Source organism: Malaclemys terrapin, chromosome 12, assembly GCF_027887155.1.
Source record: "Malaclemys terrapin pileata isolate rMalTer1 chromosome 12, rMalTer1.hap1, whole genome shotgun sequence".
Lineage (NCBI taxonomy): Eukaryota > Metazoa > Chordata > Testudines > Emydidae > Malaclemys > Malaclemys terrapin.
Genome location: NC_071516.1, coordinates 16,984,671 through 17,056,759, shown reverse-complemented (window position 1 = coordinate 17,056,759; position 72,089 = coordinate 16,984,671). Strand labels below are relative to the sequence as shown.

Below are 72,089 nucleotides of genomic sequence, written 5' to 3'. Positions count from 1 at the left end.
CACCAGTGTTACACTGTTGACTCATATTTAGCTTGTGATCCCAAATCCCCCAAATCCTTTTCCACAGTACTCCTTCCTAGGCAATCATTTCCTGTTTTGTATGTGTGCAACTGATTGTTCCTTCCTAAGTGGAGTACTTTGCATTTGTCCTTATTGAATCCTATTTACTTCACATTTCTCCTGTTTGTCCAGATGATTTTGAATTTAATCCTATCCTCCAAAGCACCTGCAACCCCCTATCAGCTTGGTATCGTCTGCAAACTTTATAAGTGTACTCTCTATGCCATTATCCAAAGCATTAATGAAGATATTGAACAGAACTGGACCCAGAAGGGATCTGTGCAGGACCCCACTTGATATGCCCTTCCAGCTTGACTGTGAACCACTAACTAATCTCTGGGAATGGTTTTCCAACCAGTTATGCATCCACCTTATAGTAGCTCCATCTAGGTTTTATTTCTGAGAGTCTGATTATGCATGGTTCTCTTTTAGGGACATATTTCATTCTTCCTTGGGAGCACTTGACTAATGCTGTGCAGTATACAACACAAAACTGCATGACTGAGATTCTCCTGCTAGGCATGCACAAATTGAGAAAATTCCAATAAAGAGATTATGTAAGTAGGTAACATGGAGCATATTGAAGTGGGAAGGGGGGAAAGGGAACTCTGTCATAGGTCTGAATTGGAGATAAATGTATAGGGTACACTATACAGGTATCCTCCCATGAAATCAAGACTGCAAAAAAAAATCTAAGATATGAAACTTTTATGTATATATGTCCTATTTTTATGGTGGAGCTAGAGCCATTTGACAAACATACTTTTATCAATGCTGCTTACTGAGAGACGTATCTATTACAATGATATTATTGACATGCTGACTACAAATCAGTTGTGGAGAAATAAGGAAATTTGTCAGCTATGTGCTCCAAAGTAGACAATAAACTAGACCCTCGACACTTACCTTGCTACGTATTCTGGTGAGCCTGAGCAAGTTAAACTAGAATCAGTGGAGAAAATGTCAAGAAAAAATATCAAAGTCTGTCATTAGCTGCTTTAGTTCTGGGATCCTCAAGTCTTTCCTTCCTCCTAGCCAATACTTGGGAGTGCAATTCATTTGTTTTATCTAAGTGATTAGATGGGAGGGAATGGGTCTAGGGAGATTGTTCCTGGGTTCTAGGGCCTTCCATCTCTGGTATAGTGTTCCAGACCTGGTTTAGAGATGTAGTCACCAAAAGTCATTACCTTCGGATGACGGTTTGGTGACCAGTGAGAAATGAATTGGTGGATCTCAGTCCAGTTCCTAGTTCATGTCCCAGGAACATCACAGAAACTTCCCTCCCCCATGCTGGAAATCTATGCAAAGGACTAATCTAGCATCTCTCTCCCACTCTCTCTCTCTCTCTCTCTCTATCTCTCTGAGGGTTTGAAGCACTCCGGCAGGGCAGGAAGGGGGAAGCTAACACCCCTTTGCTCAGCGCTGTACCTGTTGTGCCGGCAGTTCTGGAGCCTGAACTCCTCTGTCAACCCCAAACACTAAAGTCACTGTTTTGACAGCGGTGGCTGCCTGAGTTTTATCTCATCCCAGAGGGAACAAATGAAACTATACTTGAGTAACCCTAAATATTCTTTGCCTCCTTTGGGGGGAGGGGGAGGCGGAGAGTAGAGTCCCTCATCGCTTCCTACCTGGCCACAGAACTGCTCCTTTTAGAATAAAACTGCTTAGCCACCTACTCTTTGGACTTGCAAAGCGGCTGTTGAATTTGATTTACGCTCCATTGCTCAGCCCAGTTCCGGGAAGAGAAGGTCTGTGAAAGCTCCTTTCCCTCCAGTTAATCGGATTTCAGAATGAGATGGAGTTTTCCAAGCATCCGTTGCCGCAGGTGCATTAGTAGGAAGCCCAGGCTTTCCGCACTCCAGACCCTTTTTTTTTTCGCTCACAGGAGGAACAAAACGCTGGCCCACCGTCACAGCTCGGGTACAGAGCGAGGGCAGCATCCTGTGCCCAGATCTAGCGTCAGGGTGTCCGGCGGGAAACAGACCGTGGTTGGAATTCACCCCCCTGGGTCTGTTTCGAAAGACCCCGCGTTCCGTTGGCTATTGTAGGGGCTGATCTCTTCCTCTCTAGGCTCAGCCTTTCACAGCTGCTTGTCTCCCCTTCCAATCGGCCACAAGGCCCCAGTCTGTTCTGCAGGGGCCGGGGGACCTGCTGCAGGTGAGACCCCACTGAGCTCCCGTTTATCTTTCAGTAGTAAATAGGAGGGATTGATTTGCGAGGTTCCTAGTAAATGGGGGAAGCCAAGCCACGGCACGGGGCGGTACAGCTAGGACGTCCGTCCACACGCTTAACAAACCACGGAACTGGGGACACATATCCCCCTGGCTGGAAGGTTATTGGACATTTAGAGCAGGGAAGCGGGGTGGTGGAGAGAAGGGATTTTCCCCTAGCTACCCCCCCAATCAATTGTTACATAGCTTAACATCTCCTAAAACGAGGTTACCCCTCTTCCCCACCTAGGGAGAAGTCAAGTCTTGTCTCCATCTGGTGCAGTCAGAGCTCTAAGACCCCTGCAGCCCCTGCCCGGGGGGGGGGGGGGGGGGCACACCCACACATGTCCCTGCCCGGGCACTCGCTCGCGCTGTCACACAACAAAAGATGCTCTGGGGGACTTGGGGCCACATGGGAAGGCCAAGGTTTGGGGTGGGGGGGCGGGTGCTGGCTCTTTCTCTCACACACGCAGACCCAGCTGGGTGTGTGTGTGTGTCTCTGCACACCTAAACACACACAGCCCCAGCTGGGGGAAAGGGGTCTCACGCACAGTCCTAGACGGGGGGTCTATGACACACACACAGAGCTTCTACTTGGGGGGAGGGTCTATGACTGACACACACACACCACACACAGCCCCAGTTTGGGGGTCTCTCTCTCTCTCACCCACAGCCCCAGTTTGGGGGAAAGGAGGTCTCACGCACAGTCCCAGACAGGGGGGGGTCTATGACACACACACGGGGTCTCTGACACACTCACACCACACACAGGCACAGTTGGGGGGGGTCTCTCTCTCTCACACACACACAGCCCCACTTGGGGAAGGGGATCTCATGCGCAGACTCCTGACTTGGGGGTGTCTCAGACGCGCCCCCCGCCCCGCAGCCCCGCTAGGGGGAGGGGGTATCCCACAGCCGCCGCGCCAGCCCTGGGGGGCTCCCCTTACCTTTCCCGCGTGGGCTACTCCGCGCCTCGCCCTGCCCCTCCGCCGGGCAGCCTCGTCCTCCGCAGCGCCAAACTTTTGCCCGCTCCGGCGGCGCCCATGGCAGCGGCTGAATTGGGGCGCAGGGTCCGCGCGGGCTCACGGAGCCCCGCTGAGCCCCTTCCCCGCGGCCAGGGCCATCAGCACCCGCAGCCCGCGGACAGCGCCCGCAGCCGCCGTCGGCTCCGGCGCCGTGTGCGAGCCGAGCCGCTGTCCCCCCGCCGCCCGCCGGGGCTGGGGAAGGGGGCGCAGCGCGGAGGGGCCCCGGAGCTGGGCAGCGCGGGGCTGAGGGGCTGGACTCCGTCCCTCTGCAGGCAGCGGGGCTTTCTGGGGCGGCCCCTCCTCTCTCCAGGAAAGGCAGCTCGCAGCCTGAGCGCCCCAGGCACGGAGCCAGGAAGAAGGGGTGGTGCCTCGGGTAGCACCTTCCAGCCCAGGCTCCCGCAGCACTTTACCTCCCCCCTCCCCGAAAGTGCTATTGGAGAGGGGGAAACTGAGGCACGGAGACCTGACGTGAGCCTTGGCAGGGCTGGAGTCTTGACGCCCAGCCCCCTGCCTCTCCAGCTTATTTGGGATTCTGCATTAGTAAAGGATGCAAACTGCGGATCAGATTCCCCCTCCCTCGGGCTCTCCAAGCCACCACCCTAGGGTGACCAGATGTCCCGATTTTATAGGGACAGTCCCTATATTCCTGGCTTTATCTTATATAGGCACTTATTACCCCCCACCCCCGTCCCGATTTTTCACACTTGCTATCTGGTTACCCTACCACCATTCTGCCTCACACGGGACTCTCAAAGAATCCCAATGGGGAAACTCTTCAACAGGGTGAATGAAGTGTCCCTTGCTGATGTGGGCTGAGATTAGGGCCAATTTCTGTTTTTCGTGCAAAGCAGTTGGCCCATCATCCCTACTTGGCACATCCCTAGTCACGACCATCACTTACCCCTACACTACTGTTCCTCCTCTCCACATGAAGATCTTTTTTTTTGCTTGCCAATTAGATATGGGAGCCATTTCAAAAATCCTGCTGTTCATTTTCAAAGCTCCAAACAATGTAAATGTTGCCAGCTAAGTGAGATTTGGGTTCTTAAACTGCATTTCCGAAGGTACTCAAAATCCAGTTAACTGCACAGCATGCTAGACACAGTTTAGAAACAGTCCTCTTATGAGAAGATATTTTATGCACTAAACAACATGATAAATAGAAACCCAGGCCCTTATAATCGGATAGATTTTATTAGTTGTACTCCAGAAACACATTGCAGTAGAACATCTGCAGCTGGCCAGGGTCAGCAGACTTTGGCTTGTGAGATTGAGACTATAAAGTAGCAGTGTATATGTTCAGCCAGGCTGGAGCCCAGGCTCTGAGATCCCACCATGTGGGAGGGTCCTGGAGCCCGAATGTCTATGCTGCAATTTTATAGCCCTGTAGCCCAGCCTAAGTCATCTGACCCAGGCCAGCCACAGGTATTTTATTGCAGCGGGGAGATACCCTTAGAGGCCCCCGCCAAGTTTGGGACCCTGTTGTGCTAGGCATTTCTTCATACCCATTGTATACCCAAAGAGTCTATGATCTAATGTGACAAGAGGTGTGAGAAGGGAAATATTATCCCTATTTTACAGATGGGGAACTGAGGCACAGAGTGATAAAGTGACTTGCCTGAGATCACTCAGGAAATCTGGGGCAGAGCTGGAAACTGAATACAGATCACCTGAGTCCCAGTCCAATGCCTGCCCCACAAGCCTGTCCTAAGATATGGATTCTGAATTACAGAACTTATCTGTTAACAACCTGCTAAGGTGTCTTTGTGTGTGTGTGTGCACATGGGCAATTGCATGTATATTTTTTTCCTGAAGATTTAGGTCAATAGTTATAGGCGACTTTATCTGAGTATTTCCTAGCTTTTTGTGTTTAAATTGTAGACTATTTTATTAATTTTACATTCTCTTTCCCACCAGATAAAAGCATATAACTGAACCTTTAATTAGGACTTTTTTTTTTAAGGAATTCAGTTAACTGTGTAGTTCCTAAGTAGGCAAACCCTCCCAAATAGACCTGAGCCATTCTTGTTACTACAATACTGTGTATGGCAGAGACACAACTATAGCCTCTCTTGGCTTGTGTACCAAAGGCTTTTTTAAGCTTCTAAGCAAACAAAAGATGAGCTGAGCACTTAACTACAAGCCCCAAGAGGAACAATCCTCCCTTGATGGAAAAGTATCCTGGGATGTTGGAAATGTTACAAAGCTAACACTAGATGAGGCCATATTTATTCTAAGATGCAGCAGCACGTCACACATCCACAGTGCAAACTGTCCGAGTATGAGCATCTTTGTATGCCAACTGGGACAGTGTAAACAAGAAAGCACTCACCAAGCAGGTTGCAGTTTGAGATTGGGAATGTACAATTTGGAGAACTCCACTCCCATATCAAATACAGACAATAACCTTATTGTTACGCCACTTAACCGCAAAGTTGTAAAACTGCTCCCATTTAAGTCAACGGCAAAACTTACATGAACTTCAGTGAGGTGGGATCAGATTTCAGATCTTTTAGAGAAGGTTAGGCTTGGTTCCTCACTGTCTTTCTGTAGCTGAAGTTTTATATCTCCTCATATGCTGCAGACACTAGCGGTCAAAGCCAATGGTTATATACCCTACCTTGGCCAGATGCTCAACTATGGGCTAAGTGGCTTTGCACATCCATTTTGTGCATCCATCTTGTTTTAAAATCAGGCTCTAAATTAGTTGTCCACCAGCTACCTATGTGTGGGTATTTTTCCCCTTGACTAGTTACATGTTTTTTAAAAGTAGTTAAAAGGTTAGAGCAGAGCTTGGAAGTGAGGATTCCTGGAATCCATTCTTGATTCTTCTGCTGAATTTCTCTGTGACATTGACTAGTCTGTGCCTCAGTTTGAAAAAAAAAATATGGGGGGCAATTTTGAACTGGATCCTGAAATGAATGGTGAGGCAACAGAACGGTTTCATGAGGGGGATGTTGTGGTCACATGATGTGCGTGTGCTGGAATCTGCAGAGCTGAAACTTGGGCAAGCCACAGAGAAAGGAGCTGCACAGGTATCAGCCTTGTCAACGTTAATAGCTGTGCATGTCTGTAAAAGGTTGATACTGTGGGTGGCAAATTTTATAATGAAGCTATTATCAAGTAAGTCACACTCACAGAGGCAGCAAGTGGCAACAGTAGACAATACTGGGCCTACCTATATGTTTTCCAAGTCGCCTGTATTTGAAGTATACTAAACTGATTTAGCTTGAATTGATTCAAAAAACTGATTGTAAAAAAGGCACTTGCTGTGAAATAACACAAGCTTTCGCTACAGCTGATTGTCTCTGTCCAGCAAAATCCAGGGTAAGGTGGTGGAGGTTACGGAATGAAAAAGATGAAGCTGACAGGAATTAATCAGCCTCTTGGCACTTATGTAGATGTTGGGAGACATTCCTGGGCAGGACTTTCCATTTCTTTCAATACAACTACCAACCCCAGGAGCTAACACCAACACTACTCATTTGGAAACAAGTTTAACCAGAAAAAGCAAGTCCTGTGGAGCCAGAGCTTATGCATGGGCATGTAGGAAAGATAGTCAGTGGACAGAGCACTGGCCTGGTACTTGGGAGATCAGATATCAATTCCTGGCTCTCATTGCTTCCCTATCACAGCTTGGTTTGCCACACACCTGTGCCTCACTTCCTCATGGGGCTAATACTTCCCTACCTCATGGGTGTTGTGAAGATAAAATCCATTCATGACTGAGGTCATTACATGGTAAAGAGGGCCATGTCAGCATCCCTAGATACAGCAAAGGGTTATGCTGGAAGAGAGTTTACAAGCCTCGTTGGGGAGCCTCAGTGGTTCAGGGCAACTTTAGTTTACTCAAATTGAGCCCATACACAAAATCTTTGCAGACTCACCCATCATTACTGCAGAGTCAGAATTCCTATTGCTCTGGACTCAAATTTCTGTGTATTTGATCCAGAAAAAAATAGTTGGCCCAGAAACCATCTTGTCCACGATAGCAAAGAAAACTGTTTCCCCCAGCACACAGATGTAATTGATGAAGATGACTTCTCCCTGTCACCCTCCTCTCACTTCTGAGAGCCAATGCCACATGGGATAATAATATCTCAGTGCCCCATCTTGGCATTATGGCAAGGGGACACATGGCTGTAGGCCGATATAACACTGACAAAGAGAAGTGTCATGGAGAGAGATTGTCTCACCTTGTCCTTATCTTTACATCTACCAGGTGTTTCTTTCTTTCAAGTGTTCAGTTGGAAAAAGGAGAATTCTGAATGCTGTCACCTTTCACAGCCCCAGAACAACTGTGTATTGGTTTTAATTTTATTCTCACCTTGTAAATCTCCCAGCTGAAATAACAGCCTTTTTTTAACCTTTTAATACAATGGCGGAACAGTGGGGAGGTCATTTCCTGACCAAATGGGCATTGGACATCCCACATAAGAGGACAATACCTTGGATTTATAGGAGACCCTTAAAGGACACCAAGCAAGGGCTGGCCCAATAAACTTGTAGCAAGGCGTCCACATGGGAGAATTAGGTTTGCTTCCTGGGTTCCATTAATTGCATTTTGGTGTGGCAGGCAAAAAAAGTTCTAGAACTATGGGCTTAGTAGCACATGCTTTAATATGGGGAAGGCAGTGTGATCTAGGACCACATCATCCCCTGATATTCATGTGTGGAAGGATCTTCCACATGGAGATCTCAACCCTTCCACGTGACAAAGTGGTTCAGGTGTCCCATAGGCACCATTCACTGCCCTCTCCTCAGACCCCACAGAGGGGTCTCCATGTGGTCCTATTGTCCACATGGGGAAAGGCAAAGGAGCTAGGGTGGGAAGGGGCAGAAGGGAGCTGGCTGAAGGCAGGATTGGGAGAATGCACATAGTCTCCCCGACTCCATCATAGTGGAAGATATCTGAAAAAAATTAATACAGCTCAAGAATGTATTATTTCAACTATCCTTTCCTACCCCCAGGATTCTAGGGGAAGCTATGGCCATCAGGTGACCCTGGCAGCATAGTTCTGATGGAGCGATGCTAGCAGAGAGCTACTGGGGAGGCTGCCAGGGCTGAGTTCTACAGACATCCCAGAATCCTCCAGGTCTTAGTCCTGGTATTGGCCCCACCCTCATGGGCTAGCTTACTTTACTTCTAGATGGGGTGGGAGGGGAGCAAAAGTTCAGGTCAACACAAACAAAGCCCCTCCTAGGGTCAGTAACAAGATAAAAATGTCTGAGGTCCCACCTTACTTCAGGGGTGCCTGGGTAGCAGCTTTGTTGGAGTCCTACAGATGGTTAGCTAAGCAAGGCTTACCCTTGGGTTTGCTGGACACCTTGCAGAGTTGGAAGGTTTCTGGCATGAGGGTTAATGTTCCCGGAGTTTTACTCTAGCCACACCCTTCTCAGGGCTTCCCCCCCCCACATGTGTTCTGCAGCTTACTCCTTTTAGAGCTTCCTCCCTACCATGCATGATAGGCAGAGCCAGAGGGGCATGGATACTTTAGCACACAGAACCTCCCAAGCCCCTTCCCTGGCAGTACGGGATTTGTACACCCAATCCCAGTATCATTATCCCTGTTCTACAAATGGGTAAACTGAGGCACAGAAGAGTGACGTGACTTGCCCAAGGGGGCTCAGTGAGTTAGCAGCAGAGTCATAAATACAACTCAGTTCTCTGTATTCACAGTCCCCTTTTCTAAGCATTAGAAAATCCTGCCAATGTGAAGTGTTATTTATTAGATCACCATGGCTCAGGTTATTATAGGGACGTGGAATGGTCACTGAGATGCTTGGAGTGTCTACAGCTGCCCACTCAGGGGAGTAAGCGTTTTGCCACTCACTGAGAGGTGGGACGCAGGCTGCTGAGGAGTCTCATGGATTCTTAAAGAAGTAACTACAGGCTGACAGTTAAGAAACTGTTGAACGTTGATTAGTTGAAGGATGCCCTCCATCAAACACGGAGAGCTCCCCAATGGCAGGAGCCTACGAGGATTCAGGGGAAAATAACAGAAGCAAATACCTGATTGGTGTGACGGAGAGTTAATTCAGTTTATAGCCCTACTGCGAAGCAGGTGTCTGCGAGACAATTCAACTGCAAAGACTCATTAAAAGAAGACTCCAATGCAGTATACAAGATCTTCTAATCCTTACATCGAATTATGAAGATGAGTAAATTAATATGAAAATAATTGTGTCAAATATAACAAACACATAATTGACAATCATACTGAGAGCTACCATCCACCTTCATAGATTAGTGATGCTGTGTACAACAAAGGAGAGACTATTTGTGTGTGTATATATAAAGAGGGGCTTTCAAAGTTGTTGTACAGTCCTATTAATTTGGTAAACATTAATTTAAAGGGACAGTGCCAATTTAAAGTCAATCCAAAATTAAAATTTGAATCAAAATGATATTTTATGAAGACCAAGAAGAACATTTCCACATTTTTGAAAATTTCCAGTGAAATCAGGGTTTTTTAAGAATCAGCTTGCCCATAGAGAATTGAGACCCAAACACTGCAGCACTGAGACCTGAAGGTGAAATTGATTACAAAAAAGTGAAAGTGACTTCTTTGCTTTTCATTATTCAAGCTGAGGGAGATGTAAAAACAAAACAAAGAGCACAGATTAGCAGCAGGTATCCCGGACTTTTAAACTTCTTGAATGTTTAACAATGTCAAGTATTATTAGTAATATATCAAGAAATGTGTTTGTGTACAACATGTGGGACCAAACCCTGGTATAAATTGGCATCACTCCACTAAGTTAATTGGAGGTATGCTGATTTACACTAGCTGAAGATCTGGACCATGGTTTTTAAATTAACAATGTCCCTTTAAGCAAAAATGTATATGGACTAGTTTGTTTTAAAAATAGAATTAACTTTCCAATAATTTTGAAAATTCCCGGCCTGTCCCAGGTATTTAAATGTCAGCTACATACTTGGAGTCCTATTCTGCATTATCACACTGGATTGCCTTCTGGGAAGTTTCCAGAGGCAGCTTCCACTGAGACAGCAAGAGATCATTTACAGTAATAGAAATACTGAAACAGGAACAGAGGTTCTTTTTTTGATGCAATTGCAAGTTTTGTCATAGAATCATATAATATCAGGGTTGGAAGGGACCTCAGGAGGTCATCTAGTTCAACCCCCTGCTCAAAGCAGGACCAGTTCCCAACTAAATCATCCCAGCCAGGGCTTTGTCAAGCCTGACCTTAAAAACCTCTAAGGATGGAGATTCCACCACCTCCCTAGGTAACCCATTCCAGTGCTTCACCACCCTCCTAGTGAAAAAGTTTTTCCTACTATCCAACCTAAACCTCCACTGCAACTTGAGACTATTACTCCTTGTTCCGTCATCTGGTACCACTGAGAACAGTCTAGATCCATCCTCTTTGGAACCTCCTTTCAGGTAGTTAAAAGCAGCTATCAAATCCCCCCTCATTCTTCTCTTCTGTAGACTAAATAATCCCAATTCCCTCAGCCTCACCTCATAAATCATGTGCTCCAGGCCCCTAATCATTTTTGTTGCCCTCCGCTGGACTCTTTCCAATTTTTCCACATCCTTCTTGTAGTGTGGGACCCAAAACTGGACACAGTACTCCAGATGAGGCCTCACCAAGGCCAAAGAGAGGGGAATGATCACGTCCCTCGATCTGCTGGCAATGCTCCTACTTATACAGCCCAAAATGCCATCAGCCTTCTTGGCAACAAGGGTACTGTTGACTCATATCCAATAACAAAGGTAATAGTGTTGATGTAGCATACTTAGACTTCTGAAAAGCATTTCACTTGTACTTCATGATGTTTTGATTAAAAAAACTAGAACAATATAAAATTAACATGGCACACATTAAGTGGATTACAAACTGGCTAACTGATAGGTCTCAAAATGTAACTGTAACAGGGAATCATCATCTAGCTGGTCTGCTTTAGTTGGGTCCCACAGGGGTCAGATCTTGGCACTACACATTTTAACATTTTTATCAATGAACTGGAAGAAAACAAAATCATCACTGATAAAGTTTTCAGATGACACAAATTGCTGGAGTGGCAAATAATGAAGAGGACAGATTCAGAATGATATAGCGTGCTTGGCAAACTGGGCACAAGCAAACAATATCTGGTTTAATATGGCAAAATGTAAATATATACATCTGGGAACAAAGAATGTCAGCCTCGCTTACAAGTAAGGGAACTGTATCCTGGGGAAAGATTTTGGAATCAGGGTGGGTAATCAGCTAAACGTGAGTTCCCAATGAGATGCTGTGGCCAAAAAAGCTAATGCAATCCTGGCATACATAAACAAGGGAAGTGCCATTAGGTTTAGAAAGGTTATTTTACATCTGTATTTGGCACTGGTGTGACCACTGCTGGAATACTGTGTCCAGTTATGGTGCCCACATTTCAAGAAGGAAGTTGATAAATTGGAGGGCTCATTGAAAAGCCATGAGACTGATTAAAGGATTAGAAAACATGCCTTATAGTGATAGATTCTAGGAGCTCAATCTATTTAACTTAAAAAAGAGAAAGTTAAGGGATGACTTGATTACAGTGTACAAGTACCTACATGGGGGACAAATATTAAATAATGGGCTCTTCAATCTAGCAGAGAAAGGTATACCACAATCCAATGGCTGGAAGTTGAAGCTAGATGAATTCAGACTGGAAATAGGGCATACATTTTTAACAGTACTTAACCATTGGAACAATTGACCAAGGGTCATGGTGAGTCATCACTGACAATTTTAAAATCCAGATTGGATGTCTTTCTAAAAGATCTACTCTAGGAATTATTTGGGGGAAGTTTTCTGGCTTGTGTTATACAGGAAATCAGACTAGATGACCACAATGGTCCCTTCTGGCCTGGGAATCTATGAATGAATCTTTGTTAGTCTGTATCCGCAAAAAGAACAGGAGTACTTGTGGCACCTTAGAGACTAACAAATTTATTTGAGCATAAGCTTTCGTGGGCTACAGCATTACAAAGTAAAACTATTTCCCCATGCTTATTTCCCCCCCCCCACACACACACACACACAGTTCCTCACATCTCCTTGTCAATTGCTGGAAATGGGCCATTTTCATTACCACTACAAACAGTTCTTTTTCTCTCCTGCTGATAATAGCTCACCTTAACTGATCACTCTCCTTATAGTATGTATGGTAACACCCATTGTTTCATGTTCTCTGTGTATATATATATCTTCCTACCATATTTTCCACTACATGCATCCGATGAAGTGGGCTGTAGCCCATGAAAGCTTATGCTCAAATAAATTTGTTAGTCTCTAAGGTGCCACAGGTACTCCTGCTTTTTTTATGAATGATTCTAAACTTGTTTTGTTAAAAAAAAAAGTAAATAGTTAGAATTCCTTAGTAAGAAATAACATGAAGGACTAAACTCTGCCCTCAGTGACCCCCCGTGCACTCCTATCTGTGCAATGATCACTAAGGGGAGGATATGAACAGTTGTCTTCCTTGCCTCTATAGGTCAGATTCTGATCTTATTTCACAAATTCTCCACTTGAAGTCAGTGGAATTACTGGAGTAGTGTGTGACCCAGCATGAATAAGGGAATCTGAATATGACCCTGTGTGGCTTTCTTTAGGACACAGCTGTAGAACTGGTTTTTGCAGTCAAATTGCTACAGGTGTGAACATCTGTTCTGCTTCTAGATCAACTGTAACTAGAGCTATGGACCATTTCTGCTGAACAGAATGAGAAACAAGAAATTTGCAGTGTCGTGCACTGCACTGCACTGCACACTATATGTGTTGGGGAGAGATGCCCTGCTGGATACTTCAGTGAAGCAATGAGTGAAAGTTCCTGTGTGGGGAGCTTGCGTCCAGCATCAAACAAAGGTTCAAATGCTTTACCCTCCGCATCCAGCAATAACAATGGTAAAGCGGGAGAATGATTCTTACCAGTCACACACTTCTCTTGTCAGAACATGGACACCCTGGGTCAGATCCTCAGCTGGTGTAAATTGGCACCACTCCACTGAATACAATGGAGCTACACTGATTTAAACCTGCTGAGGATCTGGCCTCTCTGTGTTCTGGTTGACATTGGATACTTGATTAATTCATTTCCATACATCATTCTCTACAGTCTTGCAATAAATTCCTAGGGCCAAATTCAGACCTGGGATAAGTGGGTGTATCTTCTTTGATTACACTGCTCTACAGCCAAATTGCTTCTGAAATAAATGTAGTCAAACTTTACTAATTCTGGGTCACCGAGAATGAAAATTATGCTTAAAATTGTTGATTGGCTCTAGTTTTCAAGATATGCTATTGGGTCAGTATATACGACCCTTGACTTGGGAATGGCGGAGGATAAATGAGTTATAAAGGGAAGGGATCTCAATTTAAACCAGAAATGACTAAAATGCATCTTTGACTGGATCTATGAATAAATCTATGACTGGGTTTGGACAGTACTTGCTTTTTAGGCAAAACAATGAATGATGCAATCTGAAGCTGGTATTGCGTCATACATTATATGAATTGCATCATGTTATTCCTAGAAGTCATGGATGCTGCAATCATAACGAAGCTTACATCACTCTGCTGAACAAATTGCCCTATATCAGCTCTAGAAATCATACAGTGTCGTGCTCTTATTTGTCAGTGTTTGATTTTGCAAAGGGACACATTTCTGTTTAGCCAAAGTAAGCAGAGATGCCTCGTACTTGTGTGAACAGTGCAGATAACTTCTGCTATGTTTGTGGTGAAGTGACTTTTGCATCACAAAAGCGCAGTATAACCACTATGGTTAAGAAAGCCTATCACCTTTATTTTGGCAGCAAAATTGGAGATCAGGACAAGAGGTGGGCCCCACACATATGCTGCAACACTTGTGCAACAAATCTTCACCAGTGGTTGAACAGGAAAAGGAAATCTATGCCTTTTGCAGTGCCAATGATTTGGAGAGAGCCAACAGATCACACCAGCAATTGTTATTTCTGCATGGTGCCTCCAGTTGGGAAAGGTGTGTCAAAGAAGAAAAAGTGGACTGTGCATTATCCAAACATTCCATCAGCTATACGCCCAATACCCCACGGAGAAGGACTGCCGGTTCCTGATGCACCAGAATCATTCTCACTTGAGTCAGACGAGGAAGAGGAAGAGGATGAAACTTCTGGTCCTGAACCATCAATGTCCAGGACATTGCAACAACGGAGAAACGCTATCAGGGCAAATGGAGCCCATTAATGCTTGCAGACTATTGCTGGACAGTGACAAGAGATGCTCCATTTAATGAATACAAGAAACAAGCCAAGAACCGCCGAGTAGACACTGAATAGGACTAAACTATGTACATAATATTTATTATGAAACAAAAGGCAAACAACTTTTATTTATATAACCCTTTTGCTGATTTTTAAAGTGTTACATAAACAGGACAGGTGAAATATTATCGTGTAAAGCAACCATAAACACATGAAAAGACCTAGGTTTACAATTTAAGATTAAAACTCTACTATCTACACAATATACATAGACATAAAAATGTAAAAACTTAAATATCTTAGAAACAGTAGCAAATCAGTTGTTTTAATTGTCATATTTGAATTCAGCACATCAAAATACATAATAAATAGCACATTTTATCTCTGAAGCAGACGACTTCTCAAAAATTGTAGACCAGTGTTACAGTGAAGTTGCACATTAAACCTGGTCTGACTTTGGCCCAGGGAATTTAATACTGGGAAAAGGTGCTGGAGATCAAAATTAGACATCTTTGAAAGAAGCTGGTTTGACAGCCCATGATGGGCTGCAAACCCCCCACTGGTACTGAAAGGGTTAACAGGTGCCTGATAATCCCCACCTGAGGGCATCAGGAGTGGAAGTAATTAGGTCTATTAGCAGATCCACCTGGCAAGGTGTCAGGTTTTCCTTAAAGGTATGAGAAAGTTCAGTTAGTGAGAAGATACAAGAGAAAGGAGGTGGGGGAGTAGCTGCTGCTGGCCTCTCTGCCCTAGCTGCTCTGTGTAGTAGAAATTGGGAAAGAGGAGAATTAAGAAAAGCCAGGGAATGGGATGGAAGGGAGTTAGTTCCTGTGGTGGGGTTTTGAAAGAGCATAATTCCAGGGAGGCAGCCCTGGGGAGCTGGTGTTCAGTTGAGGAGAAGGGTGTCAGGAAGGATTAAAGTTCAAATCCAATGAGGGCAGAGATGGTTTAAGTCTATATCTTTGGGTTTGGAGTCTTTGGAGAACTTTGGGGGAATCCTGCAAACCACAGCCCTGAAGGAAGGGTGAAGCTTGAGCCCTTGGGGTGAAAGATGTTGCTATGGGGTGAGCCTAGAAAGGAGCTGTTGGGGAGACCCATAGATGGCTGAGGTAGGAAAAAGCTCCAGAAGGAGGCAGGGACACTGAGTAGACAGACCTTGCCATCTTAATACAGGCTCCCTGGGCTGCAACCTAAAAGAGAGGGAGAAGGGGTTCCCCCCAGCAGTCACTGGAAAAGGTGGTGTGAGGACCCCAGAGAGCAGGGGTAACAGGACTACTGAATCCAGACCTGGGGGAAAGACTTGGCTTGAGTACTGTTTGCTGGACTTTCTATTACTTTTCATCCTAGCCTTTGAGGGTAACCTGGCTGGAGAGCTGAGTGATGAGAAGGTGCAGATGACTGCAGGGCTAGAACAGCTGTTGGGGGAGCTCAGGCTACATTATGCCATTTGCTGCAAGAGGCTGGGGGGGAGGGCGGGGTGTTGGCAGTGAATACAGTGTACTGTGCAGCCCTGGAGTTCAAAGGCCTCTAGTCATTCCCAGAATGGGTACAGCAGAAGTGTGAGGTTCCCTAGGGGGAACTCTCCTAGGGTGAAGGTAGCTAACTGTCCTTAGGCTGAAAACTAAAATTATAGTCTATCTGCTGCAACTGGAAACTGCCCCCTACTATCCCTATGATGGTCTTTGGTGGTGTGGATACAGGTCACCAAACAGTTGCCAGATGGTAACACTGTTGGTGCCATACTGACCTGTGCTACAGGGGGTCCTGGTGGTCTTAAGGTCAGATACTCCACTGGCCATTACCACTTCCTTGGACCCATCCAGTCCCCTAGATTGAAAAAAAAAATCTTAATGGGCAGAGTCCAGTTCTGGATCTGATCCTTTCTCTCAAACTTTGTTTCATTATAAAATAATCATGTTAGCAGCCTTCTGGCAGAGGGTTTTATAATAAACTGCAGTCCTAACTTGTACCTTTATGGGTTTTGTCATTCAGAGAGTGAATTAATCAGTCATTTCAATCCACCTGGGCTGCTTAAATGAGCAAGGCAGAGTTCCCTGCTTCTACCTCTTGAACTGAGAGATCTGTGCATGGATTGTACACATTTGCAAGCCATTTTAGCTGTATAAAAATGCTATTAGGCTTCCATGCGTTACTGACCCCTCTCTGAGGCAGCTAGTGCTGGTTTTATTACATGTACCATGTACCTCCTACCTCCCCAGTTTATTATTGGATTTGTTCTTTTTATTTTATTTTATTTTTAGTGTAAGAAGGGAGGAGGTGAGGATCCCAGAATTGCATTAAGGGGTTTTATAGTGTTATGGCTGAGAGGTAATTTGTGAATTTATTGGATTTCAGTGGTTTGGTTGTACACATGTTTTATTTTTAAATTAGATGAGGTTATCTGGCACTCCTTTGCAAGCACTTTAGTCATTGTTAAAAGCATTGATTCACTACAAGTCAGAAAAGGTTGTATATTGTGGCTGATCAGGTTGGCTGAGATTAGCTTGATATCTATAGATTTCCCATGTCTGTGGGGAATTTACTTAATGGGTTGTTAGTGATGAGTAACAGTATTTGATTAATCACTAATGAACTCTTTGGCCCTCTTTGATTGCTACACGCTTGTTTACCCTAGCTGGCTTTAATGTTGAGTCTAACTGGACTTTCCCAGCATAACACAAATAGCCTGCAGAATTATTGTAGTCTGCACCCAGCCTACTAGGAGGGATACACATTGCAATCACATGTCTCTGTAGTTTTCTGTACTTGTGGCTGGTGGGAATGCATTTGGTTGCAGTGGGAAAATGCAGAGTGCATCTTTGTTCATGAAAAGTCTTGAGTCTTCAGTCTCAGAGACCGATTTTTTTCCTAAATTTTACCAGTTTTAAGGTAGCTACTTTTTTATTAACTTTAGGGAAACAATGTGGAAAAATTGCAGCCTCCTATTACTTTATTCTGTAAATAGGCCTGTGCATTTATTTATCTGAATGGGCTTTTTCATGCAGTGTCTGGACAAATGTGTGCAGGACATAAGGTCTTTTGTTGCCTTTTGTATAGCTGTCTGTGACATTCTCCCCAAAGGGTCATGTGGCATAGTGGCCTTATCACAAGACTCGGAGCCAGAAACTCCTGAATTCTGAATCTGTGACCTTGAGCAAGTTAATCTCCATTTCCTTGTCTACATTCTGAGGATACTACATATGCGAGTGGCTGAAGTATGTTATAGTGGTGCTTGATCTACTTATACCACTAATAACATTTAAAGATGAGTAATACCTAGTGCTTACACAAAGCTGTACAAGCATCTAACTAATTTTCAACTTTCTCAGTAAATTAGTATTCCCATTCTATAGATGGAGAAAGTAATGAACAAAAGGTCAGTGAAGAATAGAGAACAGAACAGGGTCTTGAATCCCAATTTCCTGCCCTAAACATTAGACAATAGCTTTACTTGGCCTGGGTCTGGAATCATGGACATACTTTGCAAAGGGGTGTACATACCTTGTGATCTTTGAATGTCAATTGAAACTCTCAATACCCAAAACAAAAATTAGCCCCAGAATATCAAACCCTGCATCGTTCCAAGACAATTAATGTTATACAGCACTATAGATTTGCACAGTACTCTACGGATGAATGAAAGGCATGTTCCAGGCCCAAAACTTGCAACTTAAGTAAAACCATGTGTGTCTGATATGATTTCCTTGTAACAAAGTGATTTAAAAAACAAACAAACAAACAAAAATAACCTCAGTCTTACATTCTGCAAGTACAGCTGGATTTTTCAGAGACCCAGGGATACTTGTACAACCCTCCACATGAAGAATTAATTTGAGTCTACACAGCTCAGAACTTCACATGACTAGAGACTGATCAGATGTTTGACTTTAAAAAAGGAAACTCATTTATTTCCATTAGAAAACTGCCAAGAGACCAGCACATTTTTTGTGTGGGAGGTCTTGAAATTAACTCTTGCCCTTCCTGGTGCCTTCTAGACTACTGGACAAGTGAAAGATTAGGACACAGTCTTCAAAGGTTTAATCAATAAAATGCTCAAAATGAAACATTAAGGAACACTAGTTCTCCAAGGAAAGCAATGGGGTTTAGTATCTTAAATATTGAGCTGGGAGCTTGGTACAGCTGAGTTCTAATCCTGGCTATACCACTGACTCATGGCCATTGGTAAGACACTTAACCTTTCTGGCTCATTTTACTCCTCTGTATAATGAGTATAACACCTATCTACTTCATTGAGGATGGGGGAGGTTAATTAGTTATTATACAGTGCTTTAAAAATGTAAAGTTCATATCATCAGAATAAAACTCAGGGCTGAAAGTTCTACCCTTAACCTCTAAATGAAGGCTTCATCTTCTAAATACCCTGAATACAAAATCTGGACTTCAGCAACTGCACATGTGCATCATTTGTACCCACAATGACTGATTTCACAAACTAGTACTTTAACAACTCTTATGGATAATTTTTCATAGGAGTCTTTAAAACAAGTGTGCATCTCCAGATTCACATGTGCTTTTGCTGAAGGTCTGTGCACATTTTGTAGATGCAACTTAAATTTCCCACATTTGAAAATATGGCTACCCCTTAAAATCATTGAGCTTAAATAAAATGTGTTGAGGTTTCTTTCCCATCTCACTTCTCAGAGGCCAGAGAGTGGGAAGTGGAAAAGGGGGAAATTTTGCCTATGAAGATAATGATGAAGGGAAGGTATAGTATACTATGAAACCTGAGTAGGAGAAAAAAGGCTACACAATAATTCACTTCAAGTACCAGCCCCATACAGCAGAGAATGCTTCTAGACCAGGAATGCTGATCAAGAATCTTCTCTCCAGTGAAAACAATAGAAAAAAAAATCCTAGTTTGACATCTTGCAAAGACAAGACACATTTTTGGTCTCATTATGAACTTATTCACAAATAAAAGTCTCTTCTGTAGCTACAAGAACCTGGCTTTGCTCCAAAGATTGTAAGAATGATCTCTCATTTAAAATTTATAATTGGGATAAACTTGTAGTAATTTACAACAATACCCTGTTTCAAATACTGAAGGATCAGTAACAAAGTTTTTTTTTTTTTCTCTTCAATCACTCACTTGTCCTTTTATGTACATACATAAAATTGGTTATAAAATATAACAAGGACTAATGTGAGGGGTGATTTTTTTAAGCAAGCAAGCAAGCATGCTGGTAATTTTATGTTTAAAGGAAATGATATAAAATGGTTAGTCTGGGAGCCTGAACTCCTGGGTTCTAGTCCTGTCTTTGCTTTTGATTCTAGTGTGACATTGAGCAAGTTAAGCTGAAAATGCTTATGGGTCTGGAGGAACTAAGTTATGAAGAAAGATTAAAGGGACTAATTGGCTGATGCTGGGTCCTGCTCTAATGGCTTATGGGGGATAACAAATGAGGCACAAGAGATGGGTGAAGAACTTCCCGGGTGGAGGGGTAGCATAGGGCCAATAATGTCTCTTTACACTGCTCCCTCTTGCAAGCCCCACGGTAAGGAGCATTCCTGAGACTGATGCAGAGCCAGGAATGGGAAAGGGAATATTCATAATACTTGATGCAACCGATTCTGGGCCGCAGCGGGGTCCATTCGGAGTCCAGACAGGTTGCGGTAACTTAGAGCAGTCCCCAGCATGGGACAAAAAGGAAATAACTAGGAATGTAAAGAGCTGGCATAGCCACTCAAAACTCAACTGGCCAAAGCATAGCTAAATGTCTTGCAGAAAATAGCCCTCAGCACCAGAGGACCGGCTAGGATTTGCCATCTCTAGTTATGATTATCTCAGAGCCTCGGTTTCCTCATCAGTGAAATGGATTGATGACAACCTGCATCACAGTGGTGTTGGAGGCGTAATGTATTGCTTGTAACGTGTTTTAACACCCATGGATAGAAAGCTATTATCATCATCTGTTTGTTTATCAGAGCACACAACTCATCCAGCGATAGAGGTTTAAAACGGGTCATTAGGGGGACCCTGCAGGAGAAACAAGGTTTAGCTTACACAAAGTGTAATTGACAGCCATGGAGTGGGAACATGTTCCATGACATGAGCATAAAAGCAAATTGCAAGCTGAGGAGGTAGTGAAGCCTGAAAGAACCAAATTTGTTTATATGCAAATGAGAGAATTGTCCGCAGAACCATGAATCAGTGCCAAGCTGTGTGGACGAAGCAGGGGAACCGTACTGCCCAATCCCATGCAAAGGGAACAGGGACGCTTACTCCCCGCTCACGCTGTCTTGTAAACCTAGCTTATTCCTGCCAAATAAAGCATCATGTACTACAAACTGTTCTCATCAATAATCAGGATGAGAGCAGCAAAACAATATGACAAAGCGCAGGGACCCAGGACTCCCCTGGTGAAAGAACTCTGGATTTTGTATTCAAAAGAACATGAGAGCAAAGCTATTCGCTCTAAAGATGGGTCTGAATCATCGATCTGTGTCAGTGGGAGAAGATGGAGACTCTGGGCAGGGGGATAGGTCTTGCCCTTCACAATGTGTGAGATGTGATTTCCCCCCTGCGGCTTCCCGACAGGTGTGGAGGAGGCGAGAGAGGAGAAATTAGAGCTCCCAGTAATGTAGACAAGACCTCTGTCCCCACAGTCACTCACTGTGATGCTAGAAACTCTGGGAAGTGGGGTGAGGTGGGACAAATGCATGTGGGAACACAAGATCCAGAGGGGCCATCGGCAGGAGATGGAAACTCAACTCCTGTTACGCAAATGGGAAGCTTGTGTCATGAATGTGCAAGTGACTAGAAATAGCACTGCATCCCGACAGGCTCAGACAGCCAGGCGTGCAAGGGGGTGGGGTGGGGAGTCATGAGCAATACAAGGCAGCAGCGCTGTGCGCCCAGAGCTACATGACTGAGTCTGTATTGTCTGAGCTGAAAGGAGGGTTGTCCTGCAGGCAAATGAAAAATTAGCCAGCGGTGTATTCTGCATACAAGGAAGCACGGAGACAATCAGGAGGGAACTATTTCCAGGGTAACCAGGATTAATGACTTGGAGTGTGGGCCAAACAGCTGTCTCTGATACTGACGATATCTCTAGGCAGCAAAAGGCTGGGTACCACATGCAACCGACTATCTCCTTCCTGCAGGCGGATGCTGGGGATGGAGAAAGCCTATATTTAGACTACCTGTTGGGATAATATAATGTCATGAGGGGTTCAGGCCCAGTAGTGCTAAAAGATAATCGCACCTACTTACAGGGCCAGTAGTAATGACACTAGCACATATATAGCGTGTCACCACTCCATAAAAGCATTAATGAATGGAATCTCACAACCCCACTGTGACAGGTAGCTAAGGGCTATTTTCAACATTATAAGGACTTTCAGTATTGCCTGTGTGAGTCATCAGCACAGCTTGAATTGCAGCATAAATCTCTATTACATGAGCTAATGGAGAAAAGCCTTTGGGTGGTAATAGTAGTAGTAGCAGTAACCTGTTAACTTACAGTGGACTAGTCATTAGAAAGAGATGCACACACACTTTGCCAATGTTTTACATATGCAAAACTGTCCATACATTTTCATGCACAACTATTGCAAATGCACATGCAAAAAGTCACTTATATATCCAACTGGCTATTTAATGGGCTAGTGTGTACAAAAAATGCCTGTACACATTAAACATGCAGTTGCATGCACATGTACCGAAAATCTGGCTGACAGATGGGTTAATAATTTTTCCAAAGTCATACTGTGAAACGGTGGCAGAGGTGGGTTTAGTTCACAAGAATTCCTGGCTCTCAGTCACCTTCTCTAACCTCCAGACAACACTGCTTCATTAAAACAAGCTACCTCCAAGAACAGCAAACAGCTTCTTAGTTTTCCAAGCACAGAAGTCTGCAGAGGATCGTCCAGGTGGGCAACACTACCCATCAACCAAAGCCAAAATCGAGGTTTCATTTTAGATGCTATATAAATATAAAAAGCATTACCTTGAAATTGGTTTCTCTCTCTCATAGTTTTTCACTTAAAAGTTCTGCTCCATTAGGCTCCTCCTAATGTTTATCACCTCTGTAGAACTATTTGATAAATCCTTTTTCCTTGTGAACCTCCGCCTGTGCTGTTAATTCATTTTCATTTGACACAGTCATTTCTTCCTGCCCTTCGAAAGAGACCTGTGTGGTGCTGCCTATTGTGAAGCACGCTCAGGAGGTCTTTGCATACAGGGTGGTTAGAACAAGGGGGCTGTGAACTGGGACACCTTATTTCTAGCTCAAGCTCTGCCTTTAAACTTCTGTGTGACTTCTGGCAAGTGACAACCTCTCTCTGTCTCAATTTCTCCAACCACTAAACACAGCTCATGCAATTTCTCTACCTCAAAGGGTATGCTGAGGCTTAATTAATGTTTGTGAAGCCTTCAAGCCCCTCAGAGGCAGACTTATTTCAGTGAAAAATCTCACTATCCCTCTTAGTGCTAGAACACACATAATGCTAATATATAGCACTCTTCAACCAGAGAACTGTTACCGCTTTACAAAGGAGGAGATGTGTCCTTATACCCACTTTACAGATAAGGAAACTATGAACTAAAGGCCAGTGAAATGACTTGCTCAAGGTTGGGGACAGAGCTGGGAACAGACAAGCAGTTACCAGATTCCCTAGTTTGGTTGTATGAGTCTTTCTGTTACTATTCTGGAGATTATCCTGGGTATGTCACTCCTGCATAACAGTACAAACTGGAGAAGTTACTGTAGAACTAGCTGTTAGAACCATAATCCAGCCCTCAGAGCAAACCTCCATTAGGTTACATGTTTGGATCAGCTCAGATAAGGATTCCTGTCCTTTCCCTGACTCTGAGCATGCCTGCGGCTCCCTCTTTACCAGCCCTGTGACTTTTCAATAGGATCTGCCACAGGCAAGTGGGAAATATTAAAGAAATACTTGGCAGGCATCCAGCTGAGATTCATTCAAGTTAATCAATGAAAAGAGCTCCAGTAGCCAGCACAGTTCCACAGGGATTAACAGATCAGAGTAAGCAATAGGCTGATAGCTTTTTAAAATATCCAGTATTTTATGGGCAAAGATCTATAAAAAAAATAAGCAGTGGGGTGTTAAAAGGCTAATTAGTGAAGGAGAAAGAGCCCCTGGATGCAACCTGGGGAATACTTCACTAAAAATAAAAAAGATCTGAAAATACATTATCAGTAAATACAATGGAAAATAGAAAATTGATCCATTAAATAAAAATAGTGTGAAATTGACAGCAACAGGTAGGGGAGAGTCAGCTTGTTGACTATTTTATATTTTTACAGATGGGAGATAGGCTAGCAAGCTGGCTACGGCAGTTGGTAGATCCTTTCTAAAGCACTTTCCATCATCAACACACTTCATGAACACAGTATGGTAGATAGGCACACATTGGTTCAGAAGTCACTAAGTAGGCCAATCCAGGATTGGTACATGGACACGTCTAACACCCACTAGACCATTACATTTAGAAAATAAAGCAGAAAAAATACTAGGCCTAGAAGAAGACAGGCCCATAACATTATGAAGGGGGTAAAAGATATTTTCCCAAGGGCTTGCACCTGTCACATTGACTCCAATGGTAGGGTTACCATATTTTGTGCCTCCAAAAGGAGGACACTCCACGGGGCCCTGGCCCCGCCCCCTCCCCCGCCCCAACTCCGCCCCCTCCCCAAAGTCTCCGCCCCCTCCCCTGCTTCCCGCGAACATTTAATTCGCGGGAAGCCTGGGCAGGTAAGGGGCGGTGTGGGGGGAGGAGGTGCGGCCCAGGCTGGCCCCCCGGCGGCTCCAGCCTGGGTCGGCTGCGGCCCTGGGGTGCCGGCCCCGGCCCCCGGCCGACCACCCCCGGCCCGCCCAGCACTGCCAGCCGGCCCCTGGCGGCCCAGCACACCCCCCGGCTCCCGGCCCCGGTGGTCCAGCGCACCCCCCGGCTCCTGGCCCCGGCGGCCCAGCGCACCCCCTGGATCCCGGCCCCGCGGCCCAGCGCACCCCCCCGGCGGCCCGGCTCCCGGCCCGACCCCCCGGCTCCCGGCCCCGCGGCCCAACGCACCCCCCCCCGGCGGCCCAGCTCCCGGCCCGACCCCCCGGCTCCCGGCCCCGCGGCCCAACGCACCCCCCCCCCCGGCGGCCCGGCTCCCGGCCCGACCCCCCGGCTCCCGGCCCCGCAGCCCAACGCACCCTCCCGGCGGCCCGGCTCCCGGCCCGACTCCCCGGCTCCCGGCCCCGCGGCCCAACGCACCCCCCCCCCCGGCGGCCCGGCTCCCGGCCCGACCCCCCGGCTCCCGGCCCCGCAGCCCAACGCACCCTCCCGGCGGCCCGGCTCCCGGCCCGACTCCCCGGCTCCCGGCCCCGCTGCCCCGCGCACCCCCCCGGCGGCCCGGCTCCCGGCCCCGCGCACCCCCCCGGCGGCCCGGCTCCCGGCCCGACCCCCCGGCTCCCGGCCCCGCGGCCCAGCGCACCCCCCCGGCGGCCCGGCTCCCGGCCCGACCCCCCGGCCCCGCGCACCCCCTCGGCGACCCGACACCGCGGCCCCGGCCCGGCACCGCGCGCCCGGCCCCGCGACCCCGGCCCAGCCCTCCCTCCCGATTTTCCCGGACATGCCCGGCTTTTGGGGGATTTCCCCCCGGACGGGGATTTGAGCCCCCAAAAGCCGGACATGTCCGGGAAAATCCGGATGTATGGTAACCCTATCCAATGGGAGAAGAACTGAGCCCCAAGTCCTCTGATAAGTCAGATTCTTAGGACCTAGGAAAACTGCTAAACTTTCCCACAGATGGGCCCAATTCAAAATCTTGAATCTAAACCACCTCTGAGTTTGGGTGTTTGAAATTTACATTTGGATTTGGAGTTGGATTCCCATTTTGAAGCTTGAACCCCTTCCTAAAGAAGGGAATTGCAGAGCAGTTACAGTATCTTAACAATACTGGTGAAAGCAAGTCAGCAGCAATCAAGCACTTAATGTACCCAACTTTTAGGGTATGTCTGCACTGAAAAAAGAGAGAGAGGGATTTCTTAATTAGGGTTAACAAACCCAGAGTAAAGATTGCATTGGATCTGCCCCCAGTGCTCTTTTCCTAGCTCTGGAACAGTGTGGTCTAGTTTTTAAATCAGGGCCATGACTGTACCCTGCATTTTATTCTTGGCTCTATTGATCTCTTTATGTCCCAGTTTCCCCAGCTGTAAAATTATAATATTGTAGCCTCACTGTCAAGCAGTATAAGATATTCAGGACCTTGCAGGTTGACTGAGAAATCAGTGATGAGGAGTGTGGGTATCTTAAATATAACTTTTTTTATTTACACATATTTTCCAGTCCTGGAACAGAGGTGGACAAAAACAGCATGCATGCAAACCAATGCCAGGTTCCCAAGAAGCAAACTCCCATCAGTTACCAAGGCAGAGTGCAAACTCTCCTGCTATTCACACATCTCCCTTTCCCCAGATTCTTGCATGACCAAGAAGTCATACACAGGATGTCTTCCGAAGTCTGAACATATGCTATGAAAGACATCTTGGAAGACTAGGAATAAAAGTGACACCTATCATAACAAACTAGACAATTTTTACTATGTGTTGTGAGATCTTTGGATGGAAGGGTCTAGGCAGTTTTATTCACAGCACCGTTGAGTTGCCTTGGGCAAGTTGCATAAGCTCTCCATGCCTCAGTTTCCCCATCTGTAAACAGAAATAATATTTAATTACCACAGGGAGTGATGAGATTACATTAATTGCCTGGGCAGTGTTTTGAAATCTGCTCATGATCGGTTCTACAGGATAGCAAAGTAATATTTTTTTCTCCATCTCTCAGGCACATTCTGTACCTACTAATCTTATCTATTAGTCTACTGTGCCTCCCTGTGTCAAATGTCTTACTGAAATCTGTGTCCATCGCTTCCCGCTTGCTTCTCTGCTCAGGGCATTATCGCCTTAAAAAAAAATCCCCACCACATTTGTTTGACAAGATTTATCTGTGATGAAGCCCAGCTGGCTGGTTTTTAATCAACTCATATTTCTCTTGATGTTTTGTGATCTCATCCCTTATTAATGTTGCTAGGATCCTACCTATGACTGAGGTCAAACTCGCTGGTCTATAATTTCCTGAGTATACACGTATTGAAGCAGCATCTTTGTGGAGTTAAAGAAGCAGCTGCACTTTGATGAGAGAGAACCTCCTTCCAATTTTCACAGGGAGGGAGTTCTGATTAATTTATTTGGATCCAAACCCCATCCTTTTGAATTTCATTATGGTTATGGGTTAGAACCAAACCTGGAGAGGGGCCTATTTCCAAGTTCCAGTTCAGATGCAGTCAAAAACTTTGGCCAATTTTACCAGTCCTAAGAATTAAAAATCATGAGTTTGGCTTAAGGCTCATACTTTTTTTTCAATTGACTTCTGGCTTCTAAGCCTTTAGTATTCACATGGGTCCCTTTTTCAAGCTTTTCTCCTCAACTATGAGAGCTAGAAACTTTTTGTTTTAATGAAAACAGATTTTCCACAACCCCATGAATCCAGGAGCTGGGGCTTTAAGAAAATCACCAAATATGCTAAGATTTGGAATAAAATTGAGAGTCCTGGAAACACTGGAAGCTCCCTATTTGTATGTCAGCTGAATCTTCAGTTTAAAAAAAAAAAAAGCAATCAGTGTAATTGCTTATTAAGGGCTCTATTCTCCCCTCAATAGGCACACATAACTTCCATTAACATTAGTGGAGGGGAAACACGTACATGGAACTTCCTTTCAAACATGGAGGAGGATGTTGTGTTGCAACCCAATACACCATTACAATATAAAGAGAGCTGGTCAAAACTCAAAATCTCCAGTTTTGTTTAATATCTTTATTAATGATCTGGAGGATGGTGTGGACTGCACTCTCAGCAAGTTTGCAGATGACACTAAACTGGGAGGCATGGTAGATACGCTGGAGGGTAGGGATCAGATACAGAGGGACCTAGACAAATTAGAGGATTGGGCCAAAAAAAAACCATGATGAGCTTCAACAAGGACAAGTGCAGAGTCCTGCACTTAGGACGGAAGAATCCTATGCACTGCTACAGACTAGGGACCAAATGACTAGGTAGCAGTTCTGCAGAAAAGGACCTAGGGGTCACAGTGGACGAGAAGCTGGATATGAGTCAACAGTGTGCTCTTGTTGCCAAGAAGGCTAACGGCATTTTGGGCTGTATAAGTAGGGGCATTGACAGCAGATCGAGGAACGTGATCATTCCCCTTTATTCGACATTGGTGAGGCCTCATCTGGAGTACTGTGTCCAGTTTTGGGCCCCACACTAGAAGAATGATGTGGAAATATTCGAGGGGTAGCCGTGTTAGTCTGAATCTGTAAAAAGCAACAGAGGGTCCTGTGGCACCTTTGAGACTAACAGAAGTATTGGGAGCATAAGCTTTCGTGGGTAAGAACCTCACTTCTTCAGATGCAAGTGGAAATATTGGAAAGAGTCCAGTGGAGGGCAACAAAAATTATTAGGGGTCTGGAGCACATGACTTATGAGGAGAGGCTGAGGGAATTGGGATTGTTTAGTCTCCAGAAGAGAAGAATGAAGGGGGATTTGATAGCTGCTTTCAACTACCTGAAGGGGGGTTCCAAAGAGGATGGAGCTCGGCTGTTCTCAGTGGTGGCAGATGACAGAACAAGGAGCAATGGTCTCAAGTTGCAGTGGGGGAGGTCTAGGTTGGATATTAGGAAACACTATTTCACTAGGAGGGTGGTGAAGCACTGGAATGCGTTACCTAGGGAGGTGGTGGAATCTCCTTCCGTGGAGGTTTTTAAGGCCCGGCTTGACAAAGCCCTGGCTGGGATGATTTAGTTGGGAATTGGTCCTGCTTTGAGCAGGGGGTTGGACTAGATGACCTCCTGAGGTCCCTTCCAACCCTGATATTCTATGATTCTATGATTCCATGGGAAATTTTTACATCTCCAAACTTTTTTGTTCCAAATCAGAGCAAACCCCTAGAAATATTCCAGAACATGACATTTTAAAAAAAAACATTTTGGGTAAATTAAAAACATTCAGACTTTGATTTTTAATTTTTTTAAAATATAATTTAACATAAAATAAACATAAAACAATAATTTCCATATGAAAAATCAAAACCTTCCATTGTAGAAAGGTCAAAATGGAATGTTTCAACATTATTGAAAACACTTGGTTTCTTTTCTAAATGAATTTTTTGTGAAAATCAACATGTTTGCACAGAAAGTTTTGATTTCAACAAATCAGCATTTTTATTTTCTTGTGGGAAAAACATTGTAGGAAATTTTTTGGCCATCTGTATTTATAAAATACACAAATACATGGGTGGAAGGATCTGGGACTAGAACCCCGGACCTTCAACTAAAAGTAGAACTCCTAGAGCTAGAAGCATTAGCAGACCCCTTAGCCAGGCTGTGAGCTAGAGGGTAATATCCATAACACTTCCTTGCACAGACAGTATATTACATCTTGACACTGAGTAGGTATTAGAAGACTGCCATTCAAACCAAAGGATGGTGACAACACAGGCTATAGGCATTTATGGGCTGAGGTTATGTCTACACTACAAAATTAGGTCGATTTTATAGAAGTTGATTTTTATAAATCGATTTTATACAGTCGATTGCATATGTCCACACTAAGTGCATTAAGGTGGCGGAGTGCGTCCTCACTACTGTGGCTAGCATCGACTTACGGAGCGGTGCACTGTGGGTAGCTATCCCACAGTTCCCGCAGTCTCCGCTGCCCATTGGAATTCTGGGTTAAGCTCCCAATGCCTGCTGGGGCAAAAACATTGTCGCGGGTGGTTTTGGGTACATGTCGTCAGTCGCCCCTCCCTCCGTGAAAGCAACGGCAGACAATCGTTTCATGCCTTTTTTCCTGGGTTACCTGTGCAGACGCCATACCACGGCAAGCATGGAGCCCGCTCAGCTCACCGTCACCGCTGCTGTTGTGGGCAAGTCTACTGTGGGGGCTGCTGTGATCCAAGTAGCCAATGCAATCATTGATGTTCTGTTATCAAAGGTAGTGTCTCTGGGAAATGTGCAGGCCTTTTTAGATTTTAGGTGCATAATATTCCTGTCCTTTGTCACTGGTGAAGAAGTCTTGCAGCAGTACATTCCAGTCCGGTCGGCGCTGTAACACCCCACAGCACTTCCGTGGTTGACACATGTAACAGTTCCAGAGCTCTTGCTCTTTTGCCTTGGCTGAGATACCTTGCCCTACCAGGACCTCCAAGCATTCGACACAAACACCTGCAGCAGCTGGCATTGCTGCACAACAGCAGCTCCTTGCCTTCGCAGCAGAAGTTGCAGTAGGACTGCTAACCATCGTCATCCACTGCTTCCGCTGCAACTCTGCTCTCCTGCTCCCCAGCGATGAACTTGGGGGATCCGTACTGGTCCTCCTGGGTGCTGCTGGCAGCAGACAGTGCAGTAGGACTGGTAACCGTCCTCGTCAGACATGTAGCTTGGCTGGGGGTTCTGGGAACATCTTCCCTGCCCGGCTCCTAGCAACCTCCAGGGCATGGTGTACAGCTCCATCACTTCCCCTGCAATTCTGCTCTCCTGCTCCCCAGCAACGAGCTCGGGGGATCTGTTCATGAAGCCAGGACAGTAGTAAGGAGCAGTTCAACTATAGGCTGAGCAAGTGCAGAATGGTGGTAGAATTTTAAAAGCTCGCTAGTGCTGTTGGTCAGGCCTCAGCACAACCAACATTCCCATTGTTATTGCTGCTTGCTGTGTGCTCCATAATATCTGTGAGAATAAGGGGGAGACGTTTTTGGCGGGGTGGGAGGTTGAGGCAAATTGCCTGGCATCCAATTTTGAGCAGCCAGACACCAGGACGATTAGAAGAGCACAGCAAGGCACGCTGCGCATCAGAGAGGCTTTGAAAACCAGTTTCATGACTGGCCAGGCTTCGGTGTGACAGTTGTGTGTGTTTCTCCTTGATGCAAACCTGCCCCTTTGTTGATTTTAATTCCCTGTAAGCCAACCACCCTCCCCCCTTCGAAATAAAGTAACTATTGTTTTGAAACCATGCATTCTTTCTTTATTAATTAAAAAAAATGAAATAACGGATAAGGTAGCCCAGGTGGGGTGGGGGAGGAGGGAAGGACAAGGACACATTGCTTATTGTAGACACACTGAAAACCAAACTGTTTGAACGACAACCTTCTGTTGCTTGGGCCATCCTCTGGAGTGGAGTGGCTGGGTGCCCGGAGCCTCCTCTCCCCCCCCCTGCCCCCCAGTTCCAGGCTATGGAACATGGGGAGGAGAGTAGGCGGTTATACAGTGGATGCAGCGGGGGTCTGTGCTCTTGTTGGCTTTCCTGCAGCTCCAACAGATGCTTCATCATGTCTGCTTGCTCCCCCAACTGACGCTTCATCATGTCCGTTTGCTCTCCCATTAGCTTCAGCATCACGTTCTGCCTCTGCTCTTCACGTTCACTTAATTTTTTTCCTGGCCTCTGCCACTGAATGCCTCTCCTCATACTAAAAAAAAAAAAAAAAAAAAAAAAAACAGGAGTACTTGTGGCACCTTAGAGACTAACAAATTTATTAGAGCATAAGCTTTTGTGGACTATAGCCCACTTCTTCGGATGCATATCTCCTCATACTGAAGTTGTTCTATATCCCTAATCATTTTTGTTGTCCTTTCTGAACCTTTTTCAATTCCAATATATCTTTTTTGAGATGGGGTGACCACATCTGCACACAGTATTCAAGATGGGGGCATACCATGGATTTATATAGAGGCAATATGATATTTATCTATTCCTTTCTTAAAGATTCCCAACATTCTGTTAGCCTTTTTGACTGCAACTGCACATTGAGTGGATGTTTTCAGAGAACAATCCACAATGACTCCAAGATCTCTCTCTTGAGTGGTAAAAGCTAATTTAGACCCCATCATTTTCTATGTATAGTTGGGATTATGTTTTCCAATGTGCATTACTTTGCATTTATCAAAATTGAAATTCATCTGCCATTTTGTTGCCCAGTCACCCAGTTTTGTGAGACTTTGTAACTCTTCACAGTCTGCTTTGGACTTAACTATCTTGAGTAATTTTGCATCGTCTGTAAACTTTGACACCTCAGTTTACCCCTTTTTTCCAGATCTTTTATGAATATATTGAATAGAACTGGTCTCAGTACACACCCCTGGGGGACACCACTATCTACCTCTCTCCATTCTGAAAACTGACCATTTGTTCCTACCCTTTGTTTCCTATTTTTTAACCAGTTACCAATCCATGAGAGAACCTTTCCTCTTATCCCATGACAGCTTACGCTGCTTAAAAGTCTTTGGTGAGGGACCTTGGCAAAGGCTTCTGAAAATCTAAGTACACTATATCCAGTGAATCCCCCTTGTCCACATGCTTGTTGACCCCTTCAAATAATTCTAGTAGGGTGGTGAGGCCTGATTTCCCTTTACAAAAACCATTGGTGATCATGTACATGTTATTACCTACAATTCTCTTCTAGTTCACAGCTATTTCAGAACAGGGTGGTGTCTGAGCTGTGCAGATAGAATGAAAGGTCTGGGTGTTGTTTTCATAGCTTGCTACGTGGTGTTATCTTAAAGGGAACAGATGTGCTGTGATCAAATAGCATTCCCTAGCTCCAATTTCTTATGTTCTTTGTGCATTGTAGTGTCTCCTTGGTAGCCACACCTGCCTGCTTTTCCAGACAGAACTGTGGAAGGGTTTTTCCAGTTTTAGGTTCCAGTCCTTTATTGAAGAAATTGGGAAGTTAAATGCCCAATTATCAGCAGAATACCTGCAAATGTGCTTATTCCTGCACATCCATTTATGTCAGCAAAACCTTGCATTTGTGTGTAGGGGCACGTCTGCTTTCCTAAACTATATGCACAAAAACTTATTTGCACATCAGATGGAGAATTCCATAGGCACTAATGTACCAGTGGCAGGTACATTTTGTTTTGGCCACATGAAGGGAAGAATTTAGGATTTCATAATGTTTCAACTCTGATATTTTATAGTCGTTCTACAAGGCTCCATAGGCCTTTACCAAACCCCAGAGCTATCCAACCTTCCTGCACAACGGTTTTCTCAACACCTCTAACTTTCCCCATAGTTCCTATGCTTAGGATGACCATATTTTCCCAAAGGGAAAATGAGACACCCCAGGGGCCAACATAGGGCCCCCTCCCCGCCCCGCACATGCAGCTGGCCTGAGCCCTCCCTGCCTCCCATCTGCACAGGGCCAGCCTGAGGTCCCCTCCCCCCGCAATGCACAGGGCCAACCCGAGCCCCCCGCCACCTGCCAACATAGTGCAAGCCTGAGTCCTCCCTCTCCTCCCCATGAACAGATAGGCCTGAGCCCCCCTGCTTCCCACCCGCGCGGGGCCAGCCCAGTTTTGAAGAAAAAAAAAAATTGGGATGACTGGGACGGAGCTTAAAAAAGGGACTGTCCTGGCCAAAATGGGACCTATGGTCATCCTCTCTCTCAGGCATTCTCCATTTTTTTAAAGCAACTAATTGGACTCCTCCTCCCCCATAGCACTGCTGTGAGAGGAGTGGGAACCTGAGAGGATGTTAGCTCCTCCTTCACCAAGAACAAGCAGGTTCCCCCACCCCCCGGCACACAGTTCTTGCTACTTCATGTTAATTAATGATAATAAAAAGTCAGGGTCTAGATGCTGGAAGCACCCAGGAAACAATTGACCCCTTCCTGCCAAACCTAGCAGTCTGTTCCTTGCTGCAAAGTAGCTGTAAGCACAAAGCATTTTGGCTACTGACATGCAAATCAGCCCTGCCAGCATCTCTGCAGTTAACTAGAGTAGGGTTGGCTATTTCAGACACAAGTGGAGAGAGGACCTTTGAAAAAAAAAATCTCTTTTTACCTTGAAATCAGCCAGTTTTGGTACCTTATCAAGTTCTTAGCAAATGTGTGACTGCAGCTAATTCCCTTTGGAAATATCCTGGTTTAAATACATCTTTGCATGTACAGTCAATTTGTTTCTAATTAATATTCCCTTTGAAATCTGTCAACTCCCTTCACACCCACTGTGCTTCTCTGACTTGGAACACAGAACGAGAGTATTTCAGGAAAGACTCGCTGAGGCATTAGATACCACTTGGTTATCTTGCTCAGTTTTTAAAATCAATTTCTCCTCCTTCCCTTTGAAGAATTTCCAGGCCAATGACTTCCTCACCTTATCTCCCTATTCATACTACTATTTGGTCTAGGTGTTACTTAATGAACATTCTGCCCTGAAGGTGCAAATTGAATGATATTTCTATCCCACATTTCCTTAACTCTATACTTTGTTTTTAAAATAACCTAAACAGTTGAATTCTTTTTTCTTGTGTTAATATTTTGGGCCTGATTCTTCTCTCTCTCACACTAGTGAGAATCAGTGGGCAACTGCTCTGGAGTCAGTAGTTACATCAGTGTGAAACCCAAATGACTTCTTTGGGAATTGAGGGCGCTTAGCATACTAAGGGATCAGGCGCTTTTGAAGAAACACTGTTAAATTCCTATCATCTTTAAGGACACACTCTGGTTTCTTCTATTACATTTTTTGGTGACTATGATGCTTGTGAAAGAGGTCAGATTACAGCTATGGAGCCTGAAGTCTTATCTACCCCCTGACTGGGCAGTGTCAGTGCAAGCTTCCTCCAACAGCCAGCCTTGGCCGTGTGTGCCGACAATGCCTGAATGAGGGGAATTCAGTCCTCAGCTTCTCCTCAGGCTGCCAACAAGTTGCCAATTGGTGATGGGTTCTGTGATGGTGAATATTTATCCCCAGGTACTGGACTAAGAACTACTACAATAATTACACACCACTCGCCAAACTAAAAGACAGACCCAGTCAGGTGGTAGATAAGACTTCAGATTGCAGTTATGCAGCCTGACCTCTTTCACAGGCCCTATAGTCACCAAAAAAGATAATAGAAGAAACCACAGCGTGGCCTTAAAGATGACAGGAATTTAACAGTGTTTCTTCAAAAGAGCCTTTTGATGAAGATGAACTTTACCTGGACTTTTAGCCACCTTGGAAAAATAAAGAGAAGGGCAAGGGGTATGAAAGAAAAATTAGACTTGCGCTTCACTCATCCTGTCACTTTAAGCAGATATTGCACTTGTGTTTTAAGACTGGTTTTTATGTGGTCATATGTTGTTTGACTGAAAAATATACAATGTCAACACTGACAGGAAAATCTCTGGCTTCAGCCATTTTCTGGTCATGAAAATTATTCTGACTGAGGAAATAATAAAGTTCTTCACTGGAAAGTTTATGAGAGTGATATGCCTTAGGCGGAAAAGCAAAATCAAATTGCTATCAAGCCAACATTGATTCATAATACACGTCGCCTGTCCCACTCGAAAAAGAATGAAAGGCTGGTCACAAGGCTTTGGACTTGCAGTGATAGGACGAAAGGGGGTTTAAATGTAGGCAGTGGAGAGTGCCAATGAACACCCAGATCGTGACACTATTTCTTCTGAGGTCCCAGACTGGTCAGTCCTACCTTTCAGTCTGAAATCACGAGGCAGATGCAGCGGTCACACACATTTTGGCAATAGCCAGACTTTATAACACAGTACACTTGCCCTCAACAGGGATGGCAAAGCTGATAAAGGGCAGGTTTCAGCTCTGCTAAGATTGGGGCAGGGCATTCTAAATGACGAGAGAACAGGAATGGAACTCTCTCCTGGAGATGAGAGTGAGCCTGGCTACAGCCTGACTATTTTTACAGCACAGTGCAAAACACCCTTCTTGGCAAAAGTCATCTTTTGATCATGAAAACAGACAGAGAAGACATTAGGTACTGTGTGAGTATTCTGAGTCACAGAGGCTGAGTTTAGGAGTGGTGAAGAGCAAGGTCACTTTCTGATCAAGCTGAACGCAAGGTTGTAATTTCTGTATTTGGAGTCTGGGCATTAGAAATTTGATGGTAGTTCACAGTAATGATTAGTGTGATACTTCCACCTATAAACAGATGCCAAATCCTGTTCCCTTTTCCAAAGAGCTGGAGAGGCCTGCAGTGGAACCACATGCAGGGGGCAGGAACTCTATAGCAGCTTCCTGCAGAGAACCATGGCATGTGCTAGCAGCTAACGCATAGACCCATGCTAATACATACAGAGAAAGTGAAAGTTATTCCAGGCCTGAGGCTGGAGAAGTCTTTTCCTCTGCAGAGACCCACAGTGCCAGGCCAGCTCTTCAGGTAGAGTACTCAGAACAGGATTTGCCCAGCCCGGATAAACAAAATAAAAAACTACACTGCAGCAAGAAATGTACTTTGTTCACTTACTGTGAATTGTTCAGGATAGTTCCGAGTACAGTAGAACCTCAGAGTTATGATCACCTCGGACATGGAGGTTGTTCACAACTCTGAACAAAACCTTATGGTGGTTCTTTCAAAAGTTTAGAACTGAACATCGACTTCATACAGCTTTGAAACTTTACTAGGCAGAAGAAAAATACCTTTTAACAATCTTAATTAAAACAAACAAGTGCAGAAACAGTTGCCTTATCTTGTCAATTTTTTTTTTTTTTTAATTTTTCCCTTTTTTTTTAGTAGTTTATGTTTAACTTGCCAAAATGTATTTGTTTCTTTTGGGGGCGGGGAGGGGCGTTCACTGCTGCTGCCTGATTGTGTACTTCCGGTTCCAAATGAGGTGTGTGGTTGACTGGTCAGTTCGCAACTCTGGTGTTTGTAATTCTGTGGGTCTACTGTATCCTAGGGCCTTAGGGCCTGAGCCTGCAATTCTAGGGCTGTAAAACTGTCCTTCTGCATCTCTCTTCATTTTTCTTTATTAATTATGGTTCTAGCCCTCAGCTGTCCAGAAAGCCTTAAATTAATGTAAATTTTAAATTAGTCTTTCTGAGCTTGCAGACAACTTGAAACATCTCTAAAATATGTGAACTGTCCTGTTCATCAGTGATAACTCTGAAGTCTAAAGATGACTTGTAAATGTCAGCACTGTTAAGTATTTTACTAACAATGATTTTTTCAGAAACATCCAGGTAACATGACTACCCACAATCCTAAACTGCCTTCCATGCTTCCTTAAGTACCAGAAGCCCCAAATGTGACATACCTCCCGTTTTCCCCTTGACAACTTGAGGCCATTACACATTGTTAATACAAAATCAGCAGCACATCAAAAAGATAGGAACAGCATCAAATAAACTGTATTGAATATCAGTAAGTAACCCAGGGATTACTGTATGCATTATTTAATGTCACATCTAATGAAATGAGAACCTCCATTTTCATATTTAATGAAACAGTAGCTGCACCAGAATGCCACACAATCCAGGGAGCCTAGCTGCAGAATTTAGGTCCAACTTCTTTCTAAGCACACAGGGCCTTGATCTAAGTGCTAGCAGACCTCATCACAGAATCACCTGTTAACCTCTGCCCCTCCAGTAGGGAGAGCCTCCCTGGTCGTGGGTGCAAATGAAAGTCTGAGGACAGTGTCACAGTTCACAGCAAATGCACCTCAATTTGCATGGTCACTCGAGGGCACCCACTCTGGGCTTCCAGTTCTTCAGCCGTCACCTCTCTTGGGTGGAGACCTGTGCCACTCTCCCTCCTGACTTGAGTTTTTCCATACTGAACAGTTCCCTGTCTACACTGCAGGTTTCGCACCAAGCCATACAACCTAAACAGGCCTGTGTCTAAGTTTCTGCTTTCTCCTCAGAGGAGATGAGCAGCTGAAATTGCCCAGAGTTATAAGTTACCACACAGCCCTTCCTAGGCAAGTACGTTTATTCTTAAGGTGAAGGCATTATAGTGAAAACATATTAAAAACAATAAAGGAATGTACATGCGGGCTAATAAGCTTACCAGAGGTACCCCTCAGTCTTATAGTGCATCAATAGGCCAAATCCTTCCAACTCTCCCCAGGAAGGACTAGGGACCTCCTTGGGCAGAAGGGCCTGGGTGTTTGCTGGATCAGAAAGAAGCCTCTGAGTCAGGTTAAACTCAGGCTATTTATCCAGAAGTTCTTTCTCTGCCTGTTGGGCTCTGGAGAATCCAGTTGGAACCAGTTTACACGAGCCTCTTCAGATGGTGGGACTTCTCTGGAGTCCTTACAAGCTGAGTGAAGTTGCCTAATCACCTCCCGCTTCCTCTTCTTAGTTCCTGGAGGGCTGTGATCCTCCTCCCCCATGGAATTAAATACAAACTCTGACCCACACAATGATACATAAATTTAATACAGTAAGATGTCCCAAAGCTACTGCAGGAAATTGCCATGTCTGTCAGAGACAGGTGTGCCAATTATATTTACCTCCTCAGACTATGTCATTTATATAGCACCTTTCATTCAAGGACTTCTGATTGCTGTATAGAAATGAAATTAAAGCTCAGACCTGCTCTAGGTTCATTCATTCTCTCTCATTTTACAGATGGGGAAACTGAAGCACAGAAATAAAATGACATACCCAAGACTGTGCTGACAGTCAATGGCAGAGTGGAGACTCGAATCCATGCCTACTGACCGACAGCCTAGTGTCCTAACTACAGAACCACATGGCCTAAAAAAGGAACCGGGTGGGGGGGGGAGAAGGAGGAAGTGTCACAGGGTCTGATCCATGCCCCAGCCAGTCCTCTGGGAATGACCCCTTTAGTGCACCAGGCCCCAAGGACCCACACAGTTCCACAGAAGTAGGCCCATACCCTCCAACACTCTGAGGCTATGTCTACACTACCACCTATGTCAGCATAAACTTGTGTCACTCTGGGTGTGAATAAGCCACCCCCTGGAGCAACATAAATTACACCAACCTAAGCACTGGTGGTGGGCAACGCTATGTCAGCAGGAGAGTTTCTCCCAATGACCATAGCTACCGCTGCTCATTGGGGGTGGATTAATTAAGTCAAGGGGAGAACTCTCTCCTGTCAGCTTAGAGCAGCTACACTCAAGAGTTTACAGATTGGACCCATTGGCACAAGCATTCCCCCCCCCCTCTCTGTGGCTCCCTACAGTGAATCCAGCCAAGCCAAATTCCTGCGTGAGGCTTGTACTTTGCCCCTTCAGGGTGTAATGCTCTCAGTGAGTATTCACAGTGACACAGGGAGCCTTTTCCAAAACAAGATAACGAATTATTAGTCACCTGGCATACAGAATCTTAGAGGCTAGAGGTTAAGAGAGAGAGGCAGAAGGTAAGCCATGGTCCACCCTGGTCAAACCAATGCCCTGATGGGCCAGACCAGCTGTGATGGGCTCTACCTGTTTCTCTCTGTTCTACCCTTTGTCTGCCCTGTCCAGGCACCTGAGACCTTCAAAAAAAAAAAAACCACGCCAAAGTGCTTCTTCCACTTACCTGCCCACCTTGTTTTTCAGCTTCATTCACAAGTCCCACTTGCTGGGGTTTCCTGCTGTTGGGTGTTGATTTGTGCAGCTGTTGGGGCATTTCTTTCTCTTGCTGGACCCTATGTAGATTTGGGCTGTTTTCAGCCAGCTCATTAATTATCCTATTCATTCCCCTCAAACAGCAAGGTGATACGCACACCTCCTGTCTGCTGTGCCGTTCCAGGAGCAATGTTCACCCTTTTGCACCCCCTAGTTAGCAATGCCACATGCAGAGGGAAACTGAGGCATACCTGGGATTCATAAAAATATTACAGAAAATTCCCACTTCATCACAGGGAGTTTATGGATATGGATATTGTTTTCTATCCCCTGAATAGAACATGGTGTGACTATTTCTGAATGAAACAAAGGTGCTGAATGTGTCCATCACGACATCCTGCTCACACTTTCACTTGGTGGATTCAACACAAGGGGATAGTAATGGTCAGACCCTAGACTGCAGGAGTAGGTAGGATACTGTGACACTTAACATAGTTACACTTTACACAGAAGGCATTGAACAAGAAAAGAAAATTTAATTCCTGGTTGCAGCTAGTGGAGTTATACCAGGGCTGATTTGGGTCCAAAAGCTTTTGGGCTTAGCTACCAGGATCTGGGTACCTACAACCTCCCTTCCTTTATGAAGCAGGGTTTGTGTTTTAAAAATAGGACACCACCACATTTATTAGCAACTCTCAGTGCTCACTGTAGTACATACAGCAATGCATTTGTCATGCTCTATTTTGCACCATTAAAATTAACTAGGCTCCAAACCGGTAAAATCTTCACATCAAACATACTAAAACACCACGGGCTTGGGGACTGCAGATGATTTGTGTGTGTATGCGCAGATCTCTGAAGCATGCCCGTGATTTTTATGTCAAGCAAAAGCGAGTAAGATCAGAGATTTCAGTGTGTTTCAGATATTGGGGGTCAAACAGAGGAATAAGAGTGAAAAGGGAACATTTTAAAACCTTGAGAAGTGTCTACATTTTTGCACTGCCTGGCAATGATCTCTGCTAACCTTGTGGAAGGAGACAGAGATGAATTTCAGCAAAGTCTTGATGCTGGGACCTGTGGAGTTTAAACCGCCAGGGCTAAGGAAGAAGAAAGATGATAGGGATCCTGGAGACTATCTGTGCACACAGGCAAAACAGAGGTGAGGGTGACATTTATCCAAGCCTGCACAAGGTCGTCCACACTACTTAAGACCTTCTCCTCTTTGTGAGAGGAGATATGGGCAGAATAGCTGCACTCGCTTGTGTGTTAACTTCTCACTAATTCTAATGTTTCTTCGGCTTAGTATCTGAAATACACTACTCTATTCCGCACACGCAAGCTCAAAATCCTCAGTGGGGGAAGGGAACAGAGACAGTGACAGCCCCTGCCCAGTACCAGGTAGTTGGCCAATGCCATATGCCAACCTTGCTCGGGAGTTCCACAGGAATTGCTCTGTACTCTTCAGGCTACAGCAAAAGAGGACTTGTGGCAACATCTTGTGGCCCTAAATTATTAATGCAGGTGTCTCAGGCATCACAGAAGAGAGCCTGGAAAGATTAGCATCTGATAATTATAACATACACAAGGATCTAATATGAACAGAGAGAGAGCTTTCTGGAAAATCAGATCTCTTCGATTTCAAAGTATTTTTCCAATAGTTTTTCCCCTAAAGTCTCTATTTTTCACACTGGAAACACTATTTCCTACATTGTAAAGCTTCCACTGTGTTGTCATTAACTGTTATCCTGTTCTCATTCCTTAAACTGAATTTCTCTCCTTCCCACCATTAATTATGGTCCACACTATGCAATTAATTCACTGCAGAAACCAAATAAATGTACCTTTTAGAAACTGGCCAGAACTGATATTACTCCCCTAAATCAGACTGTCACAGTGCTGTATACTTCAACGTGGAAACTGCTGTGCATAACTAGTAACTGATACCGGAGTGCCATCTATAGCTACTTTACAGCAAAGCAGAGGACATGCATACTAGAGTTGCCTCGATGGGATCGGATTTTAAATAAAAAGAAAAAGAAATAGGTGAATTTAGTACTGGTGAGAGGTGCCACACTGGCACCCCTGGAAAAGGGTTCTCAGTTGAGCAAAGTGTAGGTACACAGCAAAGCTGCCCCAACTCCAATCTGCAGCTGCCATCTTTAGAAGGGAGAGGGTAGGTCAGTCTCCATGGCTCATTCAGTCCCTGGCTTTTCTGCAGAAACATCTCAAAACAGAGCTGATTACAGATGCCCATTAAGGCTAGAGGATTCCATCTTATCCTGCCAGATGACATGAAAAAGATGCTCCCACAGTGTCCTTGATTTTAGATGTTGGAATCAAACACAGATGCCCCCAGCATAAGAAGAACTAGAAGTGGCAGTCTCCGCTTCATATAAAATCTCAATGCAGAGAAGATAACTGAGACACACACACACCATGGGCACATGCCCTGGTTGCTAACATGACAGTTTTCCAAGGGGAACTGAGTATTTGGTGAAGTTTTACTGTGTTTACAGCAGCGTTAAGCAGATCTTAGGACCATAAAGGGTTAATCCTGCTCTCATGAATACAGTCTGACTAAATAGGCTTTGGACAGGACGTATAGGGTAGGTAGAATCATTATCCCTCTCAGCTCCTGTCACAGAGTAAAATAGCATCAGTTGTGGCCAGTGAATCCACATAGCCACAGACCTACCGGTCATGCCCTTCCCCCAGGCTGCCATGGACAGAGGCATCAACAAGCTGTGCTCTACACACCCCTACCACAGTCTCTTTGGGGCTGAGACACCCACCGCCACCACCACAAAAAATCCACTATTTCTCTTCTACTACAGGCTTTCTATAGCCCTAAGTATTAGGCCATAAACTGTAACACTACACTATGTGCCTGGCTCTACCTGATAATACATCAATATCTTAAAAAAATTCACTGCCCAGACCCTCAGGGGACACAGACACACCTGGTGTGGGCAAGCGAGCTTTACTGGGGGGAGGGGAGGATAAGGAATGTCTTTTTCTCCTCTCAGTCACAGATTGCCACTGAGAAGTTCTACCAGAATATAGACTGGTAGTCTAATCAGAGTCTCAGGGTTATTTAGTGTCCATGCCCGCTCACTTTTTGCATCTTTGCTAAAAAGAAAATCCATTGTAATGAGAAACTAGGCTGAGACTCACCAAATTCACTTCACAAAGGCATCAGAGGGTAACTTTTCATCACTATTGCCTTCATGCAGATTTGGATCAATGACCTACAGGTGCAAGGTTCTAGATGTTTCTTGCTCATTCTCCATTTGCCATCTCCTCTTCTTGGAGAATCTTAGAGGCACCCTTTCTTCCAACAGAACAATTTACATGCTAAAGAGTAAAGAGACAGATTGTTTAAACACAGAATAAATCACAAAACATTGACTAGTTTTCAGGCCATAAGGGCTCCTGTACTGACTGTGGATACTGAAGGGGAAGCTACTGCAAAGAGGTCTTATGTGAAGGTGCTTCTTTGATAAAGGACAGGGACATGCAACCACTAACCCAACTGCTGTTCTGTAACAGCTGGCATTTTAAATCAGACACAGCCCACTATGAAAATATTACACATATACTGACGTGTAAGGTTATAGTACAGGGGCGGGCAAACTTTTTGGCCTGAGGGCCACTTAGGGTTTCATAAATTGTATGGAGGGCTGGTTAGGGGAGGGGGGTCGTGGCCCGGCCCCCACCTCCTATCTGACCCATCCAACCCCCCCCCTCCGTTCCCAGACAGCCCCTCTGGGACCCCTGCCCCATCCACACACACCCGCTCCCTGTCCCCTGACTGCCCCTGGACCCCCGCTGCCCCATCCAACCCCTCCTCTCATTCCTGACAGGCCCCTCCCAGGACCCCTGCCTCATCCAACCACCCCTTCTCCCTGACGCCCCTGGAACCCCTGCCCACCCCCTGCTGCTCCATCCAACCCCCATTCCTTCCTGACTGCCCCCCAGAACCCCTGCCCCCATTCAACCCCCCATTTCCCCCCCACACCACCAGCCACACTCCCGCCCCCTGACCACTACCCTGAATTTCCCTGCCCTCTAGCCAACCCCCCCTGCTGCCTTACCGCGCTGCCTGGAGCGCCGGTGGCTGGCGGTGCTACAGCTGTGCCACCTGGCAGTGCTACAGCTGCGCCGCCTGGCTGGAACTGAGCCACGCTACTACCGCCACCACCACGCAGCTCAGACCACTGGGTCAGGCCCGGCTCTGCAGCTGCGCTGCCCCAGGAGCTCACAACCCAGCCGCCCAGAGCATTGCGCTGGCAGCGGAGTGAGCGAGCTGAGGCTGCGGGGCAGGTGGGAGAGCCGGGGGGGGGCCAGGGGCTAGCCTCCCGGGCCAGGAGCTCGGGGGCCGGGCAGGACGGTTCCGCATGCCGGATGTGGCCCGTAGTTTGCCCACCCCTGTTCTAGTATTAGAATATTCTCATCTCTTCAAGCAAGCACACAAGCTTATTAATCTAAACAGTTGCTTTCTACACTTCACCCATCATTTCTCTTTGAACTACTCCATTGGATTTTAAGAGTACCTGTTTTAAACAGAAATATTACGTAACGCCTGAGTGAAGGAGTGGTTTTAATGAGATCATCAACTCCTCACTTCAAATCACGTACACATAGAGATTTATGATAGACCGAGCCTGCATTTCCTTTGGGGCCTTTCCCTTCTCCAGCAGCGATATGTTGTATTTATCAACATTGGAGAGTTGAAAACTTTGTGTGTTTTAGCAACTGGAGAGCCTTCAATATTTGCCTCTCTATGGCTGGGTGTTGACTGTTTCCTACAAGGCTGTCAGAAAGGGTGTCAGTGCTGGTGTCTAATAGCGTTCCTAGCATACGCTAAGGACTGGTGTGTTATCCCAATCCTTCTTGTGATTAGTAGTAGATTAGCAGATACTGGACCACGCAAGATACAAATACGGAGTGCTTTCTTTCTACAGTGCACAAGGGATGGGTTGAGATGTGTCAATCACAGACCACGTGGGAGTAGGCCAGGCAGCTTGTGGAGATTCTCTCTCTCCCCCTCCTCTCCTACAAGGAGGTTCAGCTTGACTATAACTAAAGTCCTGTAAACAGACTGTTACTTTTAGACATACTGCTTGGTAGCAGCTGTTTTGATTATCCGGGTTTATAGCTTACATATGCCTCTGGCAACAAACCTCAACTAGGTCACTCCTGGAGCTCACAGTCTAGCCTAATTCGAAAGTAAATAAGAGGGTAGAATTTGTGCATGTGCAATGATGAGATGTGCAATATTGCCTCTGGTCAGAAAGATAACAGCTCAACAATATTGATAACAGCAATTTGGTTTACAATAGTGTAGTGTGAAACTCTTAGACAGGATAGTTAAAACAGAGCCTGTTTCATACAAAGGAATGCAAATAAAATGGGCCCTATCTAGGGGAGGCAAAAGTTTCCTTTCCACCAAAAGGAATATTATTTTTAAGTTGAGCCCGAGCCTTCCCTGTCCCTCCCCCAAGCATGCTTGGCTCCTGTCCCCAGAAGCTGGCTTCGTCCCGCTCCCTGCCCTGCGCGGCTGCCAGGTAGAGTGGCCAAACGTGCCAGGGAGTGCAGGGAGCTGGCACACTGCAAGAAGGACAAAGCCACACCCCCCACACACAGCTAACTTGTAGGGTGGGGAGAGCACACTCCTGCTGGAGTGTCTGGGTTTTAAATATTACAAAGTTGGAAGTTGAAGTCTCCTCTGGGAAGAGTGCTGAACTTGTAAGCCATTTCCAAAGCAGGGAACAGGGTAGGCCCCAATTGGCAACAAGTAGCTGGAATGCTCCATTGTACTAAACATCTCAGGCCTGCTCTTGCCCCACTGAAGCTAAGGGGAGTTTTGATATTGTCTTTGATGAGAACGGGATCAACTGAAAACTCACTGCAAGGAAAATTGCTAAATTTCTGGAAACATAGTTCAGAAAATCTGAATTCTCACCGTAAAGCAGGAATTGCTTTGATAGAAACTAGTCACAGAAAATGTGCACCTTAAACTGAAAATTACAGGAACAGTAGTAGTCTGACCTTGGGCCCCCAGCAGCCAAGAAAGGAGCCTATTAGTAACTAATAGACACTGTTAAGATAATTAACATTTGATCTACCTTGAGTTAACTATAATTTAGGCTTCAGTGGCTTCCAGATTCCTAATGTGTGAAGAAAAAAATCCTTTTTGATTCCAAGCAATTAACAAACAGAAATTAAAGTGAGCCTTGAGGTTTTTATTTTTTTCCTAAATTGGGCCCCATCTTCCCCACCCACATTGCTATCATATACACCCTGAAATAGTCAGGGCCTGTGCCCATGACTCCACAAGAGTTTATTTCACTCTTGTAGCCTCACACGGGCAGCCCAACCTTCCATGTTGCTTCCCTGACTTTGGGTTTGTCTTCACTGCAGAAAGTTGTGTGTTCTTAACTCAGGATAGCAGCTCGATTCAACCCCAGGCTCCCCTACAGGCTTTAACTGGAGCACTAACCCAAGTTGCCTTGTCCTCACTGCTATTTTAACCAGAGTTAGCTAATTGGGGTTAATAACCTGAGTTAAGTACATGCTTCCTCCCTCCCCCTGGTGAAACACACCCTTTGCCACACAAGCTACTAGCAGCTGTTAGCTGCTCCACAGCACCGGTACCTGCAAAGCCATACTAGAGTGTTTGTTGTGTTATTGCCCAAAGGTCCCAACAATCTGAACTGGGTTGCTGGGCACAGTATGAACACAGACTTTACTCCTATCCCAAAGTGCTTACGATGCTGTAAGGAGCAATATTCTCTTCCACACATTACCACGTGCTTGGAAATTTATTAAGTAAGCCTATCAGAGAAAGGAGCTGCTCCCTGGCTCTACCACTCATCTCCCCACAAACCTGTGAAACCTTAACCATATAGCGTACATACAGGTTTTCATGGTTTCAGAACAAAACTACCACTGAAGGATCCTCAGCATCACACCTACACAGAGCAAAGGGTCAGACAGATTACCTGATCCAGTCATTTGTGCCTTTGTACTCTGGAGCACAATGAGGCAATTGCCATGAGGCTAGTGCATACCAGCAGAAAGTTATTTTAATTGAAAATGGACAGGGAAGGGAAATAGCAAATGGAAGAGGCCATTGCCAAAAAATGTTTTCAAGATGGGTACAACTGTAAAAAAAAAAAAAAACTAGTGTAATTATAAGACCAGATAAACAGTGCATTCAAGTTAAAAGCTCTCTCCCAAGAATAAGCACAGATATCTTAAAAAATCTGACCTTAAAGAAATATAACAAAATTATATAATTTTCAGAATTAGGTGTAGAACATCCTTTCCCCCCCAAAAAAAAATTTAAGAGCATTCTTAGCCTGGCTCTCTTGCTATCTATGTACTGCAATAATTGACACACTAAAAGTATGATCCAATGCTCAATTACGTTAAAAGGAAGCTGGATCATAGCCTAAATAGATACATTTGATATGTTACCTTACTGTGTCTAACTCCCGCCTTTGTCTCTCACTCAGAGGCTCAGCATGCTGGCAACATCATAATCACCACAGAGATCAGATCAGGGAGATCTAAAAATCTCTTCAATACTCTTTAAAAAGAGGCAACTATATTATAGCCTTTAGCAGATACTGTTGGATATTTTTCAATAAAACACACTAGGTGCTTAGAACCAAGAGAGATATCCTCCATAAGAATACCTTTAGAGTGCAAATTACACAAACTGTCAAGCTAAACTATTTGACAATGTGTCTTAACTTTTATCAAGGCAATAGGGGAAGCAAAACAAATTGAACCATAACCAGAAGTGTCAGGCAGTAAGAAAGTAACAAATTTTTTGTATATGCTCTAGAAATACATTAGCTCTACATGCACTGAAGTCCAGGATGCTAGCCACTGCAAGAATGCATTAGTTATACTTCTTGGGCCTGATCCTCCCAGACATGCATCTGGAACTCTGATTTCTCAAATGATCTGGAAATAAAGGGCTTACAGGACTGGGCCTCTACTGGTTTAAGACATTCACGCAATAGTTTTAAAATGTATTCAAACCCAAAGTCAGTCTAGTTTGGAATTTGGAAGATAGTTTTACTCCAAAACCAGTAGGATGCAACCAACAAGCTCAACTCAACTGCCAAAAAAAGCATGTGAACAGTTCCACTTATTTTACACAAAAGCTATAGCATATGTATTTACATCAGGAAGCTGATTTTAAAAAAAGCACATATGTCCTCATAATGGTGAAGTCAATCAAGTCTGACTAGTAAACTAAAGGAGGATCTCACACCATACATATCTGCTCTGTATATCCTATATAGTCTTAGAAAGCAGTATGACAATCTTCACATTATGGAATAAGCAAAATCATGCTGCTAGGTTTCCAAAAAAACTTTTTAAAGAGTCTACATTTAATGAGAAGTGTTCTGAATTTCATGAACTTGAGGCTCCTGGTTGACATACAGTTACACACGAGTCAGTACCCAAATTAGAAACTTTTGTGCAGTGTGTATGAGAGACATCTAAATGCACTCAACTTCCCCTCCCACCCTCCATAAAGACACAGGCCTTTAAGCGAAGGCTTCAAAGCATGTTCAGATGTTTTAACAGAAATCAGATTCAAAACACCTGCATTTTAAGTTAGCATATATTTTACTGTCTCAATCACAGCAACCTCATACAGTAAAATACACAAAAAATAGAGCATGGTATCACTTGCAATTCAACACAGTTTTGTACTACAGTATTCAATGACAGATATAAACACAGGACTTTTCCTTTTTAAAGCAAATATAGTAGTCCCTGCTATGTTCACTGTATAAGTTACGTGGCATCACAGTTTTAGTTAATTACTGTAGTGAAAGTAGCAATATGGAAGTTGAACTAGTGAACTAGAAGGTACATTGTATAGCAGCCAAAACAGGCGTGACACTTCAGAAAGATGAACAGAAAAACTACCAAAATGAGAGCCACCCTTACAGACTGTATTTTAGTAGTAAAATTGTTTTAAATTCTGCATTATATACATACTGTATCTACATGTGTTCTATTTTATACATATACATATATATGTATTTATAAAAAGCCATTAAGATTTTGAAAACCTTAACAACATTCACCTAAGCAATACTGAGCCTAGCCCAATGGTTCCCAAACTGTGGGTCACAATGCACCATCAGTACATGGGGTCACAGAGGACAGACACCATTTTGCTCCTGCAGCATGACCTTGCATATACAGTGCTGGCAAGGTCACAATGCATGGATGATGCCATGTTGTTCTACAAAATGACATCCTCCATGCTATCTGGAGTCCTGTCAGGAAAGAATTCATTAAAATGGGGTCAAGCCAATGAAAAGTTTGGGAACCCCTGCCGTAGCCTTCAGTCAGCAAGATAATACCTGCTTATAACATTTTCAGTTGCAGTCACTTGATTTGTCTTCTGATAGCTAACCACATGCCATTTACTTTATTTCTTAATGCAAGTCAGAGTAGTCTTTCTCAGCCTTCCATAAAATCAAGTTTCACCTTTTCCTTTGTATATCTGACACTCTTATGGCTAAAATATTTTAGTAAGTTTACAATATTAACCTATTTAATTCCGCTCAACCCACAACAGTAAGAAAAAATTGGTGATCAATCATTCATGCATGTTTTTCCACACAGTCAATGGACATTTGGGAAGGGGAAAAAAAAACAAAAACAAAAAAACCTAGAATCAAACTGTTCAAAAATGTATTTTAGTGCAAAGTGGATTAGTTTACACTTTAGATAATTTCTTTAGATATTTTAAATGTTTGATTCCAATACTCAGATTGAGTTTCCTAATATTTTGTCTTAACTAGCTTGTCTGAATGTAAAAGAAAAAAATAAGAGGGGGCTCTTGCAGATTTTCTTTTCCCATAAGACTAAAGTCTGTCCATAAAAGATATAGTTTAATTTATTACATGATTTGACGGCCAAATTGTACAGCACCCTGCACAATGGAATCCTGGACTAGGGCTCCTAGGCACGACAGTCATACAAATAAATAATAAGTTTTATTGCCTGATTCACGTCTACAACTGATGGATTTACTCCAATGGGAGTCATACAAGCTCTGTGAATTTTAATCAGAGCACTGCCTTGCCAGCTGAGCTACGCTATAGACTTTGCAGTGGATTTAGATGCAGGGTATCATCTATGCATACAAAGTTCCCATAAGCATAAGGGAAGAAAATGTGCACTTAGGCCCAAAATCCTGCAGTCCTTACTCAGGTAAGACTCCAATTAATTTAGAAGAGGTGTCTCCTGTGAGAGCGCTTTGGGTGCTTTAAAGAAGGAAGCAAAGAAAACAAACAAAAAAAAATTCTGAGCCAATAATATCAGTCTGCCACAGTGACTGTAGTAAACCATGAAATACAGTACAAGTAAAAAAAAAATTTAAAAAAAGGGAAGCCATCTGAACAAATAACCCAGAGAGGCTTCATAGTTACATAATGATTTTACCACTTTTAGAATTCAACATATTGAATCTATTTATTAAAAAATAAACTGTTTCCAAATCACCTATTTACAGTACAAAGAATGGGATTTAATACATGTGCAACAGAAAATGAATAAAATCAGTACTCAACTGGAAAGACAACACTCCAGGCATAATTTAAATGACATGTATACAGATTCACCTTTTTAAAATACCACACAGTAAAAACCAGTAGGATGGTATTGGCAACACTAGAAAATAAAGCAAGAACTCTCTTCAAATTCAGATTGTATAAGCTGGAGATAAACATCTTGGGGGATGGAAGGGAGAAGGAAGAAACATGAAGACATGAAGAGATGTCCTGGTGTTTACATTTTAGAGCTCAGGAAATGCAGCCCCACACTTCAAAAATTCGTCCTTTTTGGCAACCAAGCAATTTGCAAATACTTCAAGTATTTTAAAATTTCCCTATCAAAACAGACAGTGATTTCACAATACACTGAAAACACTGCTCTTAATTTCTTGATTTTATACTCTGATGTAGTTTTATTTGGGTGAGGCAATAACTGCAATGTACAAACAAATGTGTGGTGTCACTTAAAGTGCAACAGCTGCCAAGTTTGAAAGGAAAACGTGCTCTTCTCCCCCATCTAAATTGAAAAGCAGTTATCAGATCAGAATCACCTAAATGGTAGCAGCATGAACTCTAATGTATACACAGCATTTGTGAAGCCACTAAAAATGAATCTGGCACCTAATCATTGAAATGTATTTCCAAAAACTGGACACATCTTTTTTTTAAATATTTATATATAAAGAGGTCAGTACCATATTTGTTACCAGTGAAATCAGAAAATTCCATGTGTTTTTAGCCCTTGTTTCTCCCCTCAAACACAGAATTTCAAAGTCTATCTATAAACAAGATGGGGCAGCTGGGTTGATTTATAGTTTAATTGATTGTTAGGCAGGAATCTGTGTAGCTCACTCTTTCTACAGCAAGGATCATAATAGTAAGCATTGAGGCAAGCATCACATGAGACTTTTGAACAGAACGTGCATGTGTTTGCAGCTCCAGATCGGTTACAGAAGCCACAGCGCAGGGTGCCTGAAGGCTTGGATTTTGAACTGAGCTGAGCAGCTCTTTCTTGACTCTGAGTCTGTAATGCATACTGAGATTTCTCTCTTAAAGCAGAGCCAGGAGACAAGCCATCATTTGGAATTGTTTTGATTGAATAACTGCTCTGTTTCACTGCTGGATATTCCTGCCTATAGATGAGCAGATTGTCACACTTTTGGCAAACAGAAGCGCCGCAAGTTATGCCACAATTCTGGCACTTCAGGGAAGTTGTCTCTTTGGCTAGATGCGTACGTTTGTGGTAAATAGGATTGGCATCATTTCTTATTAGCCATACATCAGGTTTACTAACTTCTTGTCTTTTAAAATTTAACACACTTCTAGAATCAGGATCAGTATATAAGTCTAAGTCTTCTTGAGCAGAAAAATAGGAGTTGTAGGGGACATTTGTTCTTAACATGCCATTGGGATGGGATGAAATTGGCAGAAATTCATCTGAACACCCATGTGGAGAGCTTGACATAGTAAGAAGAGATGGTGATGGACGTATTATTTCATCTTTAATGTCATCTTCTGTATCAACCAAAATTGGTTCTTTTCTGAGACTCAACGAAGTCATCAATGGTGGTTTCTTGTTTTCCCAATAGCTGTCATATGTATCCATGGATTTAGAAGGCTTGCTTACTTTTGGCTTGAAGTAAACTTTAGAGGCTCTTTCACTAGCAGATTTCTGAAGAACCATGCGTGCCATAGAAGTGTTCAAGTTTTCTTTGCATTCTGTGCGCCGTTTCATAGCTTCTGAGCAGCCTCTAACATCTTCATTGCTATTTTTTCGCTCATTTACAACATCAAGCTCCAAATAACCCTTATCCTTCACTTGCAAGTGAATTTCAAGCAGTTGTTCACACTCTATTTTTGCCAAAAAGAGTTCAAATGAAACCATTTTCACTTGGAAGGCATCAACCAGCTCTTTGAGCTTATACATGGTTCCCAGTTCTTGGACATACCCCATGTAGTTCAGAATCTGTCTTACATCCTCCTCAGGTAGTGTGGACTTTACATAATAAACAAAAGGTCCCGTGTAGGTCTGGAAGGGGGAAAATAAAGGAAAGTTAAGTTATAACCTCAGTGACAGACTAGATGCTCAGACACTACAGTGCTGGGTACAATATAGGTACCTTGTTAGTCCTATCTAATCAACCTCTGACAATCAAAGACTACATGTACTCCATGGAAGTTGAACCCAAATTCTGCAGCTCTCCTGTTTGACAGACTAAAAATTCTGCATCAGCTTCAGATAAATCCAAAAAAGGAAGGTTTTGCTTAAATTTGAAAAGACAATATGATCAACATGTAATCCTCTTGTTATTATATTGTTTATTTTACGCTTCCCTTAAATATTCCAGTTTTAAGTACCAGAAATTGAATTTACAACACAACTGCACTGTATAAGCTTTGGTGGGGGAAAGATGGAGGTTTCAGAAGTGGGTAGCGGACAGCTAAATATTTAAGAATCTTGTGGCCATATTGGGAACATGGGATCACAAAATTAACTGGATGTTTCTGCTAAAGCAGTCAGTGAAATAGTTCATGTTGACATTAAAATCTTATCCGATTTCAAACTTAAATGTACTGAAATGAACAGTGTTAGTTCAAATCTCAGCAAATACTTCAGGATGTTTGCAGACTGGACAGCAGAGTGCTGCATTGGTTTATGCTGTTCACATTTCAAAGGTTTTCTTCATACTATAAGTGCTTCAAACATTTTTAAATGACCGTTCATATTTGGAGGAAGGATGGATTTTATAGCAAATTTTGCAGCCATGAAGCATTGACAATAATCTGTGCTTCAGCTGCCCTATCTGTAATGGATGTAACATTGATTACGTGCATTTACAAGTTGCTTCAGATGAAAGGTGCTTCACATGCTAATAATTATTAAGGACAGAAAATCCCTCAAGAAGAGGAGCAAGTCTCCTGGGAAAGAAGTTAAAAATACAAGCCTAAGATGCAACACACATGTACATAAAAGTATGTTCTAGGGCAGTTTTTACAAAGGCCTATTAGGTACACTCTCTCTTTTCTAAAAATCCAAGGCCACGGGAGATTCCCCGCCCTGAGAAACTCAATGAGCACTTGCTCACTGATTCAGACAGAAAAACACAGCAGCCAAATAAATCATTTGCAACTTTGTGAAACACTGTCCCAAACTTATCTTTTATGTTTGGGAAACAACTGACCTTTCTTCTGAACTGCTTACCTTAATGCAAATATCTGGCCAGGGATAATCATAACATTTTAAAGCAGAGAGTTCACTCAAATCAATTTGTACAACATGCTTACAGTTTTTCTTTCAGATGACTATGTGTCAAAAAGCTAATGAAGACATAAGTGTCTCACTTCAAAACTTAGTATTATTTTTTTAAACAAAATCTCAAACGTTGAGCTGAGGTGTAGCAGTGGGTTAAATATTTCAGTCTGAGCAGAGCTAACAGCCATCAATATTGTTGACAAAATTGACTCCAAAGAGGATGATGGTTCACAGTGTTTGATTTGGAAGGCACATTCTACATTTTCTTAAGTCTTAATCATGTTTTACATGTCAAGAGTCTACAGTAAGGCTTGTGGGGGATGAGGAAACATATGGATTCATAAGAAATATCCCTTGTGATGCAACATAGCTGAGATGTTTGCTCTGACTGGAGTTCAAACCCTATATTGGGTCACAAGTGGAAAGGATTTGGCTCTGTCAACCTTGTACATGGTGGTAAAAAGAACGACAATACATGACCAACATCTACATTGTTAGTATCCCAAGAGGTGCCCTAGACTGGAATAGTCAAGATCTTACCTGTCAGGACTTCAGTGCAATGAGAAAGTAGACCTATGGAGAGTTCTACTAGTCTGGAATAATTCCCCCCCTAAAAGATGTAATAGAAACTACTGATTGCACAGTGCATTTTTTTTTTTTTAAAAGGACACTGTCAAATAGTTTAGTGTATAGAAAAATGCTTTGTAAGGCTATATTAGAAGTATTTATATGAAACTTTCAAAAACAATTTTCTGTCTGGATTTAAAACGTCACCTGTAGTGTTCACAACTCAAACACTGCAGCTTTGATCCAGTATAAATGAGAACCCAAAGACAAGACAGACTCAAAACTGGCAGTGGAAGAGAAGCTAACTAGTCTGCTACCATGATCTAAACTGAGCTATATGCAATTATTAAACAAATAGCAAAGATGATGAGAAGTATATTAGGCTTTTAAAATACTATCAATCTCAAACAAAGACCCTGACATAGGTAAAGAATTTGAAAGGACATTTAAAAAAAAAAAAAAAAAAAAAAAAAAAAAAAGCAAGGTTCCATGTGATCAGGAATGAAGAAAGATGTTCTTAAAGCAAACTAAAGACGTTTGCTTGCCAGTGTGAAATGAGTTGAGGTTTCCAATCCAATTCCTGGTAAACAAGTGTCCACTTCACAAAACACTGCACAATGCAATTAGTGCTAAATTAATAGCAGTTCTGGCAGAAAGGGCAAATATTGAGTGAACTTAGAAGTCAACTATCCATTCACCCTAGTGGTATTCCCTCGCTGTCAAAGTCAGGATACAACAGTAGGCCAATGGGAGGGAGTGGAAGGGGGATGCTTGCCCTGATTCTGCCTGTTTTATGGATACAGAGAGGATTTCAGACTTCAGGACTGCCTATCTGTCACCTTTCAGCAACGCAAAAAATATTCAGGAATAAAGTTAGATAAACTACAAATCATTGTTCTAATGTATTACCACCACATGTGAAACTTCTTACCTTTATAGTTTTGAATTCCTTCTTCCAAGGGTAAAGAAAGAGATTAATTCCTATCATCTCCAGCATAGCGAATGCAGTATGGAGAGAACGTAAATTTGAGGATTTCAGGGATCTTAGTGAATTTTCAGCCATCTCATAAAATTTAATCAACCGGAATCTATAAAAGGGATCAATCTTGGGAAGGCAGAGTAAGGCTGATGCTGCCACTCGCAGATATTCATCATTAACAGGGCGCTGTTTGTTGTCAGAAGCATTCAATTTGGATTCATGGAACTGTACATACTTCTTAAATAAATCGTCTTTATATTTCGTATCCATTGAAATAGGACTTTGGCTCACTCTTGGGTGGCTACCTCGTCTCTTCCATGGTTATTCTGCAACAGACGGATCACAGAGCCTTTTACAAGTTTTCAGTAATCGTGATTCTTCTGGAATAAAAAGAAAAAACAAAGACAAGTCATTACAGCTGTACTACTCCAGCATGCCTGTAATTTCCACATACCCACAGGAGCCTGCAGAAGTGTGCACAGAGCAGTGGATCCCAACAACAAACTTTTCAGGCTTCTGTAACCATGTAATAGGCGTACTGGTCTTTTGGTGCCCCATGGAGAGCCCTTCACAGACATTATACACTCCTTTCCAACTGCATCCTAGAACAAAGCCAAGCCAGAGACTGATATAGACATTTGGGAGTTAAATCCCAGCAATGAGTCCACAACAATTTTCCCAAGTCCCATCTGGCTCTTTGAGCCAAGGCAGCCTTAGCCCCAAAGAAATTAGGTGCACATGAGCCGAAAGAAGGCAGAGATGCTTTTTGGTCCATAAGAATAGAATGGTTTGATGACTAAAAGCAAGGGCATGGTGCGATGAAAACAAAGTAACCTGTTTATACTGTTCTGGGGACTAATGAGTTAAATTGCATGAAGAGAACTACAATCAGAGACTATTCAGCTATTATTTTGCTTTCTCCAGAAAAAAATATATAAACAACATGAACTGCTCCAAAAGGGTTCTTTCTACTTAACTCAGGACTTCTGCTGTGATTCTCTCTAACTGCATGGACTTCACAGCCCAGCACTCTAGTCTTTCTAGCTGTACCTTATCTGTGAGCCTCTGTGTGCTACTGATATCCTATCCAGCTGTGTATATCCTAGCCTGCCAAGGAGGTGGGGCTGTTCGATACTCATCTCACAACTGTAGAAGAGTTTGCATGCAACTGAACAGGAGGCAGTGGGCAGCAAGTGGTACAGCCAAGATTTTAGCCTGAAACTTGCAGTTACATCAAAAGGCTGGGATCCCTACTTTTAACAGCTATTATGGGCCCTGCTGGGACCTGTTATGCTGGTGTAGTACAAAACCTTCGTTACTTAAGGTTTTTACAAGTGTACTAATGTACGTGTTTCTACTTTAGTGACTTGATGTCTCCTGCATAGGCAAACCCTTTACACTGGCTTCCAAATGCTACCAAAGCAGAGATGTATTTGTGTTGCCCTGATGTCATCCAGATTCTACAGAATACAACCTCTTATTTTTAAAGAAAGTACACGTCTAGTCCTTATGGCTGTGAAAACCTCCCAACTGTAAGCCAAATGTACGTCAATGGAGTGTTGTCTTTCTGAGTCTGCAGTCAGCCTAAAACAATGACTCAAAAGTGTAAACTCCCCAACCCACATTAAGCCCATGTAAATGCCATCAGTAATTATTCAGTTGCTGATCATTTTAGCAGATGGGAATGAAACCGGGGGGGGGGTTAGAATTGCTGCTGGACAGAAGATGCATCAGGAAGATGTTAAGGGAGAAGAAGAAGGAGAAACAAAGGGCAGAAATTTCAATGGTCCCAAATTCAAGAGTATTCTTTCACCAAATAATGCTGAATACAACAATGAGGAAGTGAACAAACAACAAGCTAGAAGTTGTGTACAAGCGATCTTTGTGCAAGCTTCCCTCTTGAAATCAGTGAGAGTTCTGCTGGGAATTACAGGGAATATGGAATCCTAAATTCATACCTCAACCCAAGATCCATAAATAAAAATGCAATTGAGTCTTACCCACAAGATGAGTTTATTGCCCCTTCCCTAAAGTTATTTCTTTATTTGTATAAAACAGAACTGGACAAAGGCAGCAGAATGCCACTACTCAACCACCACCTCCCTCCCAAATTAAATCATTAGGCTATGCAAAAGAGCTCTGATTGTTTCCAATCAACTGGGACTTTCAAACCAGTCTGGATAATAGATTTAAAAAACAGGGAACAATCCTGCACTAGAATGGAGCTGGATTAGCTATCCTAGCCTCCATCTCGATTTTCAATAGTTGTATGATACAGCAGCTTTGTTTCATGAATGGGGCATTACGATTAGGAAGTCCCCTAAAGACAAGTAAGTCCTTTGTAAAAATCTTATGAACTATGACATTCATAATCATCTCCAGCTCCCATGACTTGCCATTTGTGGGCATGCCAGGGTTCACCAGCTCATGTCTGAAAATCAAAATATGAGACAAACTAAGGCTATGTCTACACTGCACACCTTACAACAGCGTGGCTGTGCCACTGCAGCCGTGCCATTGTAAGGTGCACAGGGTAGCTGCTCTTTGTCACCAGGAGAGAGCTCTCCCGGTGACAAAATAAAACCACCTCCAACAAGGGGCAGTAGCATTGTCACTGGGAGCACGACTCCCACCAACGAAACACTGTCCACATGGGTACTTTCCGTCGTTAAAACTTGTTGTTGTTCAGGGGTTTGTTTTTTCACACCCTGAGCGACAAAAGTAACAATGAAAGTGCCAACGTAGACAAAGCCTTAAACAGAAGCCAACAACTTTCAAGAGAACTCTTGTTTTGCCTCTCAGCATTTACAGTTTAACTCCCTGAAAAATCCTATCTTTAACAGCTCACTAATCAGCAGGTGGGTTCTAACAGGTGTTAGATGGCAACAGTTTACTTTCAACCATACATGGGTACAGTACTGATAAGAAATCCAGTGCACAAATAAACCTGGTTGTATAGCAATGACTTTACTTGGCTCAGAAGATTGTTAAAGAATATTGAGCCCTGCAAGTCACTCACTGAGGCCTTGGAGTCGCACCGCCAGCGCTGCGAGAGCTCTCTCGCAGTGCTGCAAGTACTCCACCTCTCCGAGGGGAATAGCTTGCAGCACTGCGAGCAAGCGTGCAGCGCTGCAGGCGCTGATTACACTGGCGCTTTACAGCGCTGCACTCAGGGGGGGGCGTATTCACACCCCAGAGCGCAGCAAGTGCAGCGCTGTGAATTGCCAGTGTAGCCAAGGCCTGAAAGTTGTAACTCTCGTGGCTATTTGATAACCTACATACTATGAGCTGTCATCTTAGTCCAGTTCCTAGTGGACACAAAGAAAGCCACTAATATATCTGTCCCCCTTCATCACTTTGATGAGACTTCATCAAAGTCTCAGCACAGAAATAAAAAAATGAAAGGGCCATAGAGATTCAGCGTCCCTTTCAATCCAAGGAACAGTTACTCTAGCATAGAAGTGAAATACAGTCATAGCAACATGAGGAAAGTTTACAATATGCTGCTACTCATGCTGTCACCTTTATGAGGCTGAAATAGGATTTCAGTCTCTAAGGCTTTCACCAACACTTAAAAAAAAGAAGAGTATTGTATTGAGCACAAGAAAATGCTTAACACCACAAAAATGTTTTTGAATGTTAAGGCATCCTAGATTATGATTAAGTTTATTAAAAGACAGAAGCCTACAAGGTACATTTATGTATCACCCTCAATCAAAGCCATCACTTTGCTTATAAACTGTAGTATTTCAGTTAAGAAGTGTTGTCCCAGAAGTACTAAAACTCTTCAAATGACAAAGCTAAAGAAAGATAGCTGACATATTAAGCATTATTATAAGATAATAAATATGCCACCTTCAGAATTGTGATTACATTAGAAAAAGCTGAATTATCATTGCTCTGAAATTGCCAATCTATAGGGAAGTCAAATAATTCTGTCCCACTAAGAATAAATAAAACCCACGCAGTCTTACATTGGTCTTTAAAATGGTTTCTAAAGCATCTGACAAGAAAAATCCCCTGACCCACAGAAGAAAATCCCTCTGCTATTTCTGCCATAATTCTTAACTACTCAAATAGGTACCATTCAAAATATTCATTAGCTCTTTGAATCAGGTCTTTATAAAAGGGATTCCTTGACCCAGACAGCGAGAACATAGCTTTCATATTACACTGAGCTACCCAGCATGAAATGTGGCTGTACCATCAAAATAATTTTACCACAAACCCACAGGCATATCCCCTGAATAGCAATTTGAGGTTGGAGGCTCATGCAACAGGGTCTCATCGAGCCGGCAGCTATTTTTTTTTTAAACCGAATTCAACTGAACCTATAAAATAAATTGATCCGGTGTACCCAGCTCAGTTTCTGAACCTATAGCTAATGGATTGAAATCCTGATCTAACCTGGCATCCTTCTCAATCCTGTTTCCATAATATGCTGTTTGGAAAAACCAAGCTCTCTCCCTCTCTCCTCACTTAACATGTTGCCAATTCTACATTTTCAAAGAAAGCATTCTCCTGGACTATTCTTCCACTGCTAATCATCAGCCAACTCTGCTGCTAATTCTGCCTCAGAGCCTTCCTGGGCCAGGTACAAAGTCAGGAAACTTTAATAGAAATCATTGCTGGCCTTCAGTTATCTGCATGGGCTCCCGTCCTCTCTGCTTCTTCTGAGTACATTTACACTCAAAAACCAACCAAACACCCAGCCTCAAGCCTCAGAGCTTGGGTCAGCTGACCCAGGCTACAGAAAGTAGCAATGCAGATTTTCCCCAATCGGTCTGGAACTCAAGCTCTGAGACCTCTCTCCCTCCCCCTGGATTTCAGAGCTTCAGCACATCTATACAACTACCATTAGCCCAACAGCGTGAGCCCAAGTCTGTTGACTGGGCTTTGAGACTTGCTGCCATTTGGTGCTGGGGGGGAGGTGGGGTGTGTGTGCATGAGATAGTCAATGGAAGAACCTTGTCTGTATACACTACATCGTGCTATAAGTTTTTTTCATAGATCCCAAGGCCAGAAGGGAACATTGGGATCACCTAATCTGACTTCCCGCACAACGCAGGACATACAACTTCTGCACAATAATTCCATGGGCAGATCTTTACACCCTTAGAGGCATCTTCTCCCAGCCCCTCCCCCTCTCCCGAGGAGGAAGTCTCCGATTACATTACTGGGGCTGGGGGAGGCCAAGGGGAGCCCGAGATCTCTCGGGCCCTTCTGCACCTGTGCTTGGCGGGGCTCTGCGCGACAGGGCTGTGCCTCGCTATACAAACCTCCCCCGGCTAGTGAAAGCGAAACCCAGAGCCCGCGCCCCGGGGGCCCGCAGCGGGGCAGGCCGGGCACCCCGCACCGGTAGGCGCATGAGAGCCGGGCGAAGCGGGGGTCCGACAAGGACCCGCAGCGCTTATGACCCGGAGCCACCCGCCGGCACCCGAGAGGGGCCGCCCGGGGAGGGGGAGCTGGGACAGGGCCCTGCTCCCCGTCGGGGCTCTCCCCAGCTGGGGCCGCCTCACTCACAGCTTGCAACGAGGGGAAACCGGGTCCGGGTCGCGCGACCAGCCGCCACTGCCACCCGCCTGCAGGAAGCCGCCCGTGCCCCGGATACAGACCCCCGTCCTCCCTCCAGCAGCCGGAAGTGACCCCTGTGGGGCGAGTGGGGAAGCGTAAGGACCCGGAAGAGCTTTGGCGCATGCCCACTGCTCTCGGGAAGCAATCGACAGTAGCCTTAGCTCGCAAGGGAGCTCTCCGCTCCTCTCTCTTACCCATCCCCCCGTCCCCCAGCGAGGCACCCGCATGCTCCTCTGTCCAGCCGAAGCGAAACGGCGGCAGCCGCAACCCGGCAGCAAATCAGTTTAGAGACAAGTGACGTAATACGGCTGCATGTTCTCATTGCGCATGCGCCGCTCGTGGACCGTAATCTCGCGTGTGATGTCATAGAGAAGGATTTAAAGGGCTAGAGTAGCCTCTGGCAGGTTTTCTCCTACCCTGAGGGCTCTCCCTCTAGGCCTGCAGGGTACCTGGGGCCTGGCTACCCCGCCCAGCAGGGCCTACGCTGGAAGCGGCCTGCTGAACAAAACTGGGCTTTTCAGAACAGGGCGACTCCGATGGCAGGGCACTGATTGTCCTGGGACATGCCTGGCCACTGCCAGCCCAGCTAGAACTAGAGTCCAGTTCATCTGGAGCCTTGTTTGGTGAGGGTGCAGTTGGATCAGGCTTTGAGGCACTGACTAAGGGCTTGTCTACACTATAACATTTAGTTATGCATCCGAAGAAGTGGGCTGTAGTCCACAAAAGCTTATGCTCTAATAAATTTGTTAGTCTCTAAGGTGCCACAAGTACTCCTGTTCTTCTTTTTGCGGATACAGACTAACACGGCTGCTACTCTGAAATATAACATTTAGTTAACTTAAGTCTACATACAGCCACAGCAGTAATTAAAGTGGTATTTCACGTCCACACTATGCTCCTTCTGTCGATGGTGCGCATTCCCCCCAGCAGTGCTTCCACTGACTGAAGTGGGGCACCGACTGCTTGAGCACTCCGCCCCCGGCTGACAGCCCGAGCTGCTGGCCTGGTGCGGGGCTCACAGGTGGAGTATGGGGCTGGCAAGGTCCCTGCAACACAGCAGCAGCCCTGGGAGCCTCATCTGCAGGCAGGATTCTTGGTGCTGCTAGGCTACCAGCTCCAGCGCAAGGAGCCTAGCAGCAATGAAATTGAGTCCAGCTGTCAGCCTTGAACGGGACTGACAGCCAACAGGAGATGTAAACAACACAGTGTCTACAAGGACCTAACCGGAGCCCTAACTACATCGACCTAACCTAACCTAACTCACAGAGGTAGAGTTATTAAATCGGTGTAGTGGGCAATTTACATCAGTGGGGGCAACATTGTAGTGTAGAAACTTATAGAGTTAGGTCAACATTAGCTGCCTTACATTGACCTAACTCTGTAGTGTAGACCAGGCCTCAATGACTGATAAGCTTCTCAGAGGCTTTACAACCAATGCCTCAGAATAGGACAAAGTTGCCACTCCACAGAATCTACCTTGAAAAGTAAAGGCTGTCTCCGAGCTTGGACCTGGCCACCTATGGATGATTTAACTGTCAGAAAATGGTCAGGGGTGGAAAAAAATACTGTGAATACTTTTAAAGTTTTGACCTGGTTTAGTGGTTGCTGCATGACCTATACTGCACAGAGATCCAGAGAGGAGGATGAGCTTTGGTCAGTCTACAGTTATAGGTTCCAAAATTGCCAATGCATTGCCAATGCTCTGTATTCAAAGAGTGTGGTTCAGGACCCCAAACCATGAGACTTGAAAATAAGTTGGGGGGGGGGGGTTAGTTTGCTTTTGCTTTTTGAGCTTTTACAGTTCACGTTCTCCATCTTTTTCTAAAACCATGAGCTAGAAACATACTTTTAAATGAAAATTGAGATTTTCATGTAATTACAAGAATCCAGCAGCTGAGGCGTTAGGAAAAAAAAACATTAAATATTGTAAGACTTGTGATAAAACGGCAAGAGTTGGCAACACAGCATGGTATATTTCTTGGGACACCCATAGCACTCCAGCAGAACTGCTAAAAAACAATGACTTGTGCGGTGGCAACAGCATGCTGCACTACAGTGGAAGGAAGAAAAGTTTAGACAGGGTCACTGGGTTACTAGTCCTGCTTATACTCAGGATGGGATGGGATTCAATGACCCCAGAGAGTCAGAACCTTGGTTTTACATCTCATCTGAAAGATATTAAGGCCACTTCCAGCAGCACAATTTCCTCCCTTTCTAGGGAAGGAGAAATTAGTTCCATCCTAATCACAGCAAAAAATTAATTGTCCTTTTAAATAATGCAGGATGTGGCTATTCAGTCACAACAATGAAATCAATTGATGAATCATGATACAATTATTTTATAAATTTCTCTAATATCTGGTTGGTTTGAAAGCCACAAAAAAGCAGCATTATCCTTTTCTAAGAAGATAAATATTTCTTACGTAGCCAAAGCAGTCCTGAAGGTAAATGAAGGGGAAAATAGCATTACATTTTTTTACTACAAGACACCCAAAACCATATGCAAGTAATAACATAATGAATAAAATGTGGACAACCTACAGCCTTGAGGCTAATGTCAAAAACCAGGCAGATTCTGCCTGCCAACTACAATTACTCACACTCTGTTGCTTTAGCTATTTTTTAAAGTATTTGTTTGTTTTTAGAAACAGGAACATTTACTTCTTGTTTCACTTAAGATCAGTCTGAAACTAACAAACTCCATTTCTTGTACATTCTGCTTGAAGAGAGCTGATTTTTGACGTCCAAGCCTGTTCATTTTTTCTGCTATGGTGACAGGTTTCAGAGTGGTAGCCGTGTTAGTCTGTATCAGCAAAAAGAACGAGGAGTACTTGTGGCACCTTAGAGACTAACAGATTTATTTGGGCATAAGCTTTCGTGAGCTAAAACCCACTTCATTGGATGCATGCAGTGGAAAATACAGTAGGAAGATATATATAGACACATGTCATGGCAAACCTGGTGGCTGAACTTTGACTTTGTCCTCACTCACAACTATTTCACATTTGGGGACAATGTATACCTTCAAGTCAGCGGCACTGCTATGGGTACCCACATGGCCCCACAGTATGCCAAGATCTTTATGGGTGACTTAGAACAACGCTTCCTCTCATCCCCTAATGCCCCTACTCTACTTGCGCTACATTGATTACATCTTCATCATCTGGACCCATGGAAAAGAAGCCCTGGAGGAATTCCACCATGATTTCAACAATTTCCATCCCACCATCAACCTCAGCCTGGACCAGTCCACACAAGAGATCCACTTCCTGGACACTAGTCCACACAAGAGATCCACTTCCTGGACAGTGCTAATAAGCGATGGTCACATAAACACCACCCTATACCTGAAACCTATTGACCGCTATACTTACCTACATGCCTCCAGCTTTCATCCAGACCACATCACATGGTCCATTATCTACAGCCAAGCTCTAAGATACAACCGCATTTGCTCCAATCCCTCAGACAGAGACAAACACCTACACAATCTCTATCAAGCATTCTTAAAACTACAATACCACCTGCTGAAGTGAAGAAACAGATTGACAGAGCCAGAAGAATACCCAGAAGTCACCTACTCCAGGACATGCCCAGCAAAGAAAGTAACAGAACACCACTAGCCATCACCTTCAGTCCCCAACTAAAACCTCTCCAGCTCATCATCAAGGATCTTCAACCTATTCTGAAGGACAATCCCTCACTCTCACAGATCTTGGGATACAGGCCAGTCCTTGCTTACAGACAGCCCCCCAACCTGAAGCAAATACTCACCAGCAACCACACAACAAAAACACTAATCCAGGAACCTATCCTTGCAACAAAGCTTGTTGCCAACTCTGTCCACATATCTATTCAGGGGACACAATCATAGGACCTAATCACATCAGTCACACTATCAGAGGCTCGTTCACATGCACATCTACCAATGTGATATATGCCATCATGTGCCAACAATGCTCCTCTACCATGTACATTGGCCAAACCGGACAGTCTCTACGCAAAAGAATAAATGGACAAAAATCAGACGTCAAGAATTATAACATTCAAAAAACAGTTGGAGAACACTTCAACCTTCCTGGTCACTCAATTACAGACCTAAAAGGCGCAATTCTTCAACAAAAAAACTTCAAAAACAGACTCCAATGAGAAACTGTAGAACTTGAATTAATTTGCAAACTGGACACCATTAAATTAGGCCTGAATAAAGACTGGGAGTGGATGGGTCATTACACAAAGTAAAAACTATTTTCCCATGCTAATTTTTCCCCTACTGTTACTCACACCTTCTTGTCAACTGTTTGAAATGGGCCATCCTGATTATCACTTCAAAAGTTTTTTTTCTCCTGCTGATAATAGCCCACCTTAATTGATTAGTCTCATTAGAGTTGGTATGGCAACACCCATTTTTTCATGTTCTCTGTGTATATATATCTTCCTAGTATATTTTCCACTGCATGCATCCAATGAAGTGGGTTTTAGCCCACGAAAGCTTATGCTCAAATAAATTTGTCAGTCTCTAAGGTGCCACAAGTACTCCTCGTTCTTTTTTCTGCTATGTGAACCATAATAGGCTTGTTGTTCTACTAACAATGTTTAGATTCTAAGGCTGCTGCTGGTGAGTGCTAATGTGTGTGTTTTACAGCTGAATAGAAACTGAGTGTTTTGCAAGACCAGCTCTGAATGTTTCTCTATATGTTTGGCTACACTATAGTTGTTTTTTCTCTGCATCTTCAGTGCCTTGTGTTCCACATATGGCAGGAGACTCCATCTGATAGAGCACTCCGTGAATTCAATTTTCAGGAGGCCTATAGCACTTTCAGCAGCAGCAACGTGTTAGCAAAGTCTAAACTGTAAGACAGAGAGTCAGGCACCATAAGATAAGGGCTTGAATCTGACACATTACAATTTTGCAGCTGGTTCAGAAATTGGATGGATGAAATCTACCCGTGGATATGCATGTGCTGTTAAAATGAGTGTTGTGAGCACAGTTCTGAGAAAAGAACTGAGACCTTCTGTCATTGGCAATGTATCCATGGCTTTGATTTTCTAATTCTGCTAGTTAAGTGACAAGTATCATTTGGCACATGAATGGAAACATTTGGCTTCACCTATACAGTATGTTTTCCTCCTGTATTTTTCCCTCTGTCTTCCTGATTTGCATTTCACACCCCTCCTCTCTCTATAACTTCCTCCCAACCAAATGTTAATTCTGAAACATTCAAAGTTTTACTTAAATCTTGCATAGCGGGACAGTGTGTTAGGACAATATCTGCAAAATGCCCCATACATAAATTGCTACCACTTTTGTTAAGAAAAGATGCTTATTTTTTTACCCTGCACTGTTGCAATCTTTTATAAAAAAGATTTATCATTATTCTGTTCAGTCACTCATAGACTTTAAGGCGAGAAGGGACCATAATGATCATTTAGTCTGACCCCCTGCACATTGCAGGCTACAGAACCTCGCCCACCTACTCCTGTAATAGACCCCTAATCTCTGACTGAGTTACTGAAGTCCTCAAATCATCATTTAACGCAGTGGTCTCCAACATTTTACGCACAAGATCACCTTTTGAATTTAAGATCAACCCAAGATCTACCCTGCCCCTTCCCTGAGGCCCTGCCCTGTTCACTCCATTCCTCCCTCCCTCCGTCACTCACTTTCAGCAGGCTGGGGGGGGGGCGGAGTGGGTGCAAGCTCTGGGCTGGGGCCAAAGGGTTCAGAGTGTGGGAGGGGGCTCCGGGCTGAGCCTGGGGCAGGAGGTGGGGTGCAGGAGTGAGAGGTGCAAGCTCAGGGAAGGAGTTTGGGTGCAGAGGTCATATGGTCACACTGCACCTAATCTCATAGAATCCACTGGACATTTCATGAGTTTTACTTTTTATTAGTGTCATTTGTGGTTTATAGATCCAAAATCCTTCAGGGATTGTCACAAATCAGTGTAACATTCTCAACTGTGGGATGTGCATTGGTTGAGCCTGGGGTAGGGGGTTGGGGTGCAGGAGTGAGGGGTGCGGGCTCTGGGAGGGAGTTTGGGTGCAGGAGGGGGCTCTGGGCTGGAGCAGAGTGTTGGGGTGCGGAAGGGGGTGAAGGCTCTGGGAGGAAGTTTGGTGCAGGAGGGGGCTCCGGGCTGGGGCAGAGTGTTGGGGTGCGGGAGGAGGTATGAGGTGCAGGCTCCGGCCAGGAGTTGCTTACCACAGGTGGTTCGCGGTCAGTTGTGCAGCGGGGTTCAGGCAGGCTGCCTGCCCAGGCCCCATGCCGCTCCTGGAAGTGGCTGGCTGCTGGCATGTCTCTGCAGCCCTGGGGCGGGGAAGCAGCTCTGTGTGCTGCCCCCGCCCCCAGCACCGTCCCCCAGCTCCCAGCCAATCAGAGCTGCGGGGGCAATGCTTGTGGGTGCGGGCAGTGCACGGAGACCTGCTGCTCCCCTCCGCCCCCCAGGGGTCGCAGAGATGTGCCAGCAGCCAGACACTTCCAGGAGCAGCGTGGGGCCACGGCAGGCAGGCAGCCTGCCTAAGCCCCGCTGTACCGGATCAAGCTTGGCTCCTCAACTGATTCGCCTGGAGCGGCACTTGGGCGAGCTCGGAGGTTCTTGAGGCCATTCGGTCAGGACTGGAGGTAACTTTTAGTGGCCCAGCGATTACAATCGACTGGCAGAGGCTCCAGGATGGACCAGTCGATCGCGATCGACGGGTTGGTGACCACTGATTTTAAGACTTCCAGTTACAGAGAGGCACAAAAGATTCACTGTACTGTATCAGACCATCGGTCTGTTAAAGTCTTGATCCTATATCTCACAGCTGCAGTGTTGCATATGTAAGTGTGATGAGCAGGAGCACAGAGGAACCCAGTTCTGCATTAATGGTTTATACCAGTGGTTCTCAAACTAGGGCCACCGCTTGTTCAGGGAAAGCCCCTGGCGGGCCAGGCCGGTTTGTTTACCTGCCGCATCTGCAGGTTCGGCTGATCGCGGCTCCCACTGGCTACGGTTCGCCGCTCCAGGCCAGTGGGGGCTGCAGGAAGGGTGTCCAGCACATCCCTCCACCCGCGCCACTTCCTGCAGCCCCCATTGGCCTGGAGCGGCGAACCCTGGCCAGTGGGAGCCGCTATTGGCCGAACCTGCGGACGCGGCAGGTAAACAAACCGGCCCGGCCCGCCAGGGGCTTTCCCTGAACAAGCGGCGGCCCTAGTTTGAGAACCACTGTATAAACCACTCACATCCTGGGTGTGGTGTTCTGTCTCATCTAGTGGCACCAAGGAGAGAGAGAGAGAAACAAACAATCAAACAAACAAACAAACAAAAATAGTTTGCTCTATAGCCTTAGCTAACAGCCAGTTGGCTTTTAGCTTATGCGATAGAGGCTCATGCACTGAAGTCCCCAGTTTGATCCTGCCCGCCACCAATGGAGTTACAATGTCAGTGCTTCTGCATCGCTGACAAGTAATTCCCGACTAATAGCAAAATTAAGGCTCAACAATCCTATAACTAAATATTTAATTGGAGTGATAAAGATGCTACTTAAGACCACCTCTCTTCAGACATGGCCAGTCTTCCCCTAGCATTGCTTCTTTTTTACCCTGCACTATTGCAATGGAGTAGACACGCAAGGGGCTTTATGCTTATTATTTGCTCATTCCACAGGGCTACACTTTGGGCCTGTTCCAAAGCCCATTCAAGTCAATAGGAATCCTTTCATTGACTTCACTGGGCTTTCAATGGCCCCCACTGCTTAGTACTTGCACCCACACATGGCTTCTGCTCACACTTAACCGCAGTACAGCAGCCTTATGTTCCCTGTTGCACAGTGAACAAGGATTTACAAGATCAAATCGTAAATCATAAGGTGCCACAAGTTAGGGTTACCATATTTCAGCAAGCAAAAAGGAGGACGGGAGGAGCCCCGCCCTAGCCCCGCCCCTGTCCTGCCCTAGCCCCGCCCCTGCCCCATCCACTTCCCGCCCCCCTCAGAACCTCCAACCCTCGCCCCCGCTCCTTGTCCCCTGACTGCCCCCTCCTGGGACCCCTGCCCCTAACTGCCCCCCCAAGACTTCACCCCCTACCTAAGCCTCCCTGCCTCTTGTCCCCTGACTGCCCCCTCCTGAGACCCTCCCCCCCATCCTAACTGGCCACCTAGGACCCTACCCCCTACCTGTGCCCTGACTGCTCCAACCCTTATCCACACCCCCACCCCCAGACAGACCCCTGGGACTCCCATGCCCCATCCAACCACTCACCACCCCCTGATAGCCCCCCCCCAGAACTCCCGACCCATCTAAACCCCTCTGCTCCCTGTCCAATTGACTGCTCCGATCCCTCTCCCCACTCCTGCCCCCTGACAGCCCCCCCCCAGAACTCCTAACCCCCCCCCGCTCCTTGTCCCCTGACTGCCCCCTCCTGGGACCCCTGCTCCTAACTGCCCTCCACAACCCCACCCCCTACCTAAGCCTCCCTGTTCCTTATCCCCTAACTGCCCCTTCCTAAGACCCCCCCTCCCTAACTGCCCCCCAGGACCCTACCCCCTACCCGTACCCTGACTGCCCAAAACCTTATCCACACACCTCCCAGAAAGCCCCCCCCGAACTCCCGACCCCCCCCCCGTCTCTTGACTGCCCCCTCCAGAACCTCCCTGCCTCTTCTCTGACCCCCTGGCTCCCTTGTCGTTGGCCTTCGGTTTGCCTAAGGTCTCTCTGGGAGCTTGCTCAGGAACTGTCTGAGCCGTTCTCCAGCACGCTGGGCAGCAGTGGGGGAGGAGCTCCAGACTGCCAGAGGGAGGGAGTGAGTGAGCTCTGCTGCAGGGGGAGGAGGGACTCTCTCTCGCTGTCGGAGCCCCATGTAAGTGGCACCATCCGGCTGCCCTGTTAGCCGCGAGTGCTCTGCATGGGGGGGGGGGGGGGGAAGTCCGGACATTAACAAATTCCCCCCGGACGCTATTTTTAGTTCAAAAATCCGGACATGTCCGGGGGAATCCGGACGAATGGTAACCCTACCACAAGTACTCCTTGTTCTTTTTGCAGATACAGACTAACACGGCTGCTACTCTGAAACCTGCCACCAAATAGTGGCCAATACCTGCCATTTCAGGGGAAGATGAAACCTGCCAATAACACACTTAGTCAGTTGTTCAATATTGTATATGGCATGACAGAGTGTGCCCTGCAGTAAAGTATTTAAGCCATGAGGCATGAGATTTGGCATTCCTATTTTAGCATTACTATGAATATTTCTGGCCATATTTTCTAGCCTGTTTTAAAGTCAAGATTCGGTTTCAGCCTTTGATCTCCTGATGCAGTGGATTCTTCAGGCTAACTAGTCAGTATGGGGGAGAAAGTATTGTTTTAAATTTACCCCCCGCCCCCAGTGTATTGTCACCTGTTGACCTCCCCATATTATGGGATGGCATGAAGAGAGGGAGCTGAGCTCCTTTCACTTAACCAGTCATAATCTGAAGTATCTCAACCAAAGCCCCTTATTCTTCTGCACTGTGTCCCCCCCCCCCCCTTCTCTCCTTAGATATGTGCAACCCCAGTCTCTAACCATCTTCAGGGTCCATCTCTTATGTAGCACTTACATATTTCTAGTCCAGGCTGTTTCAGTAGAGGTGAAAGATGTGTTCTCATGCTAATTATAATAATCTTACATATAGTACCTGAATCCTACTTATTAATTAGTATTATTAATCATGTTTATTACAATAGTATTTAAAGGTCAACCAAGAATAGGGTCCCATTGTAAAAGGCACTGTACAAACACAGAGTAATGGATGGTCCCTGCCTTGAGGAGTTTACAATTGAAATAGACCAGACAGACACCAAGTGGGGGAAGGGGTACACCACACATGCTGAGTGAACAATGAGGGCAACAAACATGTTAGTGCCACTTTTGGGGGGCAGTGGAGCTAGTTAGGAAAGGCTAAGCTAAATGGAAAAGGAAGAGTAGTGGGACGGGGCAGGGGAGAAGATGGTAAGAGAGGCAAGGGTGGAGTAAAGCAGAGGTGAAAGGACTATGAAGGGGAGGGTCAGCAAAGAGCCCATCTGCACAGGGCAGAGAACGTCCTCTCAAAACGAGGAAGTTCTCTGAATGTCTAGAGGTCCCTGCTTTGGCTGCCAGCTGGAGTCTATGGCTCCATCCTCTCTGGAGTTACCTTTCCCCCTAAGGCCACATGGGAGGAGGTGTGAAAGAAAAGGCACCACTTGGGTCCTAGTGACTCCATGGTAAGTACTGCATGAGCTGTACACACAGAGAATCACTGAAATGCAGCCACATCTGCGGTGGAAGGTGGCAGCCCAAGGCCCATGTCATGCCACATACCCCTAGAGGGAAGGAGAGAGGAAATTTTAGCTAATCTACCAATGTCTGGTTGCATCTATGCCAGGTTGCATCCCTTTTCTCCATTACCTAGCTGTGCTCCACTGCCCCAGGGACGCCCTTGTGTGCCTGTGCCCATGCCTGGGTATTTCCCTACCCACAACCAGACATTTCTTTACTGGGGTCACCTCCTGCCCAGCTGTGACCCCTGGCCACACCCCTTGCCCACAGCCTCCTCACTGGCTGCCCCCGGCCCTGCTAGTCCTTCACCAGCCTACCCACGCCCTTCCCTGCTCTCGCCACGCCCAGCTCAGCCCTGGGCAGAAAAGCGCGTGACTGGGTGTGGGCGGAGCTGAAGAAAATGGGCCCGCCCCGGGGCGTGGCCTGGCGGCGACGGGGCGTGGTTCGAAAAAGCTGCGGTGTTGCGCGTGCGGGTTAGGCCGCCGCCCGTTGCCTACTCGGGTGGGCGTGGCGGAGCGCCGGCCCCTTTGGGCCGCCGTCGCGGCGCTGGGGCTGCTTTGCGGAAGTGCACCGGGGGGCGGCCGGCCGGTGGAAGATGGCGGGGGTGGAGAGCAGCTCCCGGTACCCGGAGGGATCGGCGCTTCAGGACCCGCTGTCCCGCTTCACCTGCCCCGTCTGCTTGGAGGTGTTTGAGAGCCCGGTGCGGGCCCCCTGCGGCCATGTGTGAGCGGACCCCGGGGATGGCCTGGCGCGGGACCGGGGGAGGATCTGGCACCCAGCGGGGGGGCTCCGTGATGGCAGGGGCTGGGCAGTGGCGGGGAGATCCATGGGGAACGGGGGCTCAGAGTAAGTGGGGCCTAGGCGCGGGCACTTCGCGGCTTCTGGAGGGGGTTAGGAGGGAGCTGTCCTCAGTGTAGGGCGGCCTGTGCCCCCAGCCTCCCCAGCCCTGGGGAGAGGGTCTGAGCCCTGCCGGAGGAATGGGCCTGTGAATGCTGTAAGATCCCCGCCAAGAGCTTTCCCTGGGCTTTAACCCCCCCCCCCCCCCGCCCGGAGCCTGTTAACTCCTACGGGCCAGCGGGGCCCAAAGCCACCGGTCATGTGGTTGAGAGGGAGTTTTGCCTGAGTAAGGATTGAGGGATTGGGCCCTTAGTGGGATCGCTTTCGAGCAGCTGGCAGAAAATCCGACGGGCCAAACGGCCAGCAGTGAGCGCGGGGAATTCCGAAGGCTGGGACAGGGGGGCGAACCAGCGGGCAGGTTCTTGGAAACGATACCTGGGAGGGAATAGAAACCGAAGCGGTTTGGTTGTAGGCAGTGTGCGCTGGCGAAGGGGAAGTGTTGAATGGATTAAGGAAGAAGTTCGGCCTTTTTCTTTTCGGTCTATGGACTCATCTGCTGTGAAGTGGTGTGGATCTTTTATGGAAAGTGAAGTGAGGTTTTTTTACCCACGAAAGCTTATGCCCAAATAAAGCTGTTAGTCTTTAAGGTGCCACCGGACTCCTTGTTGTTTTTGTGGATACAGACTAACATGGCTACCCCCCGATATTAAATAAAATGTGGGTGATATGAGCTAAGGAGAGAAGGGCTATGCATGGGATACTGACAGGATGGGTGGGGTAGACAGAAACAAGATATCTGTTTGGCTCTGACTAAAGTGAAACTTAATTACAGTTCTGTCTGTGCTGGGACAAGGTGCCCTCCCTGCCAGTAAAATTCACAGGAGACAGCCTCTAAGAGGAAATATGCCCTCAGGTCAGACCTGCCTAAGGCTAACCACCATTTGCTTACATACCTTTTAAACACAATTTTCCTTTTCTGCACTAAGGGTAAAGTTATGGTCACAGTTGTCAGTTAAAATGTTCTAGTTAATGTTTTCTAACATGAGATTTTCTTAGCTGATATGAACTGTAAGCTTTATGGGGAAGGAACAATGTACATCCCCTTGGAGTTCTGGGGTCTGAAGAAAAGGGCTTTGCAGAGGTATCTGAGACCCCTTC

At 45.2% G+C, this 72,089-nt stretch overlaps 2 protein-coding genes across 3 annotated transcripts in view; one reads left to right on the top strand and one right to left on the bottom strand.

Annotated features, from left to right (window-relative positions):
• Nucleotides 1-47,489: 47,489 nt before the first annotated feature.
• Nucleotides 47,490-60,102, bottom strand: SPATA2 (spermatogenesis associated 2). 2 transcript variants are annotated; one of them, XM_054046129.1, is made up of 3 exons: nt 60,024-60,102; nt 54,208-54,635; nt 47,490-51,485 (listed from the first exon to the last, which is right to left on the bottom strand). In XM_054046129.1, exons 2-3 carry the CDS (start codon nt 54,523-54,525, stop codon nt 50,232-50,234), a joined length of 1,572 nt encoding a protein of 523 aa, XP_053902104.1. In that variant the 5' UTR covers nt 54,526-54,635; nt 60,024-60,102; the 3' UTR covers nt 47,490-50,231. The 2 variants fall into 2 exon arrangements, with proteins under 2 accessions (XP_053902104.1, XP_053902103.1); XM_054046128.1 differs by lacking the exon at nt 60,024-60,102 and adding an exon at nt 59,779-59,865.
• A 10,498-nt stretch (nt 60,103-70,600) lies between these two features.
• The window catches only part of RNF114 (ring finger protein 114), an 8,948-nt gene continuing 7,459 nt past the window's right edge, over nt 70,601-72,089 (top strand). The window contains exon 1 of the mRNA XM_054045610.1: nt 70,601-70,817. Coding sequence (XP_053901585.1) covers nt 70,690-70,817 — 128 coding nt within the window. The 5' untranslated portion in view covers nt 70,601-70,689. The remainder of the gene's footprint in view (nt 70,818-72,089) is intronic.

Excerpts from the sequence above, each read along its gene's own strand:
- SPATA2 (XM_054046129.1), bottom strand. The coding sequence starts at position 54,525 with ATGGATACGAAATATAAAGACGATTTATTTAAGAAGTATGTACAGTTC. Across the intron at positions 51,486-54,207 it reads AGGAATTCAAAACTATAAAG|ACCTACACGGGACCTTTTGT; the intron begins GTAAGAAGTTTC and ends TCCCCCTTCCAG.